The sequence below is a fragment of the Sminthopsis crassicaudata genome, chromosome 6 (assembly GCF_048593235.1).
Source record: "Sminthopsis crassicaudata isolate SCR6 chromosome 6, ASM4859323v1, whole genome shotgun sequence".
Lineage (NCBI taxonomy): Eukaryota > Metazoa > Chordata > Mammalia > Dasyuromorphia > Dasyuridae > Sminthopsis > Sminthopsis crassicaudata.
The window spans coordinates 29,071,266-29,143,354 of record NC_133622.1 but is presented as its reverse complement, the minus strand read 5'-3'; the positions used below and the strand labels follow the sequence as shown (position 1 = coordinate 29,143,354).

Here is a 72,089-nt window from a genome sequence, read left to right as displayed (position 1 = left end):
AGAATTATCTGTGTTAGAAAAATAAAAGTAACGGCCGCATTCTTGCTCCGGGCCCAGGAGAGAGGGCTGAAGGGGCCACGAAGCGGCCTTCGGGTCAGGAGGAGACCCAGCCTCCCCCCTCAAGAACAAGCACCCCAGGATCTCCCGGCCCCTCTCTCCCCCCTTCCCCGCCTCTCTTCAAACGTCCCCTTCTTCCCCATCGTCCAATTCTTCAGAGCAATTTGTCAAATGTTTCCCCATTGATAAAGGGATAATGACAACCCCTATTCATCGAGGCTGCTGAGAGCATGAGAGGATAGTTATAAAGGGCCTTGCAAACTCAAGGAATTCTAGAAACACTAGGTGTTACTATTAACCGCTCCAGGCCTCAGTTTCCTTGTCTGTAACATGAGGGAGACGGATTAGAGGACATCTTAAATCCTCAAATCACATGATCCTTTGGCATAAGAGAGAGGGACCACCGGACATAGAAGGGGATAGATCCCTCCCTTCTTTGTGAAAAAAAAAAAATATAGCTTTTTCCTTTCTTTCTCTTTCCTTCCTTCCTTCCTTCCTTCCTTCCTTCCTTCCTTCCTTCCTTCCTTCCTTCCTTCCTTCCTTCCTTCCTTCCTTCCTTCCTTCCTTCCTTCCTTCCTTCCTTCCTTCCCTCCCTCCCTCCCTCCCTCCCTCCTTCCTTCCTTCCTTCCTTCCTTCCTTCCTTCCTTCCTTCCTTCCTTCCTTCCTTCCTTCCTTCCTTCCTTCCTTCCCTCCTTCCTTCCTTCCTTCCTTCCTTCCTTCCTTCCTTCCTTCCTTCCTTCCTTCCTTCCTTCCTTCCTTCCTTCTTTCTTTCCCTCCTTCCTTTCTTCCTTCCTTCCTTCCTTCCTTCCCTCCTTCTTTCGTTCCTTCCTTCCTTCCTTCCTTCCTTCCTTCCTTCCTTCCTTCCTTCCTTCCTTCCTTTCTTCCTTCCTGCCTTCCTGCCTTCCTTCCTTCCTTCTCTCCCTCCCTCTTGTTTCTTTTTTCTTTCCTTCTTTCTCTTTCTTTCTTCCTTTTCTTCCTCCCTCTCTTTCTTTCCTTTTTTCTTTCTTTCTTATTTTCTCTCTCTACCTTCTTTCTTTCCTTCCTTCCTTCCTGCCTTCCTTTCTTCTCTCCCTGCCTCCCTCTCTCTTTCTTGTTCTTTCTCCTTTTTTCTTTTTTTATTTTCTCTAAATTATCTTTCCTTCCTTCCTCCCTCCCTCCCTTCCTTTCCTTTCTCTCTTCCTCCCTCTTTCTCTCTTTCTTCCTTCCTTCCTTTTTCCTTCCTTTCTTCTCTTCCTCCCTCTTTTTCCTTCTTTTTCTTTTTCTTTCTGTCTTTCTTCTTTCTTTTTGTTTTTTCTCTCTATCTTCTTTCTTTCCTTCCTTCCTTCCTGCCTTCCTTCCTTTCTTCTCTCCCTGCCTCCCTCTCTCTTTCTTGTTCTCTTTCCTTCTTTCTTTTTTTAAAATTTTTTCTATCTTCTTTCTTTCCTTCCTTCCTCCCTCCCTCCCTTCCTTTTCTTTCTCTCTTACTCCCTCTTTTTCCTTCTTTTTCCTTCTATCTATCTTTCTTCTTTCTCTTTATTTTCTCTCTCTACCTTCCTCCTTTCCTTCCTCGCTCCCTCCTTCCCTCCTTCTCTCTTCCCTCCCCTCCTTCCATCTCTTCCTTCCTTCCTTCTCTTTTTTCTTTCTCTCTTTCCTTCCTCCCGCCCTCCTTCCCTTCTTCTGTCTCTTCCTTCCCCTCCTTCTGTCTCTTCCTTCCTTCCTTCTCTTTTTTCTTTCTTTCTTTCCTTCCTTTTTTCTTTCTTTCAGTTTTCAACATTTACTTTGATAAGATTCTGATTTTCATTTTTTTCTCCTTCCTTCCCACCTCTCCCCAAGACAGCAAGCAATTTGGTATAGGCTATACATGTACAAACATATTAAACATATTTCCACACTAATCATAAAGAACTCAAATTTTAAACTTAGGGTTTAAATTGGATTTTATATTCCATAAGATCCTAGAGTTCCACACAAAATATATAGGCGTTACATTAGAAAATTGTGAGTATAATATTTCTCCCTCTAGAATGTAACATTTGAAATTGTATATGTATCAAAAAGCATACTTTCAAGAAATAAAAAATTAATTTTCTATCCTATCCTATTTTTTTTTGTTTTGTATCCTATTATTAAAAACAAAGGAAAATAAAATCCATCTCCTCTATTTTTGCTGCAAGATGTGTGGGTGTTCCCCAAGCCTTTTTCTTCTGATTCCTATATCAGGAGTTCTTAACTGTGGGACTTGGTTCCTACAGACCCTTAAGAAGCCTGTAGTTTATGAATTCATGCAGTTTATGAATTCAAATAGGAAAAAAAATTTCATTTTCCCTTTACTTCAGTTTCCTTTGTATTTAATTTCCCTATGTATTTTGTATTGGGCATTTAAAAAACATTATTCTGAGAAGGGATCCATGGATTGTACCAGACTGGAAAAGGTGTCCATGATAGAAAAGAAAGCTAAGTCCTGTTCTGTGTATTATCAGTGATCCCAGCTGCTTCTACCAATTCTTTTCATCTCTGTGCTGTATTACCAGCTATCTGCTAGTTTTAACCCCCTAAATGTAAGGATAGAAACAATTCATTATGTCCTCCCCTAAAGTGCTCATCATCTCAATTTTCCTGTTTCTGTCAAACACAGCACTCTCATTTCAGTTGCTCAGGTTCAAAACCAGAAAGATATCCTTGAATACTTCCCCCATCTGCCCACCCACTGAAATCTCCCATATTCCATCAGTTACCAAATATTTCCATTTTCAACTTTTCCTGAAGTTGCTCTACTGTGTCTCTAACTATTTTCCTCTTCTTCTGCTCCTTCCCTGTTTCCATCTTTGATCAAATAAATGCTACCATTCTGGGAAAAGGCAACTTAAACAATTATCTTGTGACTTCCCAGACCAAAACACTCCTCCCTGGCTAACAGCCTTATGCATGGATTGTCTTTTCATATTAAAATGCAAAAACTTGAGAACAAGAATTGTTTTCACATCTGCACAGTGTCCGATCCATGTTTAATAAGCATCTTTTTCATTCATTCTCTCAAATTGCCAAGAAGTTTTCATCTCTAACTCAGATGATTATTAATTTCTCTATGTCTAGGTTCTCCCTTTCTCCTCCTAGTTACCAAAGTAATCTTTGTAAAACAGATCTCACTCTTCCACTCCCCACCACTCAAAAATATTCATTGGTTTCCTATTTCCTCAAACTCCTTAACCTGTCATTTAGAGCCCTCTACAATCTATTTCTAACTACTTTCAAAGACTTCTCTCATTTGTTATTGCTGTTCAATCATGTCTGATTCTTCTTGGTTCAATTGGGTTTTTTTTTTTTGGCAAAGATATTGGAGGGGTTCACCATTTCCTTCTTCAGTTCATTTTTACAGATGAAGAAACCAAGGCACACAGAGTTAAGTGGCTTACCTGAGAACACATAAGTAGTAAGTTCCTGAAGTGAGATTTGAATTTGGGAAGATGTCTTCCTAACTCTATGACCAATATTCTATCCAGTGTACCACAACAAATATTAAGATGCACACAATGAGACCATTTACACATGGTCAGGCTGAACCTGTAAAAAGAAAAAATCTGGAGGTTAAAAGAAAGTACTTTTTTAAAACCATTTTTATTGAGTTAAAAAGTACTTAAGTTAATAAACATTTCAGTGTTTTTTCAAGTTCATGATAATTTAAAAATTGTTTTTTAATTCATTAAAGAGAAACTTGATTTAACTCCACCAAAGATCAGCAAAAATAAATGCCCATGATGTCAATTCTCAAGGTGTGGTTTTGTTCTTTTTAACATTTTAACCATCCTCGTAAGGGGCTCCCAGAATATTCAACAACTATTTAAAACAATATTTATTAGCTTTATAAACCTGAAAAGCATAAATTATCATTTCAACAAATACTATTTTAAATTATTAACACCTCCCAATGAAGCCAACAACTATTAATTTAGTTAGCAAATAAGTAGCTTAAGAATAAATCATTGTACATTATCCAGCTGATGGATATTAACTGTAATTCAAATCAGGTGTGACTAGAAAGTAACATGACTGGTTTTTAAACAAACATACCAGAGCTTAGGCTTCTAAATTGAGTGTTGAACCCCTTGAAATGACTGTAGTCACCCCAGGAGGCTCCATCCTTATTCAAACAAGACTGCTATCCCTCAGGACACCCAGGTGAAATGACTTTCTAGTTTCATATAGCTAATGAGTGACAGAGACAGAACCAATTATGTTTTCTTGATTTTCAATCTAGAACTGTCACTTCAGTATGGTTGCTACCGCTTTATAATCCATTTTAAATGTCCTCAGCAAGGTCATATCTTCATCCTTTAAGATGGATTTGTTTGTTAGGTATTAAGAGCAGTTCCAATAGCTTTTCCCACAGAAATTTTATACATACATACATATATATATATATATATATATATATATATATATATATGCATATACATATATTTAACTATATCTTTAAAACAGATCTTTGAAGGAGAAGCATTTAACTATATTTGTAGAGAGTTAATGATTCTGGCCAGAGAGAGATTGTGAGAAAAAAATGAGAAAAAAGTACAAAAAGAATTTCTTTCTTGAGAAATTAGGTGGGGCAGCTAGGTGGGGCTAGCCCTGAATTCAGGAGGACCTGAGTTCAAATTTGGTCTCAGACACTTAACACTTCCTAGCTGTGTGACCCTGGGCAAGTCACTTAACCCCAGCCTCAGGGGTGGGGGGGGGAAGAGAGAGAGAAATTAGGTGAGTTAACTGTCAAGGAAAATGACATTTTTTTTTTTTTTTTTGACAGAGTTGGTTCTGGCTTTTATTTTGTAGAGAAGATCTACCAAAAATAAATTTTAAGAGAATTTGACTATTATTCTGAGCATGCTGAATGATGAGACTATATTTCCAGAATGTATGAGAAGTCAGTAGTCATAATTAATGGTCAGAGGGGAATGAATATAAGTTAACTTTCTCATTGTGATACATTATTGAAATGCTTTATGGGTTTTGTACTATTTGTAACACTATTAAGGAATTATTTTACCAATAACCATGATTTTATTTGAATATAGGAGCCAATGGGGTTTGAGAAGAAGTGAGAAGAGAGATTGAACAGGTAGCAGAATCAAAAGAATCTCTTTGTTTATGTTTAGGATAAGGGAGATTTCAGTGAAGGCAAAGGGAGGGAATACTCAGTTTGAGGACCAGCTGGTAGACCAGTTTGGCTAGAGTGTAAAATGTGTTAAAAAAAAAAGTGTATAAAATGTATTATTAAGTATATATATATATATATATTTATAAGTACATTCTACTTATAGATACTTTGTGTAATATTATAGATAAGTATGTAAAATAAGCATATTTATATTAAATAATATATATAAGTATATTAGATAAGTATTAAACAAGTAAATTAAATAAGGAAAAACAGATTATAACTAAATTGTAGCGCTCTTTGAATATAAACAGAGTTTACATTTTCTTTTATAAGGAACAGAGATTCAATGAAGATTTTTAACCAGGATAATGATATATTCAGACCTGTATCTTAGGAAGAATATTTTGGCACTCTACTGAGAAGGATGAATTGGAGAAGAGAGAGCCTGGAAGCAGAAAAACCAATTAGGAGACTCTCATAATAGTCTTGAGATGATTATAGACTTTATAATAATCTAGATTTGTAATAGTCTGGAGGTGATAAGTGCCCCAACTAAGGTAGGATCATGTGAGATCATAGGATCAGAGGCATTTTACAGGTCAGTGAATCCAATCCCCTCACTTTAAAAATGAGGAGACCAAGTGTCAGGAAAAGAAAGTGACTTTTTAAGGTGAAAGAACCAGAAAATGAATAGAGGTTCTCCATCTCTGAGCCCTCGGCTCTTTCCTCTCTGGTGCACCAGGTAAGTGAAGACAGAGTCAAGACAAGACCCGGCAAGTGATTGGATGTTGGAGGGATGGAACGGAGAATGGGGATGAAGATCAGAATGGATGGATGCATGGCGGAGCTCAAAGGGAAATAGGAAAGTTTGGGGGAAAGCTTAGAGGAGATGATCACTAGCTGTACATGTTTCCTGGCCAAGTGTGTTGTTTGTGCATGGTCTCCCACTTATAGTATGGTAACCCATGGAAGAGAATACCCCATATGTATATAGGGGAAGGGAAAAACCTTTTCTTGACATTTTTTGTTGTTATTATACTGTTCATTTGTTTGTTTGGTTTTTTTTGAAGATAAGATTAAAGTAATTATTAGGAAGCATGTATCTGAGGGAATAAATATGTATTTTCCTTCTCTCCTTCCTCCCTATGTCTCTGTGCCTCTGTGTTTCTCTCTGTGTCTCTGTGCCTCTGGCTCTCTCTGTCTCTTTCTTTCTCTTTGTCTTTCTCTGTCTCTGTCTCTCTCTCTCTCTCTGTCTCTTTTTCTTCCCTCTCCAACTCTGCCCTGATGCCCACTGCAGACATCATCTCCACTAATTTCTACTGGAGAGAACTGTTTTCAAAATCTCCTGTGAATTTTCTTTCTTTTAAAACTTAAATAACTTTTTAACTTATAAAACTTTTGATTGATTTTTCCTTCCTTTGGATTAATGAGTCTTGATAGAAAAAAATTTCTCTATTATGAAATAAAAGCACATGAATTAAAGAACTTATAAGGACAAAAAAGTCAAGCTGGTCTTGGGGCTACGTGAAGATCAGCTTTGGTTTTCAAAATCTATCAACAGTATTTTCCTAGGAAATGAGATTTAGTGTTTGAATAATAAACTTCCTAATATGGGGTAATAGCCAAACACAGCCCAGTACCATTGGTTCCAGAGCCAAATGTGCTAACCACCTATAAAACTTTAAAAATTCTTTCTGGTCAATAAACCAAGGTTATTCTAGATCATGAATAAGAGTAAAAACCAAAAACAAAAAAACAAACAAACAAAAAAACCCAAAGCCCCCCAAAACCAAACCAAAAACCACTTTATCTTTTACAAACAATATTCCAAACCCTATATTCACTCTATTTTTCTTGATATTTTTAAATGAAGCAATAGGGTATTAATCAAGGGTACTAGCAGGTCATTCACTTGTGACTTGTAAAAACAAGAGCCACACCCATTTCTGGTTGGACTGTTTGGCAGAGATTCTCATATTCCCAAAGAGGCTGATTCTCAAACCCAGGCAGTGGGATATGGGCTTGTCTGAGCCTGCAGTGGCTCGAAATAATCCAGAAAGGTGACAGCCTCAGGGCTTTGTCTTGTCATGTTCCAGCATACTCTCCAGAATACATCAGAGAGATAAAAGAGCTTTCTGACTCTTCCCCTCTTTTTCGTTTTAGAGTATTTCATATCTTATTAAGTCCTTAGAACTCTGGATCTGGTTTTCCCAAACCCCAAACCATCATTTTCAGGAAATCAGTTTTGAGGAGCATCTCATACAGATCAAGGCCTGGATTTTATGAGGAAATAAACAGATAAGCCAAAGGAGACAATGGAATTCAAAGTCTCCAAAGGATTTTTGAGCAGCAGTTTCTTTGTTCTGAGTCTGCTTTCTCCTCGGCAAATGGCCTTCCATTATATTTTTATGATATTCAAGGAGTCCAGAATTACCTGAGCCCATATAATGAGAATTTAATGAGCTCCTTGTGTCCTTCCCTGTAATTCTGGCAATCTCAGTGGCCCTCTTTACTCTTCTTGGTTCTATACATCTCCCCCTCATTTCTGCTAGATCCCTTGGTGTGAGAAATAATGAAAACACAATGTCACAGATGGAGGGGACTTGAGAATCCCTTATTTCAACCTTTTGTTGTCCAAATAAGGAAACCCAAGGTCTAGCGAGGGGAAGTGATTTTTCTAAAGTTACAAAGTTAGTGCCAGAAGCAGACTCCAGGTTCAACGTTTTTTCCAACAAATTGAGCACAATATTGGATGAGAAGAGAGCAACATAAAATAACGCCAGCCTCCAGGGTACTAAGAATAGTTTAATTTCTGAGTTATTCTGAAAATGCGCTCTACAGTCCAGGAAAGCATGTGGACATTATGGAAGAATTCAATTCAACAAGCATTTAAGTGCCTCCTATGTGGCAGACACTGTACTAGGTACTTGAGATAATGAAATCTGGAAATTAAATTCAAAGAGACTCGTAACCTTTAATAATCTGGCCCAACCTTATATTTCCAGGCTTATTACACATTACCTGCCTTACCAACTCAACATTCTATTCCAACTGGCCTATTTGCTAGACCTTTCACAGCACTTCATATCTCTCCCCTTCATGCCTTTGTAGACATGGTACCTTATACCTCCTTATCTCTACCTCTGCAAATCCCTAGCTTCTTTCAGAATTTCTTTCTACTCAAGAACTATCCCAATTTTCCCCAGTTGAAAATGCCCTTCTCATATCCAAAAATATTTTGTATTTGCTTGTCTGTTTATATGTTGTTTCCTCCCAGGTGAATATGAGCTCTCTGAAAACTGAGACTTTTGTTTTCTCTGCATCCTAGCAGCTTAGTGACTGCCATTTGATGCTTTTTAGATGAATGAATGAATGAAATGGATGATTGGATGGATAATGGATGAAATTGGATGGATGGATGGATGGATGGATGGATGGATGGATGGATGGATGGATGGATGTTTGGATGAATGAATGGATGGATGGATAGATGGATGGATAGATGGATAGATGGATGGATGGATGGATAGATGGATAGATGGATGGATGGATGGATGGATGGATGGATGGATGTTTGGATGAATGAATGGATGGATGGATAGATGGATGGATAGATGGATAGATGGATGGATGGATGGATGGATGGATGGATGTTTGGATGAATGAATGGATGGATGGATAGTTGGATGGATGGATGGATGGATGGATGTTTGAATGAATGGATGGATGGATGGATGGATGGATGGATGGATGGATGGATGGATGGATGGATGAATGAGTGAATGAACGAATACATGAATGATTGAATGAATATGCTACACACTGGATGAGATCCTTGGTAAAATTCTACTGGAGACCACAACCGTAAGAAAAAGTTAGCTAGAAACAGCTAAGTAACAGTTTGTACTTCAGAAAGAGATTGCAATCCTGTTCCTTACTGTTTGTCTCCTGGTTAACTGATTCCTCAGTAATGAGGAGCATCTTAGATCTGAAAATTAGAAAACCCATATAAAAACAAAATTATCCCCCTTTTGAACAGTTGTCTCCAGTTGACATCCAGAATTCCTCTGCCATCTCATTTTCATTTCTTTGTTATTTAGCATTTCGATTAACTGGTTATGAAGTAGAGGTCAAGTGGAGTTCATAAGTTCCTCCACTGTTAGCGACAATTTTATGATGTGCATGGATTTGTGGGCTATTTTCTCGGCGAATGTGCTCATCACCCAGGTCTCTGGGGATATGTACACAATGGTGCAACAATGGGGCCCTTTTCTCCTTGCTTACCTTTCCTGTAAAGTCAGGGTGTGGTAGGAATGTTTTCAGAGTGCAGGCACAGAGTTGCCTGGGCCCCAGGAAAGCCGAGCAGGGACGATTCTTTGAGCTTTGACTGTGAGGGACAAAAACAGCCTAATGGCTAAGGCGGAATGGGCTGGAAATGAGTGCAGGGAGCTGAGAGAAGAACACGAGGCCTGAATCCTGCTCTGCCATTTCCCAGCAATGGGCAGCTAAGCAGATTGAGCAGCACTTACCTCTGCACACTGTGAGCTGAGGCTTTTTGATTTTTGTCCAGTCCTTTTAGTCAAGTCTGACTCTTTGTGACCCCATTTTGGAGTTTTCTTGACAAAGATAATGGAATGGTTGGCTATTTCCTTTTCCAACCTATTTGACAAATGAGAAAACTGAGGCAAACAAGGGAAGTTATTTGCCTAGGGTCACACAACTTGTGCGGGTTGAGATTGGATTAAACCCAGATCTTCCTGATGCCAGAGCTGGCACTCTGCCCACTGTACCCCCTGGCTGCCCCTGAATTGAGGGCAGGATCCCTTGATTACCTGTCGCTCTGCTCTTTCTTTCCCCACTTCACGTGCTCTGAGGAGTGAAGCCCTCATACACATATATGGAGAGCAATCCAGGGGAGATCTCTGGACAGGATGTTGGAAGGACGCTGGCTGGAATACCGCCTCCAACCCTTATTTGCTATGAGAACTTAGAAGAGCCTCAGTTTCCCTTCCCGTAGCAGTCCTCCTATCGGGCTCTGTGATAATAAGCAGAGAGCTGGAGATGGGGAAAGCCTGGTCTGCATTTGGCCTTGGAGGCTTATTTGCTAGCTGGCAAAGCCAGCCTCGGCTCCTCCTGTGAAAAATGAGGAAATAATATTATATTAATTCTAATATAAAATTAGTATATTATATGAAAATAAGGAATATTATGATATAACCAAATTTTATTTTATTTATTTCTATTTGCTAAGGCAATTAGAGGTTAAGTGACTTGCCCAGGGCCACACAATATTATATTTTATGTAAAATGAGGATGATACTATTGACCTCCCAGGGTTATTGTAAAGGTCATTGACATAATATTCACAAAATACTTTGCAAACCAAAGAGCCCAAAATAGGTCTGGGAGATGCCTGCTAAAAGATGTGGAATTATTGTCTGGAAAGATCATTCCTTCTGCAGCTAACTTACTTAGCAGAGCCCTCCTCGCTTCACGTCACTCCCCCTGATGTCATGGCCAAACAACAATTCCATAGGAGGCACCGATTTTGGACTAGGGGCAACCAGGTCACGCCATAGGGCAAAGAGCATGGGAGCATGGAACCGGGAGTTAAAATCTGGCCTTAGACACTTAGTAACCACATGATCCTGGGCAAGTCACTTAATTCTGCCTCAGTTTCCTCATCTGTAAAATGAGCCAGAGAAGGAAAACAGCAAAACCAGGCCAGGAAAACCCTGGATGGGCTCACAAAGGACTGGACACAATCGAACTGCCACAAAGGAAATCCTCTTGCTCTAGCATGTTGGACATGAGGGCATGGGACGGGAGGGACTTTGAAGCCCCTGATCAATGCCTTCCTTTCAGGTGGGATGACACACCCAAGATCACAGAGATAATAAGCCCCAGGGGTGCTACTGGGGGGAAAGCCATTAGCTTTCCAATGGACCAGATTCTTCCAACCATTTTTTTTTTTTTTTTTTTTGAGACTCTGGGATTTTAGATAAGTAATAAACAAACAAACAAACATCTGAGGATAGATTCATTGATTTGGTAGGAACCGGGATTTCAGAGGTTGGTTTTTTCCTGAGCAGTCTGAGCAAGGGCATCTAATTTTTACTTCTAAAACGTTCTTCATTTCCCCATCTTTGAATCTGAATGGGTCCAAATAAAGTAGACTTGCCGTCCAATGAAGAAGTACATTCTTTGTGTGTTTGGTCTTTGACAGCCCTCAAAAAAAAAAAAAATGAATAAAGATAATTCAGTTCTAAAAAGAATTCCTATTTTGTATGGCTAAATTGATTTTCCTTTCTTCTAGGTGACTTTCAAAAATAAGATAGCTGGAAGCTGGATTGAGAAGAAAAAAATAGGTGTCATGTCAAAGGGAGGGAGAAGGGTTAGACCTGTGATTTCATTGATTTTGGTATCATTCCAGAGCTAATTTTGTATTTTTAAAGGAAAACAATCCACTTTATTTAGAGAGCTTCTGAGGAGCTCAACATACAACTCATTTTATTATTTATCTATACCAAACTTTTGATGAGGAACCAGTGAATATCTTTTACCACCAAGAGAGATAACCCAAAGCTAGATAGCTAGTCCATGGCCAAGGGGACAAATCCTTATCTGGAACTTTCCTCAGCATAATTACAACTTGTAGGGATGGGGGAAAGGCAGATTGAAGCCCTTTATCTCGAATGTAGTCTTGTCTAGGAAGAAGGAGGCAGAAGAGGATTCCCTAACTTCATTTGCCAGGAGAATACTTGCTGGGAAGCTATGAAATGATAGAAAGATGCAGTTAGGAGCATCTGGATTCAAATCCTACCTCTGACATGGACTAGCTGCGTCTCCGGTCACTTCATTTTTGTCTGCCTTGGTGTTCTCCTCTGTAAAATGGGAATAATAGCACTTACTTCCCAGGATTGTTTTGAGGATCAAATGTAGTAATTTTTGTAAAGTGCATCGCAAACCTTAAATGAATATTAGCTTTATTATTCTATCTTATGTTGTGAAATATTGTTGTTATATTGAGCCAAAATATCGCTATGAATCCTGTATTTTCATAATATATTCCAGTAATGTACTTCTAAGTAGTAGAAGTCCTTCAGGATCCCCTTCTAGTTTTCCCCTCCCCACTCCAAGCTTTCCCAGATAATTACAGCACTGCTTCTTTCCCCTTGATTACACTGCTTTCTCTGAGATTTAATTAATCCATAACTTGTCTGCCTCCCTTCCTCCTTCCTTCTCTCCCTTTCTGTCATTCCAAGGTCATACCAGATGTTACATTTGGAGGACCGTATATTCTTATGGATTAAAGATGCCATTTCCACTCTGGACTTCATCCCACTGGAAATTTGGGCTCTCCCTCCTTTCCCTGCCCCGAGGGAAACGATGTACTCCTCATATTGACTCCCCCAGCCCCATCCTGCTCTCCTTTATTTATTACATTTAACTTATTTATGATGTTTAACTTCCTTATGTATTGATTACATAGCTAGAAAGTAAGCTGCTCTGGGGGCAGGATCTATTTTTGTTTATATTTGTATTCTAGGGATTTTAGTAGTAATGGGCACGTGTGATTTGCAATTTATAGAATATACCCACATCTGTCTGTTAAAATAACTCAATGACAGCATAAACTGCATCCCTACCAAGAAACACTGTGAGCAGGAATCCACTCTGCCCACTCACCTTTCCTTCCTACCCTAGCATAAAAGCAGATTCACAATGATGCTCCCCTGGACTGTGCAAGCATCTCTTCCTCACGCCTTCCCAGCATCCTTTTTCTCTTGACCCCTCTTGGTTCAGACTCATTTGTCTGGCTTTTCTGCCTTCCATCTACCTTTAAGGTATGGCTGGAGCAAAAATTTCAATGAGTTTTTAAATTTTAAATCCTATTTCTGCTTGCCAGAAATACAACTTCAACTGAAGTTGGTTATGGGGACAAAATCTTAATTCCATTAAGATGAAAAATAATAGTTGCTCAGCTAAGAAGGCAGGCCCCAAAGCAGACCAGAGTTAGAGAGCATTTGGGCACAATATTCTGATGTTTGTTATCCAGTTTAGGCAGAAGAAACCAAAGTTCAGACACACAGGTTGTTACACATCACAGGCGGTCAGGTAGCGGGACTATGGACCCAGGTCCCCTACTCTAATGGAACAGTGGCTGGTCCAAGTCCAGATCCAGCCTCAAATACCCACTGGTTATAACCCTAGGCAAGTCAATTAAGCCTGTTTCAACTCTAAAATGGGAATAATAGCACCTACCTTTTAGGGTGATGAGGACCAAATGAGGTCTCTGCAAAATACCTGACACAATAATATCATATTCATGATAGCTATATATCACTTATAAAAATGCATTACTCATTACCATATTATTACTTATAAAACTACTTTATCTACCATTTTGATGCCATTTTTTATCTACCATTATCTTTATCTACCATTTTTATAGCAGGGGAACCTGCTATATTGATAGTTATTTATCACTTATAAATGTATAACTTATTACTCATAAAACTTTTATCTTACCATTTTGTTGCCTTTCCCCATTATGTTGATACCTATTTATCATTTATAAAATGTATTACTTAAAACCTCATTAGTACTTATAAAACTTTTATCTTACCATTTTGCCTTTCCCTGCTATTAATAGCTATTTGTCATTCATAAAATACATTACTTAAAATCTCATTATTGTAGAACTCTACCTTACCATTTTGTTACCTTTCCCTGCTATATTGATAGCTATTTATCATTTATAAAATGTATTAAAACCTCATTATTACTTCTAAAACTCTTCTACTTTATCTTAACATTTTGTTGCCTTTCCCTGCTACATTGATAGCCATAATTTATAAAATGTATTACTTAAAACCTCATTGTTACTTATAAAACTCTTTTCTACTTAATCTTACCATTTTATCTTTCCCTGCTATGTCGATATTGTATTGCTCATGCCTGAATTACTTCTTATAAAAGTCCTCTCTACCTCGTCACCATTTTATTACCTCTCTGTTCCTATCTAACCAATTATGTGGGCAAGGAAAGTTCTCCAGCAGTGGACCAGATTTTTTTCTTCGAGGAACCGTCTTTCATCCCCTCTGATGTAAAAATCATGTGATCACATTTAATATTCAGATGGTTTTATTAACAAGTTTATAATACATATATTGCATATGGTATATAGTATATGAGGACTGTACAGTACAAATTTATGTTCACAGTTTGACATGACAAAATGTCATTACTGAATTCCCATTGGACTACCAAAGTAGAAACAGTGAAGGTACATTAAACATTCACATCTTTAGTAAGAAAGATTACCAAAATGTTTCAGTATTTGCAAGTTATACTAATGCATGCTAAAAACCTCTTACCCATTCAGTCTTATTAGCTTATAAAATATATTACACTTTATTAAAAATTTCTGCATAGTTTACACAAGTATTAAAGTACTGTAAATGTAATATCCCGCTATACTGGCAGGTATGGTTTAAGAGATGCTAAGCAGAAAGATTATTTTGACCCTCTAACATTAAGTACATAAATAGCAACAACAACAAAAAAAAAGTGCTAGTATCTGTAAAACATAAGATTGGCGTAGCCCTCACTTAATGTGTGTAAAATGGCTTAGTTTTAGAAAGAATTTTCAGTCATTTTAGAAGTTGTTAACCTTGACTGAGGAGAAAGAATAGAACATACTCTCACCAACTTTTATGTACCCCGGGGATTATTAATTAAGAACTATGGTATATTTTTTAAACAAATCAAATCACTGCCAAAACCTGTTTTCCTCGAAGAGATTGTCGAAAAACAAACTGATCACAGATGACACACAGGGCTATACATTATCAGCAAAATCACCTAGATTCCTTTATTAGTGCAATACTGATAGTGCAGTTGAGTGTTCCATTTAAAAAAATATCCATCTAGTTCTCCTATGAATCTGTTTCAAGGCTCTTGAGAACCTTCTGCTAATTTAGCATCTCCTTAGTTGTATGTAGTAGCTATTCCACTAATACATCCCCCAGTCCCAAAGTCCATTAGAAAGTTAATGCCCATTGAAGATGTAGATTCACATTTTAAAACTCTAATACGACAGATTGTTATTTCCTGGCTTCTTCCCCATAATTTGAGGATTCTTTAGCAAATGGAATTAAGGAAAAAAAAATTCCATGTGTACAATTATAGTTGATTAAGGATGTTGTTACTAAAACCACACTCGAGAATGATAGGGTATAACCAAAATACATTCAAGGGCATTTCGAGATTACGCTGTATCTGACTCCTTCCACGATAAACAGCTACAAATTGCTAAGACACTAGGATTTTCATCTATGACAGTAAAATACAATATTTATAAAGGAAGATTTGAGAGAAGGCCAAATATTAAACTAAAGATAGAGTAACATGGGAACGCGTAATCAGGTCTCGGGATTGTTTTCCTTTTGAAGTTGATTGCTGACAGCTCTTTCTTACCGAAACAAATTAAAAGCACTCACAAATCACCTCTGAAAGCTTGTGTTTGCCATTTCTAACATAAATATGCAAACCACAAATCTCAGGGCACCCATTCTCTTCTACAGATCCATACAAGTTGAGAAAAATGATTTTGGGGAGTAGAACAACACAAACTACATTCATTGGATCAAACACGCCCTTCCTAGTTTCATTCCATCTTGGTTCTTGAGGACGTTAACTGAAATTCAAGCTGGTGCTCTGGCCTGAATGATACCTCTTCATCTTATTATTTTTTTTTTTTGAGGGGAAGGGGGTAAAGAGAAGGGAAGGAGGAATCAAATTGTGAATCCATTTTTTTAATCCATAAAATGAATCAATTCTGGACTAAAGAAAAATAATAATAATTCAGATAAGCCAAGATAATACATTCATTCCCAAAACATCTTAACCAAAATGTAGTCATTTTAATGTGAGTCATTGATGCTGGAGAAAGGAAATAAGTTTGGAAAATACACAACTGTTCCACATTTGAATTTCCTGATGCTTAGTTTATTGCCATAGCAACCGGCTGTCCCACATAACTTGCAGGATTCAAAAGGTGATGGAATCTTCAAGATGGCGAAACGCACCAGCTCCTTCTTGGTCGTTACTGATCCCACGTTCTTTTCCTCAGAAGTTGAGTGGTCCCAAGGGATGCAATTCTCACTCGCGCCTCTCCTCTCCCTACCTCTGCACGGCCACACCTCAGACCTTAGGTGCCCCCTTTTAGTCCCGGGTGCCCCCTTTGCTAATTAAGAAAACAAAATTGGGCCCCCAATATCCCAGATTGATGGTACTGCTCAAAAGCCAGCTTTTGAGGAAGAACTTCCTCAGGGATCTCAGTTCCAACAGGGTTCAGACTGCTCCGTCCGTCCGACCCACAGCCGAGACCCCGCCACGGCTGATCTCGCCAGTCCCCAGCATCCTCCTGTTGGGAACTCCGGGGTGCTGCTCACTGAGGGAGTGACTGAGCGGACATGTGCGGATCCCCGAATGGCGGGCGTGTTTGGAAATCTGCACGGCGTGTCCGTGTGTGCTCTGAGCTATTTACAGAGAGGGACAGATCTACCAAAGCATCAACAGCTGCTTTTCACAGACACCCCTGAATGTGTGAGACCCATTAGGTTACAGGAATGGACAAGGTGCCCTATGGGACCCCAAAGCTAAGGAAGGTGCTTTTGTGATCTCCCCAGTCACCTCCTCAGCTCCTCATCCCTCTGGCTGCAGAGCACCCAGTGTGGAGAACTTAAGATTGTGCTTTCTCATGGTACAAATTTGCAGAGATGTGGATGGAACATGGGCTGGGGAAGTGAGGAAGTGGGTGGGAGGACAGAAAGGGGCTGATGGAAACGCTCCCAGGACCCCGGCCCCCCAGCATGCTCGTGCTGGTGGAGAGGAGGGGGCAGCTATCCAGCCTCCCCCCGAGCTCCCTCCCGCTCCCCCTGTATGGTGGACACTTTCTAGGAGCCGCGCTGACCACCCGGTCTTGAACGTGTTCTGGTGGCTGGACACAGGAGGCTGAGACAACAAATACTGTTTCTAATTTAGGTGGGAAACAAATCCAATTTCTGACAAGTGACAATAAGAGCTGACCGATCAGGTCTCATCCCGCCACAGTTCTGGTTAAGCCCATGGGAAAGGTTCCACTCTTTCCAACCAGATTCTAGGGCCCATAAGCATGGAGTTCTGGCAAGAACTAGCAGTCTGGATACTGGATTTCTAATACATTTACTGGTTTGTCAATATATGATGAGTGAATACATGGAGACGCTGACAAACGGCTAGGTTAGTTTACACGTTCCCTTATGCAGTACATTAAACATGTCTAGGAGGGTTTGCTTAGCATCCCCAGAAACAACAAGTGTTCACATTCTTTAGGTCTGACCCGTGGCAAGGAGAAAGGAGGGTTAGATACCATCTATTACTGACCATATGGAAGTTTTTAATGGTATAAACTCAGTGATTCAGACCAGCTGAATCCAAATTAAAATGTACATGTAAAAAAATGAGTTAGAGAAAGGGAGGGAGGCGGCGAGAGAAGGGTGGACATGGAGGCTGGCGGACTTCAGACTAGCATGTGGCGTTTCCTATGTAGAGCAAGGTGGTCGGAACGCGAAAAGCTCCGGTCACAGTCTGGGCACTGGAAGGGTTTAATCCCAGTGTGTTTGCGGAAATGCCTTGTGAGTTCATCGGACCGAGCAAATTTCCACGTGCAGCCTTCCCATGTGCACTTGTAGGGCTTTTCTCCTGTAAAAGAGAAGAAAAAGGATTGACTCCACAGCCAGAAGGTTTAACATTTTCTGTTCCTTAGAAAGATGGGCAATGGCGTCATTGTCTCCCTTGGGAGGAGACCAGGGCCATCCCCCTGGGTCCGGACTCAGGGCTTCCTCAAGGAGGCCAGGGTCCAGTTGTCCCGGCCCAGGTAAAGCACTCAGACCCACTCCAAAGCCAGCACCACAATGCGGGATCCCTGAACCCCATCACACCCAAGGCTCGCCAAAGGCTCACGCTCCAAGCAGCCCCAGACAAGGAGCTGCCCCCCACCTAGCCCTGCGGCGAGGGACCGGACACAGCCACAGTAGTAGGACCTTCCCTGGTTGGCCAGAATTCCAAGGAGTCTCCCTTCTACTAAAGGGACACAAAGGAAAACAAAAAATCCCTTCTCCTGCCATAATCCAGACCTTTACTCATGTATTCCACATTATCTCTGATGGTAGGTGGTGCAGAGGATCAAATCCAGCCTCGGAGAGCTTCCACCCAACTATAAATTGGGGATACCTCCCAGGACCATGGTGAGGATCCAATTAGCCAGTATTTGTAAAGCCCTCTGCAAATGTAGCTAATACTAATTGTAAAGCCCTCTGCACATGGTGCAGTCCTATAGGAACGCATTATTATTTTCCTAATTGTTGTTATTCTGTTTCATTACTTTGATAGAGGTCCAGACAGACAGATTAGTTAGGGCTCTAATCATCTGGGTCCACTGGCAGTAGTACCTGTGTGGGTTCTTCTGTGGGCCTTCAAGTGGGAGCTCTTAGTGTAGACCTTGTTGCAGCCCTCGTAGTCACACCTGTGGATCCTGCGTTTTCTTTGCGTATCTGGAGACTCCACAGGTAGAGGTCTCTTTCCAGGCTGGACTATGACTGAAGGGTGGTTTCTGTTAAAATTAAAAAAACAAAAAAAAACCTTAAAATGGCAAACAGAAAGTCTACCTCACGTTCTTCAAGACTTCTAAGCCAATTAATTTATCTTACGCACAAGCACCAGCGATCATCACCTTTGTTTTTTCTTTAGTTCTGTCTACTTAAGAGCATTTTATCCCAGAAGCAAAATGATTTAAGCGGTCCTGAGCTTGTAGATAATAAAGTCATAAGCCAAGATTCCTGTCTCAGGCACTTTCTGCCTTGCAGAGGGGTCTCTCATAAAAGAAAATTTGCCTTTAATTTTTAAATAACAGCTTTTCTGTATCATCGGAGCAATGGTTCCTTTGTCTGTGCCAAGGCTTTATGGCCGCTCCTAGCAGAGAATTTCCTGTTTGGTGGCGGGTGTGTCTCCTTCACCCCAGGCTGGGAAGCAGGGTTCAGGCGGCCATCCCGCCCACAGGATGTCTGAAGCTGGCTCTCCACCTTCCCAGCCGCCCCATCTGGCTCTTAACCCCACAGGTACACAGATTCCTGGGAAGACATACCTCTCAGGTGGGACTTTGAATCAACATCACAAATCAGATTCCTAAAGCTGATCAGCTATAGTTTGGGTTTTGACTGCACACAGTAGATGCTTTTAAGTAAGTGCTCCATGTTTAACATGTATTGGATTACTTGTTAAGGGAGGGTAAGGAAAAATGTAGAACACAAGATTTTGTAAGGGTGAATGGTGAAAATTATCCCTGTCTATTTTGAAAATAAAAAGTTTTAATTAAAAAAAAAATAACTAAACACTCGAATGAGATCCTGAGTGAAGTATTTTAAAACACTATATAAACAGGTATTATTCTTCAATAGGAAGATCAAGTGAAATTTCCCTGCTACTTAAAAGTTGAAAACACAGCCCAGCAGCTTAGCTAATTTTGAAAAATGTTTTTTTTTCTAAAGACCAAGAATTCTCCCAGATTCACATGTCTACTTGACACTTTTAATGAAATGATCACATGCTAATAGAGCAACTGGCTCCAATTTCAATGAAAAACATTTTTTGGTTTTTATGGCTGATGACATAGACACTGCAATGGCAACAAATCTCAACTTGACCGGAGAAAATTAATTTTTATGCCTTTGGGTTTATAGAATGGAAAAAAGAAATAGATACAAAAGGGAAGGGGATGTCCCTAACCGAATACACTGAAGTATAGACCCCTTGGAATAAGCTTGGATGTTCTGAGCCCCTTTTGAAGCTCTGTGGGTTCTGAGCCCACCTTGCAACCTGTCAATCACATTCTCCATTATGGCCATTTGTGTTCTCCATCCAAGTTCTCCTACTAGACTATATGCTTCCTGAGGGCAGGGATCCTATCTATCTTCCTTGTTCCTACAGTAAGGAGGTGTTTAATGAAAGAAATGAATCAAGGTCTCAGGAATAAAACTGGAGAAGAGTTACAACTGCAGGTAGGATATTCTACAAGAAAAGATGGGGTATATTTAAGAATTACCTAAAGAAAGAGAATGGTTGCATTTCAAATCAGCATTTATTAAGCTTCTACTACAAGGTGGTAAAAATGCAATTATTGTGCCTTAATAAGGAGAGGAGAAATCCACATATAAAAAAATCCCAGAAACAATTCCTCTCCAGGGCATAATTTTTCCTCCACAGTGACTTAGACCAAAGCTTTATAGAGAAATGTTACCTATTAAAAATTAATAAATAATATGTATTTTTATAATCTATACATATATATTAATGATAATATATATATATATATATATATATATATATATATATAAAATATAAATAATAAAATAAAAATAATAATGCTGCCTTGGGAGGAAATTACCTTAAAAAAATCTCCTCTAATCATGTTCAACTGTAATGACACAGTTGATATCATTGATAATCAATTATGATTAAAATAAAAAATGATTTTTAAAAATGTAGCTAACACTGATAAAACTACTGTGCACCAGACACTGTGCAGAGTGCTTTCCAATTATTATCTCACAAATCTGAGAGGCAGGTGCCATTATCACCCTCTTTTTACAAATATGGGGAAAACAGAGGCTGAGTAAATGACTTGCCCAGGATCACACATTTAGTAAATGGTTCAAGCCAATCTGAACTTCCTGACTCCAGATTATGGCACCAGCTAGCCATCCTACATACATTATCCTTCTGATTCAGCTTGAAAATCAAAAATATTTCTCTTAAAAAAAAAAAAAAAAAAATTGAACAGGTGTATATATACATACATGGTATAAAAAATGATGGGCAGGTTAATTTTAGAAAATTATGAAAAAATTTGCATGAAACAATGAATTGAAACAAGAGGAACCAAGAGAACTCTATACAGTGATAGCAATATTATTACCCCACCTCTAAGGAAATAAATGCTAAGATATGTGTGGTAGGTGGGGAGACAATTTGGAAATTATTATAATAAGATAAGTTAAAGTGTACTTTGTCTATATTTTATTTATATTTTGATTATATTTTGTTTGCCTATATTTCTAAATTTAACTTTCATTTAGAGTAACTTGTATAAACCATATGTTCACTTGTTGATGAAAAAGCACCCCAACAATTATAATCTGTGAATTATAATGGATTATGATCCTTAAAAAAAAAAAAGTACTATATGTATAATAATTTAACCAGTGGACTGATGTGTGAACTAGCAAGGCCAAATGAGGTGGAGGAAGGAGGAGGCAATGAAAGGGGAAACTTTTAAATTCCTTCTTTTGGGGAGGTGAGGAGACTTTTCAGCCTTTATGTTTTATATAATAAAAAAACCAAAAGCAACATGTGTCTTTAATGACAAAAACCAAAGCAACATGTGTCTTTAATTTCATAAATCAATATTTAGATATTTCACATCTATAAGCTACTTATTAACTATTGTTAACAATTTTACCTTTGCCCCACATTTTAGTAGCTAATGTTATGCTTTGACAGTAGCAGACTATTCTTACCACTTTTTAAAGCTATTCATATTCATAATTAAAATTCTAAAAACTGTTTTGATAATTATAAACAAGCAAAAAGCTCTCGAGGATATTAGAAATAAGATGGTATGCCAGAACCTCTCTGGATTGGTCTTTCCAGGGTTTACTTAAAAGCCAAATATAAGGGGGCCTGCTTAATGGTGAGAAGCTCCTCTTCCAAAACCCCCGAGCTCCCCAGGGTCCAAACTTCTGAGGTGAGTGAGGAGGCTGGGTGCTCTTGGGGAACTTGGTGGAAAAGGTGGCAATCTTCAAGCTGTTTCAGTCTTAAACACACTTTTTAAAGCTGGTTTCCCTGAAGTTGGCTAGAGTAAAAAAATGAAAAATTCAACTTAAAAAAAAAAAAAAAAAAAGACCAGACATTCCATCCCCTAGAACTTTTCCTTCCAAATATGGTTGCAAATGTATAAAACTGCTCTCTTAAAAACTGCCTTCCTGAAGCCTTCGAAAGTATGCCGTGTCAGCATGCCATGCTTCAAAGAAATTAGTTCTGAAGTCTTATTCGATGCCTCCAGAGTAAGGAATACATAATGGAAACATCCCTGGAACGGGCTGAAGCGGAGCCATGAAACTATAGGCTGAGGGCTACAAGTGATTCTTTCCTGGCCCGCCGACTGGCTGTGTGGGACACCACTGGGGATGGTCCAAGACATGACTTAATCACATCTGTGTGTAAACAGCATTCATCCAGGAGCACACTGTCCAAACGATGGAAAACTTACTGGTGAAGATTCACTACAACATTTAACAACCACTCATTTAGAGAGTGATTTAGCCGATGTCTAAGTTTTTGGTAGTGTTAAAAATCAGCGTTTTACCACTCGGAAGTAATACAAAATATAACAGTCACTCGATTGTATAGTAAAGAGATCACTGAAAGACATTAAAGTCTTCGCTATCTGTTACAATAATTAAAAATTAGTATAGAAATTTTAAAGAAAAGAAATGAAAGTTGACTTGCAAATTGTGGAGTATTTAGAGTTAAAGACGTCAGAATCCAACTCTGCTTTTTACTTCCTGAGTGATGAGATCATTCAAAACAAAATGAATTTTCAGGCTCTCCTCAATAAAATGAAGACTTTTCATCCAATTTTAAATTAGATTCTGAAAGTAATGGGGTGCTATTTTCAAAATAACCTTTTAAAATTAAAATCCATTACAACTAATATTTAAGAATATCACAGCCCTTTCTTTTGATCATCATGGATTACTTTGGCAGCTTGGTGAAACATGTGAACCTTTTCTCATTAAAAAAGAATAAAGTCTGGGTAAAACTTGTTCTCTCCTCTTAACTAATGGGAGTTCACATTCCTACTACCAAAATGAGAGAGTCATAATGATCAAAGCATAACCTATTGTGAACAGGATTGAATGTGAACTCTACTAGGGCCCAACTTCTTAAACTGTCATACCTAAATGTGGGTCATGAAATTATGACTTTTTAAATCGGTAAATGTTTGATTTGCATCTCTATTTTTTACCTGTGTTTCTGGTATGAATGTATATTATATATAGGGTCATGTTAAATTTTCTTGGGTGAAAAGGGATCACAAATGGAAAAAGTTCAAGAAGCCCTGGAATTCTAGAAAATATTGGTCTTTTGAATCTGAAAAATTCCAGTGGAAAATAGGGATCACTTTGCTCTGAAAAATGGCTTAATAAAAGAGAATGAAATTGAAAAGAGGATGCAGGGAGTGTGGGAAGTGGATCAGAGGCTGCAGTTCTGGTCCCCTGGTATCAAACTGCATGCTGAACCTAATAACCGCAGATGGCCCAAAGAATGGGGCTCCAAGGACAAAGAATGGGGCCTCTCTAGTTGGAAGGCCCTCCGGGTTCTTTGATTTGTAACTGTAGTGATTATTTCCTCAGCCTATCTGTGCCTATCTATATATCTATATAGATATATACCCATAGCCTATCTATCCCAATTTCTGGCTCACGCAACAGCCGATGGCTGATCCTGCTGCCACCATGCCCTCGGCCACTTGATGGCAAACGATTATGGGCGAATGACAGGTAGGCCCAAATATACTTACTCTTGCAACATTGCAACTTGTGGAGGGGATACTGAGTTCATTAGTGGGGGTGACATTTCTTCAGGATAATAATCTGTCCTCTGTGGTTCAATCCCAGGCTCTACTTTGATTTTTTTCTGCAAAATAGGCTTCTCGTAGGATTCGATTACAGGTACTGGATGGGACAAAAGAGAAAGGGAAATCAGTTTCAGGGCCCTTGTTGAGAAATGCCAGGACTCTACCACTCTCGGTGGGAAAACACTGTTTGGACAGCCCTATCTCAAGCCAATGTTCTCCTTGCCTCTCACAAAAATGACAAAGTTCTGGGTTAAGTCTCACTGGAACCTTTGTTTTAGCAGGCAAAAGGAGAAATGCATGTTTTTCAATCTTGATTTTGAAAATTTCCCATCTACAGTCTAACTTCCTGCTCTCTACCAGCTGAAGAATAAAAGATATAAACATGGCCACACAGTTCCCAACTTTTTAAAAGAATTTAGTAAATGACTATTGGCTTATCTTAAATCCTAGAAGCCCAGGGAGCTGCCCTCTAAGCTTTCTGGAGAGCACAGTCCCCAATAATCTCAGCAATGAATCTTCTAGGGTGTCCAAGGCCATAGATGTGTCATATTGCTGCAACGTAAGGTGCAACACTTTTGCATCTTTACTTGAGTCTACCATCAACATCTTTTAATGCTTCACTTGTTCCTGGTTCCTTTCCTTTCTTACCTAGAATTTCTCTCTCAGATGTGCACCTCAAGCCTGCAAATTATTTAATTTAATAATTTAAATTATTGCCCATTATGGCCACAATAATGGGCAATAATAATAAAATAATTGAAATTATTGGCCATAATACCATTATTATGACCATGATAATAGCCAATAATAAAAAAATAACAATAATTTAAATTATTGGCCAAAATAATATTATCATGGCCACAATAATGGCCAATGATAATAAAAAATAATAATAATTAAAATTACCGGCCAAAATAATATCATTACAACCACAATCATGACCAATAATAATAAAAGAGAGCACGTCTTACCTTGCATGCTACTTGTATTTTCCAATTCATCTGCTAGGACAGTAGAAACCATTATAGGCTGCTGAAGGTGACTTGCGTACATGAAAGGTACAGGTTGCACAACAACCGGCTGTATAACTGGAAGGATTCCAGGGCTGCGAATTCCGTGTCGAGAAAGGGCCGCCATCACCGGTGGGATCGACAACGGCACGCTGAAGGGCTGGACGCCCGGCGGAGGTGGCGTGAACTTTTTCATAGGTGGGCTAGGCGAGGGCATAGTTAATCCAGGTGAGGCTCGCCTGTGAGAAGTCTGAAATTTCAGCGGGGAAGGTGAACTTCCGGCCGAAGGTGGGGAACTCCGCTTGTTCACTGTGAGATCGACGGGTTCCATCTGGATTCCATTAGAACTAAGGCCTTCCGGGGTCGGATAGTATTTATTGTGTAACATGTTCGGTGTAGAATAAATGACACTGTACTTGTTTGACTTCATGTGTTCCATGAAATTAGATGGATAGGACTATTGGAGGAAAAAAAAAAAAATTGCGTAAGCAAAAAACACGTATATTGGGAAGCCTATTAATTAGGAAGAAAAATACTGATTTAAAAAAAAAAAAAAGTTTGACAGTTTTAAATGAGGTCCTATAGCCCAGTAATCCCAAACCTTTGACCCAGCCACTACTACACTCCCAAGTTCAAAGAGGAAAAGGACCTGTTTACAGCAATTGTGTTTGTAAGATCCCAAAAATGGAAACTGAGGCAGGAAAAACCTACTAACCTACCCACTGGAGGGGCTAGAAATTGTGGAATATAAACATAAAGGGTTATTTATTATTCTGTCCTAAGTCAGGATGAAATGAATAGTCTCGGAAGAAAGTGGGAAGACAGTTATGAGCTGATACAGATGAAGAAAGTATGGCTGGAAGAACAATTTGCATTACAACATTTTCAAGAAAAACAGCTTTGAAGGACTTTAGAACTGATGGCTGCAACGATAAAGCAGGAGTTCAGCTCTGGAGATGAATCACACCGCCCACCTCCTGCACACTTAAAATCCAGCTCGCAGCTGGCCCACAGCAGAATGTGCTTTGCTGGACTACCCCTATTAGCGGGAGAGTTTCTGACTTGGTCCATGGGGTTGGAGGGAAAGCAGTGAGAGGGAGAGAACTTTAACCCCATAAATAACATGAACACAATGTCCTAAGGAGAACAGGGTTCTAGAAATTCAGAGAACTCCAATAGAATCCTTTCCCCCATTTATAATTAAATTGAGCAGTGAGATGCTGAAGAAGCAGCTAGATGTCACTGAGACTGGAAAGATCCGAGTTCAAATCCAGCTATATTTATAAAATATATTTGTAAATACACTTTATTAATTATTAAGTGTATTTAATAAATACCCTTATTTATAAAATAGGCTTTCTAATAGCACAATAATCAGAGTTATTGTGAGGATCAAATGAGATAATATTTATATTTTAGCTTTTGACAAAAATGACTCAAGTCTATTTTGTGGATCAAATGGAACTGCGTGGGCTGCACTTAAATAGATTCTGAGTGGGATAAAGAAATGTACTCAAAGGGAATGAGGAATCTCAGGAGGCCACAGGGAGTAGATTCAACATTTTTAACCATCACCAGGATTAAGATATGGATGCTCTGCTTATTAAATATGGATATGACACAAGACTGGACATGACAGCTCACATGGAGCAATAGCACGATGCACCCACTTAAAGAAAAAAAAAAGCTAATGCAATCACGGGCTATGTGAATGCTGGTAGGGTATCCAAACCACCAACATCTGAGTGCTGTAATTAATTCTGTGTGCAAGAGTACTGGCAAACTGGATGGTGAATTGTTTGAATTATGATCCATATTAGATGGAATACAGCGTAAGGGAAGATGGAAATGAAATAAGCATTTATTAAGCACCTACTATGTACCAGGTACCATTCTATGACTTCATTTGATCCTCAAAACCACCTGGAGCGGCAGGTGCTATGATTACCTCCATTTTCCATTTGGGAAACTGAGGCACCAAATGTCACCTGTGTGTCATACAAGTCACAGGAAGGTAAGGTCTGTTTCCTCCCAAGTTAAGAACACTCCAATAAGGAGAACACCAACAACAGAACCAGCACTGAGAGGGGCATTAAAAAACCAGACTTAACTTCCAGTCTTATGGAAAAAGTCTCGGTGTGGTCACCAGCTCAGGCTCCCCCCCAACATCTGACTGCCTCCCTGCCCCTAGAAATGGCTACTACTAATGGGTGTATCCACTCCATCACAACCAGTCTCCATTGTCGTACTAAGGTCACGAGTATCAAGAGCTAGCCATTACTTTGGCTCTTTAAGCTTTGCAAATTGTTGTCTCACTTAACCATCCATAGCTATTCCCAGAGACTTTGTATGTGTAGCATACATAAGTGATGATGACTTTACACTGTGGTATCTGTCATAGAAAATCCCATCATAAAAATGACAAATGGATGTGCCTTTCATTCAACATACACAATTCTCCCTCCAAACTCACATGAATCCACCCTAGCAATCTAACTGTCATCCAGACTTGAGGAAGACACATCATTCTGGTATTAATTCATTTCTAATTTACTGCTTTTATGTCTCATTGTCCAAATCGATAAGATCTGCCTTATACTGTAAGCTTCCAAAGAGCAGGAGGGACTGTCCACAACCTGAATTGGAGTTTTGCACTAAAAAACATACACATAATAAACATTTTTGATGACAGTGAAAGAACCTATTCCTATTCCCAACATATCAGTGGATATATATATATATATATCTCCAATATGAGGTTTAACATGATGTTGACTATTTAGTTGCACTCATCAGAGGGAGGAGATTTAAAGAATATCAAAAAATGGAATCCCCCAAAATAATTTCTCTTTGGTCTTGGAATGAATACAATCCACTCTATCCTTATTTCTTTCTACTCCAGGCTTGGGCTCTCATGTGAATGGTCTAGTTTCAGGGGATAGCCAGGTCAAGGCTGATAATCTATGAGTAGATAAGCGTGTTTAACAACTGACTACAACTGCATATAAAGCTAGAAGTTAGTTCTCCCGGCCTAAAGCAGCTGCCACACCCACAGCCCAGCCAAATTCCTTAATTATAGACCTGATCTTAATAGTTTCAGAGTAATCTAATTTTAGTGTAGTTTAAACTTTTGGGAAACACAAAGTCCAGAAGTTTAAGTGTATCCCGTCTCTACCACTTACTAGTTGTTTTAACTTGCTTGGGTCCCAATCTCCTCATCTATACTAAGAGGCCCCTAGGCCTTCTACTAGATGATCTTGTGAAATCAAAGTTCCCCACTGATTTAAGTGATATGGAAATTCTTATTGCAATGAAGTTGGATATTCTTATGGGAGAGGAAAAAAGGTAAACTTTTAAACAATTAAAAGAAGGCAAACTTTCAAAATCTCCTTGTTGGTCTGTAGCATTAGTTCTTGTCCCTCACACATATTGGGCAAGTCTTTGCCTTTCAAGACTTTGGACAATTCAAGTTGCAAAAAAAGCACCTAACTGAACTGGTGGAGGGAGTTTCTTTATCTGGGAACTCTCCATAGCAAAGAAATAAGTCATAGGTGCAGTTTCTCTATCATTAATTGACACTATTCCCACTTTGAAAAACAGGAGATGTGGAAAAGCAACCTTAAAATGCATGCAAAATGTCTGTTCTAAAAATCAGTCATGGGTTGTTCCCATAGTCAGGAGTCCGTGATTTTGCAGACATGCTCCCTCCACCTTATAAACCTCTGCAACTGGGGAGGTCATTTTCAAGAACGTGCATGTTGGTCTGTGGCTAGGCTGGTCCTTAAACAGCAGACACGTGGCCTGCAACGTTCACGTCTCCAGCCTGGCAGGGCCTGCCAGAGCTTGCGCTGAGATGGCAACTGTTGGGAATATGGGTCGCCTCAGGGTCATGAGGAGGCATCTGAGCAGGGTTTCTGTGACGGCCGCTGATTTATAGAGGACACATACACCCCCAAACCCCAAAGATATCACAGGACCATGTCCTAGAACCACAGTAGCAGGCAAGAAGCCAAAATGGCATCAGGGTCACTGCAGAGTCAACAAAAGACCTTACTAAGGAATGTATAGTGCAGGCTTAAGTTTATGACACTGCAATTAAATACAGCACAATGGCAACCAAAACAAGTTTCATCCATCTCAAGTCTCACTCAAGACAAAAGGTCTTAATTTGGATCATAAACTGTACAAAAACGAAGAACAATTTCTAATTGTTTTGATTCAGCAAAGAGCAACTTTCCTCTTCCATTTTCACTCCCTTTTCTCTCTAATAAATTTTCTTCCTAATAAAACTGCAAATAGTTAGAACTTCAAACTAAGTGGAATTTATATAGCTTTAAGGAAAAGCAGTAGATCTGAATAAAAAACCCAGAAAACCAAGAGCTCAAAACAGACTCAGAGCCTACCCTGAAATCAGAACACAAAATCTATTCATTTACATATTTAGAAATAAACCTTGTATACCTAAGAAGACTAGATATATCTCTAACATCTATAAATGCATATACACAAAATATAGATCCCTTGTGTATTTATGTATATCTATCTGCACACACAATGCTAAAGCACCAAACATGAACAAGTCTCTAATTTATTGGAATCAATGACTTTCCTACTTGAGACGGTGCAGAAGTGGCAGAAGAAGGACCTGCCCGCCTGCCTGTCTGCAGCAGGTCTGGGAGGTGGCCCAGAAACCTGGGAGAAGCTCCGGTCCTAGGAGAAGCTCTGGTCCTATGGAACATCCCAAGTCTGAGGACTTCTTCCTGTGGCCCTGAGCATCACGGCCCACCAAATAGGACATCCTATGGCTGGTTCAGCTGTGGGCTTCCAATGTGGCCAGTCTCGGGGAGCTAGGAATTTAGGCGGGAGGATTTTCTAACTTCATAACATTCTCAAGTGTTTCAAACCATAAACTCAGGAAAAAAAAAACAAAAAACAAATAAGATATAGCCTCATAAACATCGTGGGCAGTCTTGGCTTGTGCCGTGGGTTTCAAATGAATCCCCTTCTCCTATAACAACCCATTTTCTCCTTTAAATAATGGAAACCATTTAGGGATAGAGGGGTCACAAGAACAAATCACTGAGTTTAAGACTTCTGTCTTATTTTACAGGCCTGGTGACTAATTATTTCAAGTCTTATTGCACCACAAAAGACACACAATTGTTAATAAAACCTTCTTGCTAAAGAAATTTTGCTGAGATGTTTACCTAGACTTATAAAAGATGCATTTATTTTAATTATTTAGGTGGAGCTAATAAGCAATTATAATTAGCTTGGTTTTACACCACCACTTACTATTATCTTAACACAGTGGAGAATTCAGTGTGCAATACAGTTCTCCCTACTGTATGACTGATAAAAGGTTCATAGTGGGGTGTGCCTTGGGTGTGCCCCAGATCACCTGAGAAGCGTAGTTATTGTTCATCACCTCCCCATACGAAACACTCCCTTTATAACAAAGTCATGAAAACTACCCAGAGAGCAGAAAGAAAGCAAATCCAAAGCAGGATTATTACTTTAGAGAGAAAAAGAACCAGCATTTCTCCCTGACTACTGATGGCCAGAAAAATGTAGCTCTGAAATGTGATCTGAATGTGGAAGGGGAAAAAAGTTTTTTAAAAAAATAGCAGGCCTTCCTTTAAAAAAAAGAAAAAAAGGAGTTTGCTCAAATATAATTGCCCCCCCTTTTTAAAAGGAACCCTCTTTTCTTTCCTCAAAAGGAATTGATATTAAGAAAAAAATATGTTCACTTTAATTACATGCATCCAAATAGTAGTTTTAGGTTTAACTTTAAAAAACTAAACAAAACACACAATGAAGGTCAAAAGTCCATTTTCTCCTAATTCCTCTGCATGTCTAACAAAAAGTTCCTTAAGAAGGGGAGGGCACGGAAGATTTTAAGATGACTGGATGCTCCTTTCCTAACAGTGCTGCTACAGAACGAGGATTTTCTATCCTTGTTTTTCTTCAGTATTGGTTTAGAAATCCATCACACATTCAGTTGCCAGAATTCTGTTTTTATGAATAAACGGAGCCGATCAAGTGATGCTTGTGCTCCAATAGTTTTCAGTGGCTCCCAAATTTCCCGGAGAAGCCAGGAGCTCAAAAATCCCCAAGCTGGCATCTCTCCTGGTTACCTCTCCAGTCTTTTCTTAGGTTACTCCATTAACACTCCAAGCTAGAGCCACAAGGAAAAACACCCTGCAAAGGGACTCCAAAGGGGTACCCATAAAACTGATCCACGTGCTCACCTTCAGCTCTAAGGTTACCTATTCCAAGGTGAGGGATTTTCGGGGGGCTCCTACACCCCTCACTCAACCCCCAAGTGCTGACAGCAGCACTGGGAGCACCCACATCTGTGCCCCAGCCTAGGGATGACTTTCTCCTTTGCTCCCCCTTCTTTTTATGGGGCTCTGGGGACCCAACTCTGTGTGGGGAGAAAAGGGAACTTGGTGCTTCTCACATATGAATCAGGTTCAGTGACTTGGCCCAAGACATTTTAAAATATTTTGTATTTAAGAAAATTATTTGATGCCTATATTGCATTTAACATTATGTTTAACATATTGGAGGGGGTGGGGAAAGGGAGGAAAATTGGAACACAAGATTTTTCAGGGGTCAGTGTTGAAAAAATTATCCTTGAAAATAAACTTCAATAAAAAAGAAAATTATTTGTATTTAAATATAAAAATAAAATACTGGCTTATTTAAAATATTAGTTGTATTTAAACTAACTTTTTTTACTTAACAAGTTTATGGTCCTCAAGTTAAGAACCTCTGGTCAACCCCCATATTTTATAAGTGAAAGAACCAAAGTGCAGGATTGGAGCCCAATATTTTGACCCTAAAGCTCTTCCTTCCTCTATCCAGGAGGCAGCTTCACTAGTTCCTTCAGAAGCAAATATTCTATGCAGGAAAGGGATGGATTTAGGAAGGAATCCAGTGGACTTCTTCCCTAAAACCACTTGCAAATGAGAAAGGTAAAGAAGCTTTACTTAAAAACAGACTTAAAATGTGCTGTAATAATAAAGCACCATTTCTATTCTTTTTGACATAGATCTAAGAAAAAGATTTAGCCCAGAACCACCAAAATTATGACACCCTACCCAGGAGTTCTGCCAAAGCAATTTACTGGGATTTTTTAAAAAACCAAAACATCCATACTTTACTCATAGTAAATGCTATTCTTCCTCCTGAACATTTTACTAGTAGAAGTGCACTTTTAAAATTCATTAATAAGAAGGGAGTGCCCTCTGTAGCCCAAGACTGGGCTCAATTTATCCAAAGGCTCTCCAAGGCCAGGGTGGAGTCCCAGGGCCAGGAAGGTGTGGTTTATTTATAAACAAACAGAAGGTAGGAAGAGCAGGATCCACACCCTTCAGGGTAAACACAAGGGGAGAAAGGGCTCCTTCAACCAGAAGCACCAATTTCATATAAAATTTCCCTTGTAATGGAATAGCCAGAAATGTAATTTTAGCTCCTTTGCTGGGTGAGAGGGATTCCTTTTACTTTTAAAATCATAAAAGAAATAAGCCTTTTGGTGACATCTCTAGGAGAACTCTATAAAGAGAATTTATTTAATACTTTCTCCCCTTTTTCTATCTCCTTCAATTCCACTTTGAGTTGCAATGGAATCCCAGGAGTGGCCATTCTCAATTTGGCTGGTTTTAAACTTTAAAGGTGGCATAAAAAGGATATTCTATTATAAAGTCAGAAACTATTTTTCTCTCCTAACTCTAAAGTGGAACTACAAGAAAACCTCAACAAACCTAAGTCAAATAAATAAGCATTTATTGAATCCCTACTGGAACAGGGTTTTTTTCCCTTCCCATTGTGCTCCTAAGAATCCAGAGTCAAATCAAAGAAAACAGATTTGAAATTAGGGATAAAAAGACATTCTGGGCACATATTGAGTGCTGAGCTTCAGCACAAGCTTCCAGAATTAGCATTTAGAACTGGAAGGTCATAGAAATCAAAGTTAAAGTCTGCTACTATCTTCTGCCTATAAAGGGAATATACCTATTTTAGAAACATTGAACCAGAGAAATACCTTCTTCCCTGATATACCTGACTTCTGATTATATCCAAACCAAGAATCCCCCAAATTTTAAGGATTTCAATCTATTTCTGGGTAAAAGAAAAGTACATTTGGAAAGGAACCATTAGTTGCAAAGAGAGTCCATGCATTTTGATTTCATTTAAGAGTACAAGTTAGGATGTTACAGAAATCAGTAACATCATCACAATTTACTATACTGGGTGAATTTACTATACTGGCTGTCAATTATCATAATAACTTAGCAATACAGATTTTTGTTTTTGTTTTAAATCAGACTCCTGGGATCTATTTCCAAGCCAATTCAAAGTCCTAGAATCACACTGGATAAAATGTATCATTTGAGAGTTCTACATCATTTACAAAATTAATCATAATTTCTGTTTATTTCTATTTTAATGTATTGCCTTACTAATCTAACTGTCAGCTCATCTGGGGAAATTTTATACCTTGATTTTCCCTAGTGTTATTCAGAAGCTCAGTGAGAAGATCCTTCAAGAGTTCAGGAAAAGAACAATTTAAGTTTGTACATTATTATTAATTTTCATCACTGCTTTTCTATTCAAGAATAATTACTCTATGCTCAATATTAAAGTATCATTTCCTTCAAGACAATTCTTGCTTTACACTTCATTGTGGGCAACTGTGTTTAAATTTCACTGGGCTACTTGAAGATTTTCTACCAAAAATTACAAATAGTCATATCCATGGAAACTCAATTTCTGCAGCCTCAGAGTGACCTCTATGTGTCTTGTATAATAAACACTTTTAGCAGGAACAGCCACAGCCAATACATAAAGATGATCTAATTTTCACAGCTTCTCATTACCAGCCTAGGTCCAAGTTTTTCCCCTTGTGAATATTTTCCAAGCCCATGGAAGTAAAAGAAGGAGAAAGAATAAGGTTGAGAGTTGTTATTGAATACTGACTAAGCGGGATCCTCCCAGAGTTCAACTACTCCCCCTTCTTTGAAGTCCAGGACTTTTGGCTTGCTACTCTTAAGGCCGAATAACTAAAGAGACAAATGACTGGCAGCCAAAATGGACTGAAATTTCCTAAAGATTCCATGAAAGATGGCTTAGGCAACATGGCGACCAGCGTCAGCAAAGTGTAATCAGGACCAAGTGATGAGTAGCAATAGCTCTGATCCATCTAGCACTTGATAGTTAACAAAGTACTTTTTTCACAAAACAGCATTTAACACCTCAAGGTAGAGATCTGAAAGATCTAGCTGCAGGACCCACCCTTTGACCTATCCCGGCCAAGTCCCTTTAGGTCTCCAGGCAGCCAATTATAAATGACCCAGAAGGTGACTTACCTGTCTCAGCAGAGGGACTTTGCTCACCTGGGAGCTCACAGGGCCAGTCACATTACCAGTTACTTATGTGACTTAGCACTGGTGACTTTGGGAAACCTTCTACTCAGAAAAACTTAGAGAGCTGCCAATCCCGTTAGTCAGGAACAGAACACAGAGAATTAAGGAAGCAAATCGTTCATCTTTTTGGGCCTTACCACTGAGACAGGATCCATTGCCTCTTGCTTAACAGGGACAGGGTCAAACATCAGCATTCTTTTAGTTAAATCCTCCAAGATGCTCTTGTGTTTTGTCTACAAAACAAAAACAAAAAGAGAAACAGATGAAACCTCAAGTGATTTCAAACATAAACTGCTACCCCCCAAATTAAGATGGAAATACAACCCCTCCAATATAGACTTAGAATGTCTGCCTTTGTTTCCTCAAAACCAGCCTGGCACCCTGGCTCCCAGGGCTAAGTGGGAAGGATCCAATCAGATAATGGGCATAAGAACACACATTTAAAGCATTTGCTGCTTAAGCTGGTGATCTCTATTCTATGTTCTGATTAACTTTCTAACTTTAGTGTTAATATATAGCTCCATGGCAGAAATGAACTACCTTTAGGGAATAAATACACAATAAAAAAACAGCATAAAGTATAACCATCACAACTGAATGCTTTATGTCCAAGGGCCTGGTGCTGATTCGTGTGTAACAAAAAGGCCGTGTGTGGTATCCACAAGCCTGGAAAGAAACCAGTTTCTTCCATAAAAGTGTTATTATAATAGAGCCCCAGCCCTGAAGTCAGGAGCACCTGCGTTCAAATCTGATCTAGCTGTGTGACCCTGGGCAAGTCACTTAACCCCAACTGCCTCAGCCAAAAAAAAAAAAAAAAAAGGATTATTATACTTTTAAGGGACATTTATTGATGGAGTGTTAGATACTGGGTCAGTTGACTGAAATCAGTCAATTGACAACAAGTCAATATCATTTAAAAAAAGAATATGAAAATTACTAACATTAAAAAAAATTGAACCACCTCTGCTTGGGACTGTCAGCCTCACTGCTTAGCTCTGGCTCTCTGGGCCCAAAGGGTTCAGGAACTTCTCCAGTCTGCTGGGGAGATAACTGGGGCCCTGGGGCAGCCTGGGTGGTTTAGGCAGCAGGTTTTAAGTCAGGCTCCCGGGAGCCCTTCTGCGCCTGCCCGCTAGGTGGCAGGCTGCGCCCACGCATCTGCCGTGGCGGTCAGCCGGGAAGGCTGGTTTATGTAGGGGAATTTTCAATCACTTCCTTAACTTGCATTAAGGAGGTCGCTGAGATCTGTAATGGGTCTCCCCCCTTATGAAAGCTCCCTAATCAGTCACACTTAGGCTCTAACTTTAATTTTAATCAATTTATCCACAACCAAAGCACAAAGGCTGAATTATGGACGACAGCACCACCGAGCCACCTTCAGGACAAAGCCTCCCCTCATTGACAAGAGGGTTCCTGGAAGAGAAACTGCACTTCCAGCTTTCAAGAGAAAGGGAGCTTAGGCCAGGCAACACCACCCAGGTAACAAGCAGGGGGATAAGGGGGATATCAAAGAATCGGAGTATTTTCCCTCCAAAGTAGAAGGCAGATTTGCAAATCCCCTTTATCTTATCAGGCCCTTATCTTGCAAAGCTGTCAAGGCAAGGGCCAGAGTTTGGCTAAAACTCAGCAAACGTTTCCCATTCAATGCACTTTGGGAACTGGTAACATTCTCCTAATCTGGGCTCCCAGAAAGGCTCGCCCAGGCTCCCAGCACAGGCAGCGCCAGCCCCCCATCCAGGAAAGACGGTGCTCAGTTGTCAGAGTCAGCTTTTTGGAAGTCGAAAAAATGTTAGGCTGTTCCCATTAGGCCTGGGCCCCCGAGCAGGGGCCATTTGGTGAAGGAGGGGGTGGGGCTTTGCATTTCTCGGCCTCCTGGTGCCCTCGCACAGGCCCCGGCTCAAACCTCCTTCCGGCGGCAGAAACCCCCCAGATAGACGTCCCTCCCCCAGCCCACACCCCCTGTGCTACAGAAGTATTTCTCCCATCCTCCCTCCAGTACAGCTGGTCTCCTTCGGCATCAGGAAGAAAGCAACTTGAATGAATATGTAAATGGAGAGCCTTTAACTTACCCAGTCAGATATAAATATTTATAAATACAGAAATATTAAAAATCATGTCATTTTGAAAAGAGGATGTTAATGGAACAAGAAAAAACAAATCCTGGCCACATAGGGAAACAAGATGACCCCAGGTCCCCCACTTCTTCGACTGCCGACGACTCTCAGGATCCCCCCACCCCAAACATCATCTGGAGGGGTCCCACCTTACCAATATTACAATGGAAATTCACTTTGTTTCTCTTAGTATCTCCAGAAACCACAAGCAGCCAACTAAAAACCATATGGAAGGGCTGGGAGTCTTTGCAGCTTAGACCAGTTCCTTTTGCATTAAAATGTCTTAAATAGTTAATTCTTTGGGTCCAGAGCCGCTCCAGAGATCCAGCGAGCAAACTTGGCCACCCCTTCCCTTTCTGCGGCCCTCTCTCCTTTCCAGCAAGCCACCCAACTCTGCTTTCTGGGCTCCCACCCATTCTGCTACACCCAATGGAGCGCCGCCAAGGCCCGGCCGACTTGTCCAAACAGGACATGGCTTTTGATAAGATTCTGCCCACACCCTGTACTTCGGAAAGACAAGTGAAGCAATTGATTTTGCATGTAAATAAGGACAGGTGCAAAGGTAAAGTCCAAGCACACTCCCTCCCCATTCTGGGTCTTAAGCTTCAGAAAAGAAAAAAAAAATCCTTTATCAAAGGTCGACAAGCTGGGAGGCCCTGGGAGTCACAGTCCCCAATGTTTCCTGACTGCGGGGACCCCCTCACCCCGCTTCCCGGAGCCTTTCCCTGCACGTCCCAGGCTTCGGAGGAGTTATATAAAGCAGCTGGAGAAGGCCGCAGGGAGCACATCATCCCTCCTTTCCCGGGCGCATTTCTCTCTCATCTGGGCCTACCACATCTCCCTGGAAAGGCGGTCCCACCCTGCTCCACCCAGCAGGGGACCCCACCCAGAGTCCCACCCAGCTGGGTGTGGGAGGATGGGAGGGCCCCTTGGCTTCAGTCAGTAGCCAGTTCCTGGAAATTCCGGCCTGAACAGGGATAGCTGGCAACCTTGTAAATAACCAAAATGTAGCTATCATCCATGACTGGGGTGATTTATTGAAGGCTCTTGAAAAAACGTTCCCCACACATCCAATGGCCCAAGTTTATGAGACTCGGGACCCAAAGCAAAGGAATATTTTCATAATCGCCCTTCCCCTCTGAGAAACATCGTAAAGCTTAAAACAAAAACATCTGATATAAAAACAAAAAATAAAATCCAGTGTGTCTATAAAGAAAGCTCCCCTCTTCCCCAATTCCCTCTTCAGCTCCCCTATTTTTTCCATCAGTAGCACACCATACTCCAAATACGGGTAATTGGGATCTCCCCTCTTCCCTTCCACCCCAAAAGGAAGCATCAGGCCTTTCCACCTTCTGACCTCATCCAAGTGAGATCAGTGAAGGAGCCGGCCACCTATTATAGTCTCTCCCACCTGCAGCCGGTTTGCCCTAATCATATACCACAGAACACGGATCAAAGTTCGTGTTCAAAAATCTTAGCTCCTCTCCCTTCCTCCCACAAATAGTTATGATGCACCCTGAGTGTGCACAACCATGCACGAGACGTCTCGGATATTAGGCAAAAGCAGAAATATTTGGATATCTGGAAAAAACTGAATTTTCAAGCAGAGGAATGACACCATCAGCTCTGCATACACAGTGATGCCAGTGGAAGTCAGAACTGAAAAAGAACTTAAGTCATGGTTTCCTCCACCAGCCATCCGTCTTTCGCACTTGATGGTGTTCGAAGGTTTACAAAACGCTTTCCTTGCAAACTCCTTGTGAGGTAGACTGTTTAGTAGCTACGGCTGTTTTTTCTGTCAATAAGTCAGTCAGTAAGCCAAGTGTGGCCTGGGCTAATAGATCTGAAGCTCCAAGTATTTCTAGGGTAATCACCTTACAAGAAATGGGTCAAGCCCAGAACCCAAGGAAAGATAATGGGGAAAAGACTTGTTGGGTGAGTCAGTCATTCAGAAGAAACTGCTTTAGACACTTCAGAGTTCACAAAATGTGAATCATTATTCAGAAACAATTAGATACTAAGTATGCATTTACTAAATAAATAGACTGTTTGATGTACTCAAGCAGCAAAGACTGGGGATGGGGGATAAACAGGTAAGTATATTAGCCAGAAAGTCCCAGCCCCTAGAGAGCTTACACACTAGTGTACCACTCAAAGCAAGTTTAACATCCTCCAAGGGTAGGAGATCTGTAAGGAGTTAATGGGCAAAAACCAAGAGCCAATGGATACAACAACAACCCAAGGAGGAAGGAAGGAAGGAAAGGCTGCAACTGTGACTTCCAGGGGTTCTTCAGGTCAACTGAGTGAGTGGTCCAATGCTGTTCTCCAAGGAGCGTCCACGTGCAGTCCTAGATCACAACACTTTCCCTCTGAATATGGAGGAATTAAAGGAGCCCCTAAAATAATTCCAGGCAGCTACACATGTACAGGGAGACTCAACTGGGGCACCCTTCCCTCAAAGCAGGTAATTATAGCCCCGTCAGGCCCCCAAACTTAAAGCTATCTATTATTCTGCCTCTCTGACACACCTGTACTTTTGTCCATAAAAATCCAAAGGAAAAATTGGCAGCTTTATCTAAGTCAATACGGAAATCCTCACTGTAATTCTATGAAGCTGTGAGGGTCAGGCACTTTCATCCCCATTTTAGAAATGAGGAAATAAGAGGGACAGAGGTGCCCAAGATCAAACAGCTCGTCTGAACTGTAGCCAGGACCAGAAATAGGCCTCCTAATTATTTCAGATCCTTCCATGTAATGAGGACCTTGCAGCCCATGCTGAGGGGCCTGCTCTTTTAGGTGAACTCACCCTCCAAAGAGGCTCTCTGGGGGCAGTTTGGTGGGGGTACCTCCCTGGACAGCATCCAAGAAAAACCCGCCTTCCAGTGAACTGTTCTCATCATAGCAGAGTTCCAGGGCAAGAAATCAGCTTGCACATGCTTTTTTTCCAGGTTTGCTCCCCAAAGAATTTCCTACCTCTCTCACATAAGTGCAAGATATCATGACTGACTGACATGAACCTCAAAACAGAGCCCCCCAAATCTGGTGATAAAGGGGTATCACTTGATGAAGAAAGCTTTCTAGTGTCTATTTGTAGCTCTAAAATGACCAAAATTCTAATTTTATTTAATTAATAATTATTACTAATTGCTTAAAAAAAAAAAGATCCTCAACAATTTACAAGAACAAAGTTAGAGAAAAACTGGTCTTGTTGAGTAGATAGCAGATGGCCTTCCCTTTTTAAGGACATTTTCCCAAGGTGGAATAGGAAAGAGGAGCTTTGGGGAGTGTCAGGATGCAAACTACTGAAACAGATAAGGGAGCTGGGTTAGGTGATTAAGCTCAAAGGACAGTGGTTGGGGAAAAAAGTAAAGAATAGGAGCAGGGAGGGGGGAAAACCCTTTCTTTACAGGCAGCCCTTTTTGTGTGTAGAATGTACTGAGCTAAAGGACTGACTCATGGACGTTCTGAGGTCAGCCTGGTTCTGGCTCAATTCCTTGGAGTGAGGTCTAGACGGGCCCCAAGTCATCCCGGGGGACATCTGGGGCCCGACACAGATTGTCAACAATCTCGAGGGTGTCCCAGAACCAGCGGAGGCCCCCCTTCATCCCCCAGATGAAGAGGCTCATTCACCCCCCAACACACTGTGGATTTGGCCGGTATGGGCCAGCCCCAAGCATGTAAATGGTCTGATGCTCAATTAATTTACTACATTTTACTACTGTTTCACCCTTTTTTTGTCTAGGGGGGTGGGAGAGATGACTTTGCTCGAGTGGGCAACTGGGGGCAAAAAAGCTTCCCCACCTTGTCTTGTGTTTTTTAAGCAGCAGTTTTTCTGAGGCTAAAACATTCCACCTCATTTGTATGGTCACCGATAACTTCAGAACTGCAAAGAAATGGCACATTTTCCAGAGTTTATGTAAGACTGGTTGGAAATCAATACATTCTCATATAGAGGTATTTATAGCTGGCCCAGACTTTGGACTCAGAAATAGTAGATTTGTACAGCACTGTGTCTCCTTTATTTTAATAACCACTAGACTCCAAGGAAGGAGGAGAATGGAGGGGGGGAAAGCAGTGGCTACGTCCCTTAGACAATGCCCGGCCTTATCAGGGCAGACTGCTGTCTGGTTTCCTGTCTCCGCAATGGAGAGAAGAAATAAAGTCTAGTAAAGTGAACAGATCATTCTTCTAAAAACAAGTATGCTGAGTAGTCTCCTAATCCTCTCTGCACATGACTTTAAAATTAATTTGGATTGGAATCACATAGATAAATAAACTAGGCTGTGCGTTTTAAGGAAGAAATCTTGGGAAATAAAAGAGCTGAATGTTTAAGCTGATCCCAGCCCCTTCTTTAAAGAAAAAGGCCCAAATAAAGGCATTTCCTAGTTTTTTAAGGATGAATTTGCTTTTTTTTTTTTTACTTGCTCAAACAAAAGTGGGTCACCCATGAATAGATCTGACAACAGGGTATGAAGTTAGCATCAAGGAAAGCTGAAGAACAAACAATTCAGTTTGGCAATTTTATAGAAAAATGGGGGATAAGTGTACAAGGGGATTTCAGTGAGGGAGAACAAAGATGAATGGAAAATTGATTAAATAAGTGTGGATTTTCTCAAGAGATGAGGCTGTCGTTCCTCAGCATACCAATGTTTGTTAGTAATTAGAGTGACTGTGCATCAGCCATCACTAAAATTTCCCATTATTTCTGAGTTTTATCATTTAAAAGTTTGCTGAAGTTTAATCTTGTTGGCTAGGGATCATATTCCCTCTGAAGTCAAGGAGCATTATTAGATTCCCCCAAAGGAAAGCCTATTCAGAAAGGGTTAAATTCTGTCTGAAAGCATGTCTGCCAAATACCATATTTTGGACTGGAAGCAGCTTTAGAATGAAAACACAGAAGTTTCGATTTTAAGGAGTCACTGCCCAAAGGGATGGCTTTTCCTTTCCCAGAAAGAAAGCACAATTTTAGACACTTTCTAAAATCTCATCTTCTGCTAAAGCAAAGTTTCTCTTAATATATTAGTTCCCAACATTTTTCTCAGAGTGTAGAAGAGGTTTAAAAGCAGCAACTAGGATGTCAAAGTATTCATGAGATTTTTCAGATACCGAATATAAATTATAGAGAATGATTTTCTATAAAACTTTATGAACACTACCACACAGAAGGATCTAATCTCCTCTAATTCTCTCCTACTGAAAGAAAATTTAAGACCCACTAGAGGTTAACAAAGTCATAAAAACTCACCAAAAATTAAATTAGCTCTCTTCCAACTCAAATCATTCCTTGAAAATTAAGTTATTGGAGACAACAGGAAAATAACTTGTAAATGTTATTTTTCTTAAAAAGCCAAACCAAAATGTTCAACTGCAAATGGCAGAGAAAAAAGAGAAATTCTATCAAGTCATCGAATGACAGAAAAGTGGTCCATGCTGCACATGCTAAAATTCTCCTTAAGTTCTTAAAGGACTCAAGAGCTCGCAAAGCATCCTGAATAAGTTTCCCTCCGTCCAGCTCTCCTTTTCTTTTTCTCTTTTTTCACTTTTAATCCTTTTTTGGAGTCAGACCCAGAATAATAAAAAAATTCTTCATATTCCCTTTAAAAAATGCATCTCCCCCCCTTCAGTCATGCAATGCAATTAAAAAAAAAAAAAGTGTTCTTCAAAATAAATATCAGCAGAGAATTCAAGATGGCCCAGAGTACCTGAACCCTCCAATTACAGAGCAATGAGGACTATCTGGGGCTCCAACTGAACAAAGTAGCCCATCTTTCTCCAGATGAAGCTCTCCCACACCAAACTAACCGTGGTTAACACACAAACACCTTCAGAGACCTTCCCTAACAGGAGTGAACAGCATCAAAAACTATGATTTGGGATTAAAATAAAAACTGCATTCGCGATAAACACGGCGGAGTGCAGGGGTGTGTGTGAAAAGGGTAACTGCCTCCTCGTTATGACATAACCCAGGCATCTTAAGCAATCGCCAGTGTGTGGAGACATGATAACTCCCTGGGTGGGGACTGGGAGTTCAGGGGCAGGGACCGGGGGCCTGGTCTGGGCTACTGCTCCACCAGAAAACAGCCTGAAACAGGAAAGAGCACACACATATGCCACTAGGAATGTATGACGCAAACGCCAGCCTTGAAACAAAGAACAGGAAACGGCTCTGCTGGCGGAGCTGGAGAGAAAGCACAGAGCTCCACTGAGCGGCCCTCCCTGACCCTATATTCATGAGCAGCTGGAGTTTTTAAAACAACAACAGGGAGTGGAGGTGTGGGTTCCATGGGTGTGAACACCTCCAGCGGCCGTCGGGGACCTACCCGATTTACAAATAGAAGGCACATCCCAAGTGAAGCGGGGAGCCCCGGTAATTAACACCGGCCTCCCTTTTGTTCCTCTGCCCTTCCTCGCCAGGACCGAGGGGGGCCGACGTCTCCCGGTAGCATTATGGCTCCACTTTACTTTATTTGTGTGGGGAGGATGGAATAAAATCAGAACAGATTCTAGATCCATCCCCAGCATTGCTAGGAGCCCAATGGGATCAGTTACTAAAACCCTCCTCAAATCGGGTTCATTCATTCATTCATTCATGATTCTGAACGGCCAGAGCCAAAAACCGGGGAGCTCAGAATAACCCTGAATCTCACCCTCATGACACTCACACGGACACCTGGGATTTCATGGTTATGTCATTGTTAGGATACTAGGTTTATTACTGGAAAAACGGGAAGCTCAGAATAACCCTCCATTTCTCTCTAATGATGGCCACCCACCCGGAGAGAGATGTTAGGTCATTTTGTTACATGGCACCAAATTTATCACTGGAAAATTCTTTGAACTCTGTGACTCTCCCCCTTCCTTGTCTTTTAAAATTTAGATTATTCCTTTGCTGCCTCTTAGAAACGTGAGGAAGCCATGTGTGGAGAACACAGCTAAAAGTTAAAAAAATGGCATCCCTGTGACCATAGTAACCAACTTGCCAAATCATCTATGAAGTAGATCTATTTCTATTATTACTTTGCTACTTGTCCCAATATCCGGATTTTTTGCTATTCTGTTGTTTTTTATACTTGTTTTCCATAGTAAAGCACATACAAAATGACTTACACAAGTTCAGGTACAGAAGAGCACATTGGTGTACAAATATTTTGCACGATGATAGCCTCCTGGCCAGCGACCTCAGTCGTCACAAAGTTTAAGGGAATTTAAAAACCCTTCCGATTTTTGCAACAGCTAAAGTCAGTACTGCTAATGTCCCAAGCATTCACCCCCAAACTAAAATACGGACAGAACCTCACCTCCCCCAGTAACCTAGGGACTGAACTCTCCAGACTTGAGGGATGTTCCTGCTTTCAGACTAAAAGCCCCCAAATCCTCCTCGGGGGTCTCCGGATGATCAAATCCAGATGTTAGTGAAATGCACAGCACTAGCCACATGTCACAGCTATTCGGTGGAGAACATTTGAGGAGCAGCGATTCTACCCGTTGGCACAAAACACTAAATCCAAGTGAAATCTCAGGACCGCTTATCTATTTTTCAACTAGACCAAAAAAAAAAAAAAAAAATAAGGTGCAGACAAAGCCCTTTAGGCGAGTAACGAATACACTGAGCGGGAGCCCGAGTTACATCCCCCCCAAGGTAGTGCTGTTCAATGCTCCAAGCCACCGGAGCAAGGGTTTTCTCCTAAATGCTTCTTCCAAAGCCAGTTCTCTCTCCTCTTCCCTAATCATCATTTTGATCATAATTTAAGACTGTTAGAGGTGACTGGAGGAGATCCCATTTTCCAGTTGGGGGGAGGGGGCGCCCTCTCCAGCACCCGCACTGACATCGCAGCTCACGAGTGGATAGCTCCCCGGCCAGGGCCGTGCACGCGAGCCCCGGGGAGGGGGAGGGGAGAGCGGCGGGTCCCCCCACGGAGTGCCAGAAGCACGCGGTGCTAAGGTAGGCACTGCGGCAGCTTCTGCACGCAGGACACCCCGCACGCCCCGCGGAGGCAATCCCGGGATCGTCTCGGGGCGGACCGCCTTCCCGGAGTCGCCGGCTTGGGGTCCGGGGAGAGCCCCGTCGGTCTCCTCCTCCCCCAGCCCCCGGGGTCCGTCTCCGGGAAAAGTGCTCCCGACTCCCCCAAGTTCCTCCTGGGCGGAGCGCGGAGCCCCGAGGAAAACTTCCGACCCCGGGCGAGGGAGGGGGTGGGGGGAGGAGCAGAAGGGGAAGAGGGTGGGGGAGGGGGGTCGCGTCCCCGTGTGTCCAGTCCACCTTCCTTGAAACAAGGTTGCAACAGAGCTGGCTGGCAGATTTCTGCTGGGGAGGGAGGGGGAAGGAGGAAGGCCGGGCCGGGGAGGGGGAGGGGAGTTAAAGACCACACAGGTGTAAGAAAGGCGTTCCAGGCTCCCTCCCCGCCGCCTTCCCAGCTGCGCCCCCCCCCCCCCCGCGCCGACCCGAGCCGGGTCCCCCGCATCCCCTCCAGCGCCGGTCCTCCGGCCCCGGCCCCCGCAGAACCCCGGATTTGCGGTCTCCCTCCCTGATGCCGGCGGGGCCCCGCCGCCCCCCCTCCCCGTACGTTTATCTGTTGCACTTTCAATTTAAGAAGGAAAAGCCGCCCCCTCCCCCCTAGCCCACAGAGGAGCGGAGGGGGGCGCGCGCAGCCCGCGGGCCGCCCCGGAGCCAGCCGGGCGCCCGGTCCCTCCCGCGGAGCTGCACATACCTAGCCAACGTCCGTTCTGGGGAAACTTACTTGGAGCGCCGAGGTGCTGAGGCGGCAGACAGGAAATAAAAGCCCGGGATCAGGGTTTCCTCTAATCCCCCGAGTGCAACAGTGTCAGCGGAAAAGTGGTGCGCCCATGCCGGGCGGCCGGGCCGCGGGGGGCGCACGGGGGGGCGGCGGTGGCGGGGATGCGCGGCTCGCGCCGCTCCGGCTCCGCTCCGGCTCCGGCTCCGACTGCTCCGGCTCGCGCTGCTCCCGGGCTCCGGCTGTTCCGGCTGCTCCGGCTCGCGCTGCTCCCGGGCTCCGACTGCTCCGGCTCCTCCAGCCGCTGCCGGCTCCGCTCGCTGCTCCCGGCTCCGGCTCGCGCTCCTTCCCCGCCGCGCTCCCAGCTCGCTCTCGCTCTCCCAGGCTCCTGGCACCAAGTCCGGGGCCGTCACATGACGCGGGCGCCGCTCGCTCTGCGAGCCTCCCAGGGCTGGCCGGGTAAGTAGAGGCTGGGACCTCGGGTGGGAGGGTCAGGGAGGGGGAGCGGGAGCCGCCGCCGCAGCCCGGGCAGGGCGGGGCGGGGTCCCCACCCACTAGGGTGGAGGCAGCGGCGGCGGCCGAGTCACCCCGCCCCCCCGCCCCTCCCCCGCTCCCGCCGCCCCGCCCCCTCGCAGTCACCCAGGGACAGACTGACAGACACTCATTATTATCGGAGCCGGCTCCGCCCCGCCTGCCGAGCGGGCCCAGCCCGGGGCCGCCGCAGCCGCCGGGGGCCGCGGGGCATTGGGCGTGCGTCCGGCCCCGCGCTCCCCGCCCGCCCCCTCCCTGCGCGCACACACCCACGCCCCCGCCCCACCCCGCCTCCCAAACCTGCTGCTGCAGCCCCGCCCCGCGCCCGAGGGGAAGGAAGGGCGGGGCCGCCCGCGCCGAGCTGCTGCCGCTGCTGCATCGCTCCCGGGAGCGAGTCTCCGGACCCGGGCTGGCCGGGACCCCCCTCCTCGGGGCGCGGAGCGCCGCGCGCGGGGAGAGAGGACCCCCGAGCCCGGGGCGCGGGTGCGGGGCAGAACGCTCTGCGGGAGGAAGGAGGTCGGGCTGCAGAGCAGCCCGCGGAGCGCAGGACTTTGTGGTTCCCACTACATCCTGTCTGCTAGCTGCCCCTTTGTGCGCTGCCTCTGGGAAAGCGGCTCGGTCCCGGGGAAGGAGGAGGGGATGGGGGAGGGGAGCCCTCCAGCCCCCGGCACGCCCTTCCCCCACCGAGCCCCGGAGACCCGGGCCAAGCATCCTCCCGCAGAGCCTGCGCCCCACGGGGAAAAAGCCCTCGGCCTAACGCCCGTACCCCTCTTCTTCCGTGCGCCCAAACTTTGCCCGGACTGGGCTCGGTTCACCCCCGCGCGGGCGGCCTCCTGCAGCTCGCTGTGCCGGCCTGGGGGCGGGCGGGCGGGGGGGGGGGGCATCCCCTGCCTGCTTCATGTGTGTTCCAGGGGGCTGCGGATCCCGCTCCACTTACTCGGAGGCGAGAGCTCCTTGTATAGTTCTTGCCTTTTGATTTTCTTTTAAAACTGTATTAGTGCCATAAAGACGGCAGTAAAAACAACAAAGGACAAATTGGTTCGATGGTTGGAGCGCTGGGTAATATTCGGAAACACCCTGCTTCCATCTATGAGTTTTTATGGATTCAAGATGTTTCCTAGGCCTGTAGCTCACCCTTGTGTTGCTCCTTCCTCCAGGCCCGGGACCGCATCATAATGTACCGAAATAGCCAGAACTTCGGGGTAGTCTAACGATCCCGGATCATCGGAACCAGGGAGAGCTCCGGAGCTTCCTGTCCGTGCTCCAAAGTCTCCCTGGAGATTTGCGCCCCCACCTCTGAAGTAGCCCGCCCGTAACTCACATTTGAAATGCATCCATAAACTATGTGCAGCCCATGACATGTCAAACTTACATCCTGAGTGTTCTGGGTGGGCAAAAGACAAAAACAAAGTACAAAAAATCAAAACAGGCTTCCACAAAAAGCATGCAGTGCTTTACACACCTGTAAACGACTCAGAAAATTTGGGGTCTGGTCATTAAGTCAGTAATTTAGGGCAAGTCAATTACCTTTCCTAAGCCCAAATTTCCTAATCTATAAAAGGAGGATAATCATATTTACCCTATTTACCCAACCAGGATTAAAAGCAATCCACTTTATAAAAAGTGCTGTGTAAATGCAGTCAATAAATATTATTTAAATGCTGGGCATTATTATTACTAGCCCAAGTCCATTGAATTCTGGTGACCTTAGGGTTTGTTTGCCTCAGGTGTTGACTCAATAATTCAAAGTAGGTTTAGAATTGGAAATTTTTGTCTGGGCCGGAATCAATCCATAGACATTTATTAAATGACTTTTGTTCGAGGATGAAGGTTTGGTGATTGTGTGATCCAGAAAAAGTGGAGATGAGATTCAAATAAGAAAGCATGATTTGGGAAGTGGCCTTTGAAAACGAATTCATGATTCATGGAGGAGTGTTTATTTGGGATCTGCTCCATCCAAGGGAGTATGGAAATAAAAGAAATATCAGCCTACCTTCAAGAAGCTTACCATGTAGTTGGGCCAACAAGGAAACTGCTGAGGGAGGACTCTAGGAGACAAAGCTATGCTTCTGTGACCTTTGTACAAGCGGTGTATGAGTGAGAGGGACCATGAATGTGGAAAAAGTCCTAAAAGGGGAAGCTCACAGTGGGCCTGGATGGCCAGGAAAGGCTTCCTAGACTGGAGGTAGGCTTTGAAGGATGGATACAACGTGGGCTTGCAAAGACATGGGACAGGGAAAAATCGTAGAAGAGGAGATGATACAGCCAATTCCACTTTGTCTAAATAAATACAAGAAGAGTGCCAAATTATTTTGTATCTTCTCAGTGTAACTGTGGTAAATGCAAGTCAACTCTTGAAAAAAAGCTGCTTTTTTTGGCTTGGTATCCCCAGGGCTTACGGGTGTCTTGCATTGCACATATTAGGAATTTAATTAACAAACGGTTGAATTTAATTGAATTGAAAGTTTATGAAGTGTCTGCTGGATCTGGGGGAGGGGGAGCCCAAAGGTTAATAGAAGAGCTTATGATACACCTCTGGCCCTCAAGGACCTTACGGTCTTGTAAAAAATTTGAACACTTGAAACATGGAATAAAATAGCATGTAATAAGGTGCTAAATTAACTACAATGCAGGTTTGCAAGGCGGTTTCTCATTGGCCCAGACAGGCCGTATTGATCACATTTGAGAGGGCTGGCCCACCCCTGCTTACACTCAGGGGACTTCAGTGGGAGCTGGGGACTTTTGTCTTAGAGGACCCAGAGGACTCGGGCCCAGGCCAGAGGCAGACAAAGGAGTTTCCAAGCAGTAAGGTGGCAGCAGCCCCGCCTTCTCTTTCCCTCCTTTTCCCCTCTGACCTCCACCCTACCCCACCCAGATTAATGAGGGAGGGAGGAAGGGAGGGAGAGAGGGAGAGGGAAGGACTCCTTTGGACTGCTGACTTCACTCCCTAGAAGAGATAATAAATACTGTTGGAGTATCTGTGTGCACCACAATAGGGCAAACAATTGGTTTTGAGCTGTCCCCCCAAAATTCAGTGGGAGAGGGAAAGAGCACACTGCCTGTGAATCTGGGTTCCTCTACTTTCAGTAAATAAAACGTGTTTACTTTAAAGCACTCTAAAAAAAAAAAAAAAAAAAAAAAAAGGAAAAATGCAAACCACTGTAGACAAAGCTTTAGTTCCTTCTTCTCAAGAAGCAGAAATGCACTTCCTTGAGCCAAGGTCCATTTCTGCCTCTTTGTTTGGCCTTTCACCAGGAGCTGGCAATTTACCCATAAGGCAGGACTGGAGCCGGGGCTGAGGACTGACCCGGGGCCTTTCAGTGGACACAGTCCTTCAGGAACTCAAGTTCTGGATTCCTTTCTGTTTCCCAGAATCCCTCCACAGCAGGGCCAGTTGTTAGGAAGAGAGCCTATCACTTTGCACCTTCATTTCCCTGGGGTGCCCTGCTTTTTCTCCCCAGCCACACCCATTCCCCACTCCCTTTTCAGTCCTTTTCAGTAGGTTTTGTTTGTTCCTCATGATGATCTTTACTAAAACTTGCTTTATTTAGGGATAAAATCATTGCAATGATCATGATCTAATCAGCATTTTATTTATCCATCTCTCCAAATACCTTTTAATGTATATTCTTTATTGCACATATTCCAGTTTTAACTATAGTTAAGTTCTGTCTTTGGCAAGTATTGGAGGGAGGAAGATCTGAGTCCAAATCCTGCCTCAGGACACTGCCTGATGCTCAGCCGGGTTTCCCATCTGTAAAATGGGAATAAATGATATCATTATTCCAGTGTTGTTAAATGAGATAACACATGCAAAGCATTTTGCAAACATTAAAAATAAGATATGTCTATTACTGTCCTAGAAATATAAGATTTCTGGAAATTTTGAAACTGTAATGAAGCGTTTTTTTCCCCCTATGGGATTAAAACAGAAAACCTGACTTCTCCCTTCCCTAGGGATCTATTCTGAGCTAACATTCCAAGCTAAGGTCCCAGCTGTCCCCAAAGGGAATTTTGTGTTGCTAGAGAGCCAACCCCTTCTGATCAGAGGTGGAGAGGTTCTTCTCAGGTACAGAGTCATGCTCTGCTCCTCCAACAGAAATAAAACACGTTTGGGGATAGTCAGGGTGAAAGAAGAGAGAACGGAATAAATGTGGGGGGAAAGGAATGGAAGAAAACACACAGTAATCATAACTGAAAAAAACTGTAGTAAGTCTTTTCATAAAGGCCTCATCTCTCAAATACATAGAAAATTGAGTCAAATGTATAAAATATAAGAGCCATTCTTACTAAATGGCTCAAGGGTAAGAACAGATGGGTTTCAGATGAAAAAATCAAAGTTATCTATAGCCACATGAAAAAATGTTCTAAATTACTATTGATTAGAAAAATACAAATTACAAGACTCTGAGGTACCATCCTATATCTATCAGATTGGCTAATAAGCCAGTAAAGGAAAGTGACAAATGTTGGAGGGGATATGGGAAAAGTGGGACTGCACTGTTGGTGGAATTGTGAACTGATCTAAACTATTCTGGAGAGCAATTTGGATCTATGCCTGAAGAGCATACCCCTTGACCCAGCAATATTACTAATAAGTCTGTGTCTTAAAGACATTAAAAAAAAAAAAAAAAGGGGGATAGACCTATATTTCAAAAATATTCAAAATTGGAAATTGAGGGGATGCCCATCAATTGGAGAATGGCTGAACAAGTTGTGGTATGTTATTGTGATGGAATTGTGCTATAAGAAATGACAAGCAGGATGCTCACAGAAAAACCTGGAAAGGCCTACCTGAACTGAAGCAAAGTGAAATGAGCAGAACCAAGAGAATATTGAATACAGATACTGTGAATGACTGATTCCCAGCAATACAATGATCTGATACAATTCTGAAGGATTTGTGGTGAAAAATGCTATTCACCTTGAAAGAAAAATTGATGGAGTCTTAATGCAGTCAAAGCATATTTTTTAAACTTTTATTATTTTTTCTTCTTTTTGGAGGGGGCTGTTATGAGCCAGAACTTGAAACAAGATACTAAGTGGAATTGAGGTTAAATCTAGTTTAGCATTGATTTAATCCTACAACAAATAATGATTTCCTAGTGATATAATGATTGGTTTATACTCAGTGTGGAACATATAAGGAGGAACTCTCAGGGCCAGAAAGGGAAAAGCTCACTAGAAGCTCTTGGAGGCTGGACAGATTCATTCCATCGTCCACCTTTGTGGTGGCTGGAGGCTGAAGCACAAACCTTTGGCGTTTGAGGGTGGGAGAGAATCGGGGGCTCAAATTTTTTAAAAAATTAAAAATTGTTTTTACATATAATTGGGGAAAATAATTAAATTTAAAAAATTTTTAAAATAAAAAAAATTCCCCCCACCTCCTCCTGTAGATGGCATATCCAATGTATATTAAATGTGGTAAAAATATATGTTAAAACCAATATATACATACATATTTATACAATTATCTTGCTGCACAAGAAAAATCAGATCAAAAAATGAGAAACAATAAAATGCAAGTAAACAACAAAAAAAGTGAAAATGCTATGTTGTTGATCCATACTCGGTTCTCATAGACCTCTCTCTGGGTATAGATGGCTCTCTCCATCACAAGACCTGGAGGTGGTTTGAATTATTTCATTTTTAAGAAGAGCCACGTCCATCAGAACTGATCATCATATAGTATTGTTTTCGAAGTATATAATGATCTCCTGGTACTGTTCATTTCACACTCAGCATCAATTCTTGTAAGTCTCTCCAAGCCTTTCTGAAATCATCCTCCTGGTCATTTCTTACAGAACAGTAATATTCCATAACATTCATATACCACAATTTATTCAGCCATCCTCCAATTGATGGGCATCTGCTTAATTTCCAGTTTCTCACCACTACAAAGAGGGCTGCCACAAACATTCTTGCACATACAGGTCCCTTTCCCTTCTTTAAGATCTCTTTGGGATATAATCCCACTAGAAATACTGCTGGGTCAAAGGGTATGCACAGTTTGATAACTTTTTGAGCATAGTTCCAAACTACTCTCCAGAATGGCTGGATGTGTTCACATCTCTACCAACAATGTATAAGTGTCCAAGTTTTCCCACATCCCCTCCAACATTCATCATTATTCTGTCATCTTAGCCAATCTGATAGGTGTGTAGTGGTATCTCAGAGGTGTCTTAATTTGCATGATCAAGAGTGATTTAGAGTACCTTTACATATGACTAAAGATGGTTTCCATTTCTTTATCTGAAAATTGTTTGTTCATATCCTTTGATCTTTTATTAATTGGAGAATGGCTTGAATTCCTATTAACTTGAGTCAATTTTCTATATATTTTATTAATTTATTTATTTTTTCCCCTGAGGCTGGGGTTAAGTGACTTGCCCAGGGTCACACAGCTGGGAAGTATTAAGTGTCTGAGATCAGATTTGAACTCAGGTCCTCCTGAATTCAAAGCTGGTGCTCTATCCACTGCGCCACCTAGCTGCCCCAATTTTCTATATATTTTAGAAACGAAGCCTTTATCAGAACCCTTAAATGTAAAAAATGTTTCCCCAGTTTATTGCTTTCCTTTTAATCTTGTCTGCACTAGTTGTACAAAAAATTTTAACTTAATATAATTAAAATTATCTATTTTGCAATCAATAATGATCTCTAGTTCTTCTTTGGTCACAAATTCCTTCCACTTCCACAAATCTGAGAGCTAAACTAGCCTGTGTTCTTCTAGTATGTTTATAGCATCATTCTTTATGTCTAGATCATGAACTCATTTCGACCTTATCTTGGTGTACGGTGTTAAGTATAGGTCAATGCCTAGTTTCTGCCATACTAGTTTCCAATTTTCCCAGAAGTTTTGTCAAATACTGAGTTCTTAACCCAAAAGCTAGGGTCATTGGGCTTGTCAAACACTAGATTGCTATAGTCATTGACTGTTTTGTTCTGTGAATCTTACCTATTCCACTAATCAACCAGTCTATTTCTTAGCAAATACCAAATGGTTTTGGTGACCTAAGCTTTATAATATAGTTTTAGATCTGGTACAGCTAGGCCACCTTCATTTGCATTTTTTCCATTAATTCTCTTGAAATTCTTGACCTTTTGTTCCTTCAGATGAACTTTGTTATTATTTTTCCTAGATCTGTAAAATAATTTCTTGAGAGTTTAATTGGTATGGCACTAAATAAGTAGATTAATTTAGGTAGTATTGTAATTATTATATTTGCTTGGCCTATCCAAGAGCACTTAATATTTTTCCAGTTGCTTAGATCTGACTTTATTTGTGTAGAAAGTGTTTTGTAGTTTTGCTCATATAGTTTCTGACTTTCCCTTGGCAGATAGATTCCCAAATATTTTATATTATCAACAGTTATTTTAAATGGAATTTCTCTTTGTATCTCTTGCTATTGGATTTTGTTAGTGATGTATAAGAATGATGATGATTTATGTGGATTTATTTTGTATACATTAACTTTGCTAAAGTTGTGGATTATTTCTACTAGTTTTTTTAGTTGATTCTCTAGGGTTCTCTAAGTATACCATTATATCATCTGCAAAGAGTGACAATTTGGTTTCCTCATTACCTTCTCTAATTCCTTTAATCTCTTTTTCTTCTCTTATTGCCAAGGCTAGCATTTATAATACAATATTGAATAGTAATGGTGATAGCAGGCAACCTTGTTTCACCCTTGATCTTTCTGGGAATGGTTCTAGTTTATCCCCATTACATACAATGCTTGCTGATGGTTTTAAATAGATGCTACTGATAGTTTTAAGGAAAAGTCCATTTATTCCTATATTTTCTAGCATTTTATCAAATGCTTTTTTTGCATCTATTGAGATAATCATATGATTTTTATTAATTTGGTTATTGATATAGTCAATTATGCTGTTTTCCTAATATTGAACCAACCCTCCATTCCTTTTATAAATCCTACTTGGTCATGATGTATTATCCTGGGGATGAGTTTCTGTAATCTCTTTGCTAATATTTTATTTGATTTTTGCATCAATATTCATTAGGAAGATTATTCTATAATTTTCTTTCTCTGTTTTTACCCTCTCTGGTTAAGCTATCAGCACCATCTCTGTGTCATAAAAGACATTTTGTAGGACTCCTTTCCTTATTTTTTTCAAATAGTTTGTATAGTTGGAATTAATTGTCCTTTAAATGTTTGGTAGAATTTACATGTAAATCCATCTGGCCCTGAAGATATTTTCTAAGGGAGTTGACTAATAGCTTGTTCTATTTCTTTTTCTAAAATAGGATTATTTAAATAAATTATTTCCTCCTCTGTTTTCCTGAGCAATTTATATTTTTGTTGGTATTCCTCCATTTCACTTAAATTATCAAATTTATTGACATATAGTTGGGCAAAATAACTCCTAATTACTGTTCTAATTTCCTCTTCATTGATGGAAAGTTCTCCCTTTCCATTTTTGAGACTAACAATTTGATTTTCTTTTTTCTAGATTTATCAATTTTGTTTTTTTTTCCATAAAATCAACTCAATTTTATTTATTCATTAGTTTTCTTTCAACTTTATTAATCTTTTCTTTTATTTTTAGAATTTCAAGTTTAGTATTTGATTGAGTTTTTAATTGGGGGTTTTTAATTTGTTCTTTTTCTAGCTTTTTTAGTTGCAAGCCCAATTTATTGATCTCTTTCTCTGTTTTATGCAAGTAAGCACCTAGAGATATAAAATTTCCCCTAAGTATTTATTGCTATGGCTGCATCCCACAAATTTTGATATGTTGTCTCATTATTGTCATTCTCTTGGATGAAACTATTGATTGTGTCTGTGATTTGTTGTTTTACCTACTCATTCTTTAAGATGAGATTATTTAGTTTCCAATTAATTTTTGGTCTATTTTTCCCTGCACTTTGTTACATGTAATTTTCATTGCATCATGATCTGAAAAAGATGTATTTACTATTTCTGCCTTTCTGCATTTGATTTTGAGGTTTTTATGCCCTAACACATAGTCAGTTTTTGTTTGGGTTCCATGAACTGCAGTACCTCCTTACTTTGGTCTCCACACTGTGTTAACCATTTAGGTGCTGTCATTTATGTACAGAGGTTATTCTTGTTGACAGAGAAAACAGAAGCAACATAAGAATTAAGCAATTCTGTTTTCTCTTTTGTTATCATCAGTCATCACCATCCCTCAGTTGAACACCTATGCTTTCTATTATGCTCTTTCTCTCCCTGCTATAGATTAAAAAACAAAACAAAACAAAAGCACTTTTGTTGTTGTCCTTGGTTTTCCTTGATAGCTTCAGCTCCTCTGTTTTAAAATAAGTATCTCCTGGAGCTATTTTCACAGGTCGGTGTCTTATTCCTCTCTTCATAATCTGTCCCCTACTCTTGCTCTCATCTTTTGACTTCCCTGGGAGATAGGATCCTATCTACTTTCTCAAAATCTAGTATTCATGAAAACTGACTTCTGACTTTTCTCTCCTTCCCTGTTACTCTCTAGGAGAAGGCAATCCATCACTGCTTCAAAATTCCCATCACTTATATTCCAGCAGCTAGTTCTTTCCATGAAGGGACAATCAGGTCTAGAATATATCTATTTTTGATGGTTCTTTCACCTTTTAAAAATGGAATTATCAGTAGGGCAAGGCACTAAGTTGCTAGCTGCTCTGCTTTTGGCAAGGGAAGCGAGCTCCAGATGTCTGGAGAATTGAAGTCTCCTTTCACTATTTCATCGTGCCTCTTGGCTTGTAATCTATTTCCCCAACTCACCTGCTTCCTCTTTTTGTCCAGGTGGTCCATAATACATCTCAATGAAAAAAATCGCTTCTGTTTCTCCATCTTTTATCTTCATCTAATTTCTTCTCATTTTATTTCCTTTGCTGTCTGGATTTATGCACATTGAACATCTCTTCTTAATATCCTACTTTATTGTGCCCCTGTTTTTGCCCATCTTAGTTCTTTTGAATAAGGTTAACCCATATCGTAAGGTATACCTATATATACCATACAGACTATTGTCTTGTCATGGCTTTTACCCCATCAATGGCATAACTGAACTGTGAAATCAAATTTATCTTCTTGCATTAGGAGCGCTGATTATTCTTCCTTGTTGTCTAAATTTAGATTTGTGCCTTGACTTTGGCTTATAAAAGTGGAGATAAGAGAAAATTGAATTGAGCCTTAGTTATCAAGAGACCAGAGCCGACAAAGAGGTTCCTACAAAGTGGACTTGCTTATGTGGCAATAAGCAGAGGCTACAGTGGAGAGATGAAAACTACTGAATTTAGCCTTCTGTGTAGCGAAGGGAGGGGGAAGAAGAGGAGGGGAATATCAATAACACCAAATTCTTGGATGCATAGTGTTGCTCCTTAAAATTTCCTGTTTTGCATATTAAATTTAAGAGCATGGCTTATTCATATAATTATTTCACATTTACTAATTAAAGTTACTTGTAAATGTTTTTAGTTTTTATTATAGATGGAATTAACTACACTTTTTTTTTTTTTTTTTGAGGCTGGGGTTAAGTGACTTGCCCAGGGTCACACAGCTAAGAAGTGTTAAGTGTCTGAGACTACATTTGAACTTGGGTCCTCCTGAATTCAGGGCTGGTGCTCTATCCACTGCGCCACCTAGCTGCCCCCTTAACTACACTTTTAAGAAATTCTTCTTAGTTTTTTTCTGTTTGAATGCATAAGAAACAATAAATATCACAATAAAATCCAGAAAGTTAGTTTATAGTCATAGTACCCAGTTCATTGTCAAACTGTACAGAAAGCATTCATTTTCTGAAAAAGAGCTAAGGAACAAAAGTAAGGAAAATCAAAATTTATTAGGTTAAACTTCAGCCACATGAAATTTCACCTAATATCACATTTAGCCTGAGTTTTCTCTTTGTGTAAAATGGCAATAATGATGCATTTACCTCACAGTATTGTTATAAGGACCAAAAGATAGAACATATATAAAGTGTCTTGACCCTTAAAGCAATCCCTTAATGCTAACCATGTTATTTTTATTGTTGATGTTGTTATTTGATGATATCTTTGAATTTAGGAAGTGAAGAGTCCTTAGTGGTACAACTTCCCCATTTTACAGATGAACAAAAGTGAGGGTGCAAAGTAATTTGCCCCAGGATGCAAAGGTGATAAGTTAGAGCAGAGTTGCTGAGCTGATGATAAAAAGGAAGAATCACAAGAAGTAGAAACCATTTAGAATCTTGGAAACTAGTAGTCAGAAACCAAATAGAAAGCTCAGAACCATTTCTTTCACACGCTCTAGGTAGAAAATAGAGAAATTTCAAGTTGAGGAAGAAACAAAATGACTCAGAAGCTATGTTGAACACAGTCCTTGCCATTAGGCTATGGGAGAGATAGATATGGCACCCCTAAACCCAGCCTCAGGAAATATTCTTTACCCTACGTGATTCTGAAGTTACTTCTTTTGTAATCCAATGGAAGTTCCATTCTCATGATGTATTTCTGGCTTTGAATTCATGAAAATTGACTGACAAAAAATCTTTCTGTTTCTTAATAATTTAATTTTCTTTCCTTTGGTACTTGTGAAGGGAAATACTATTGGATTCTCAAAAGCAGTTGTTTTAATCTGTATCATTTGATTAGGAATATCTGGGGGAAAAAATTGAGTTATAATTTTGAAACTCATAGAAGAGAAAGGGAGAGGAGAAAGAGGAGTTCCATTTATTTAATCAAACTACTCGTTTTACCAATGAGGAAATGAAAGCTCAGAAAAATGACTTCCCAGTATCACATAGTAGCAATTACTATAATTTTACTTAAATATCCCCCTACTGCATTGTGTTTAGAAATCATTCATCATACTTCCCCCCTCCAAGTTTTTCCAGTATAAACTAAAGAAGTCTATGAGAGAACAAAAGGAAAACAGTTCTTTGCCCCATTTTCTTTTTAAAAAATTTTTTGGAATATTGTACTTTGTCTCTTATTATCTTTTTATAACTACTATTGCTAACTATAATTTCCCTGTTTATTCTTTCTCTCTTTTAACCCTGTCTGTTTGTATTTTGCTACTGACCGCTCCTCTCTCTTCCAATAAGACCTCTCTTTTATCATCTTCCTCCCTTCTTATATCCTATTCTCTTCCTATTTTCTTGCAGGGTAATATAGATTTCTGTACGCATGTTGAGTGTGAATGTTATTTCCTCTTGGAGCCAGTTCTGATGAGAGTAAAGTTCACTCCTCTCTTCCCCTCCACTGTAAAAACTTTTTCTTGCCTTTTTAAAAATGACAAATAATTTACACCAGTCCATTTCTCCCTTTCCCTTTCTCCCAGTACTTCCTCTCTCACCCCCTAATTTCATCTTTTTTTTTTAGATATTATCTCTTCATATTCAACTCATACCTGTAGCCTCTGTCTATCTATATTCCTTCTTATATAATAATGAGAAAGATCTAATGAGATCTAAAGATCTACATCTTTTCATGAAGAATTGTAAATAGATAAAACTTAATAAATCACTTATGATATCACTTTTCTGATTACTTTGTTATAATCTATTCATAATGTGTAAAATAGAGGATTTTCACATGAAAATCCTCTATTTCATTGAATGTCTATGTTTTTCATTGAAGGATTATACTCAGTTTTGCTAGTTAAGTCATTCTTGGTTGCAATCCTAGCTCCATTGCTCTGGTCCTTTATTATAGAAGCTGCTAAATCGTCTAAATCTTAGGTTTTCCTGAGTAGCTCCACTGTATTTGAATTGCTTCTTTCTGGATGCTTACAATATTTTCTCTTTGATTTGGGAGTTCCCAAATTTGACTATAATATTCCTGGGAGTTTTCATCTTGGGCTTTATTTCAGGAAGTAATCAGTAGAGTCTTTCAGTTTCTATTTTATTATTTGATTGTAGAATATCAGGACAATTTTCCTTGATAATTTCTTGAAAGATGATATTCAGGCTCTTTTTTTTTTTGATCATGACTTTCAGGTAGACCAATAGTTTTAAAAAATATATCTCCTAGTTCTATTTTCCGGGTTTTTCCAAGGAGATATTTAACTCTTCTTTCTCTCTTTCTCTTTCTTTCTCTCTCTCTCTCTCTCTCTCTCTCTCTCTCTCTCTCTCTCTCTCTCTCTCTCTCTCTCTCTCTCTTGCTTTATTATATCTTGATTTCTCATAAAGTCATTGGCTTTCATTTGTTCAATCTAATTTTGAAGGAATTATTTTCCTCAGGGAGCTTTTGTATCTCCTTTCCCATTTGGCTAATTCTGCTTTTTTAAGGTATTCTCTTCATTTTTTTTTTTTAATTTCCTTTGTACCACTCTCACTTCTTTTCCAATTTTTCTTCTATTTCTCCTACTTGATTTTCAGAATCCCTTTTGAGCTCTTCCACGGCCTGAGCCCAATTCTTATTTTTCTTGGAGGCTCTGCATGTAGGAACTCTGACTTTGTTATCTTCTGAGTGTGTGTTTTGATCTTCCTTGTCACCATAGTAAGTTTCTATGATCAGAAACTTTTTCTGTTGTCTGCTTATTTTCCTAACCTATAACTGGACTATAACTCTTTGTTAAAAAAAAAAAAAAAAAAAAAAAAGTAGGGCTCTGAGACTTACATGAACTGATGCTGAGTGAAATGAGCAGAACCAGGAGATCACTATACACTTCAACAACGATATCGTATGAAGATGTATTCTGATGGAAGTGGATATCTTCAACATAAAGAAGATCCAAATCAGTTCCAGTTGATCAATAATGGACAGAAATAGCTACACCCAGAGAAGGAACACTGGGAAATGAGTGTAAAATGTTTGCACTATTGTCTTTCTACCCAGGTTACTTATATCTTCGGAATCCAATTCTTACCGTGCAACAAGAAATTTGGTTTTACACACATATATTGTGTCTAGGATATACTGTAACACATTTAATATTATGGGATTGCCTGTCATCTAGGGGAGGGAGTAGAGGGAGGCAGGGGGAAATTTGGAAAAGTGAATACAAGGGATAATGTTGTGAAAAAAAAAATTACCCATGCATATGTACTGTCAAAAAATTATAATCATAAAATTAATTAAAAAAAAAAAAAAGTAGGACTCTGTATCCACTGCACAAAACCCCTGATGCTTGGGACAGTGCACCCTCCATCTTGGTTCCCTCCCTTTGGTGCTTTATTATCTCACCAATTTTTTGATCACAAGAGACATGATCTTGTCATGCCGTATAACTGTTGTTGTTCAGTCACTTCATTTGTGACCCTGTTTGGTGTTTTCTTGGTAAAAAACAAACAAACAAACAAAGAAACCAGAATGGTTTACACTTCCTTCTCTACTTCATTTAGCAGATGAGGACACTGAGACAAAAAAGGGTTCACTAACTTGGCAGGTCAAGTAACTATTAGTGTCTGAGTTTGATGAGAGCTCAGGTCTTCTGATTGAAGGCCTGGCTAGGAGTAATCGCACCCCTTTTCATGAGACAGAAAATGGGTGAATATACCATTGATGAGATTTTCTATATGGAGAAAGGGAGTTGAGAGAGCTCTGATCATATCTCCTGGATCTCTGTGAAGCCTTCTTCAGTAAATAGGAGAGCTAGAATGGATGGGACTTGGGGGGAAAAGACTGCTGCAGAGTATTAGATAAAGAATTAGATTTTTCTTTGCTGCTGTTTCGGAGGATGAGATGCCCGTTCTTGTCAAGTCCAGCTCTTCCAATTGTGTTTCTGGTCAGCTTGGATGACTGGCCAGAAACTCAAACCCACCATTTCCCAAGTGGAAATTTTAATCCTTCTTCCTAAACCTTCCCCACAGGCAAGCTTCCTTTTCCCCATTTTTCCTGAGATTTCTTTTCAGTCACCCAACTTTGTCTTTTTTTTCCCTCTTATTCCCCATATCAGTTACCCAAATTGCCGATTTTAATTCTACAAAGCAATACCTGTTCCCCAAACAATATGAATAGCCCTTCCTCTACTTTGTCTCTTCTTTTATCCACCATCCACTCTGCTGTCTAAATAATCTTCCCGTCTGACTGTGTCACATTCAGTAGCTCCCTATCCCATTTAATGCCCCGGCTGCTGCCATCTTTTTCACCTTATCCACATTACTTCTATAAACTGCCTGGTCCAACCATTCTTTCATGCTGTTTTGGATCTGAAGCCCCGTCTTCCACTGCACATTCATACTTAGAATGCAGCTCTTTTTACATCTTTCAGGGTTCGCTTGAAAGTACCAGCTACGTGTCTCGCCTCCTTTGATCTCCAGATGAAAGGGCTTTCTGCCTCCTGACAGTCACAGTGCACTTCAGGAGGATCTTTTCCTCCATCACTCTGTCTCTTGTTCAGGATGAGACCTCGGGAGCCAAACTTGTCCAAACCCTTCACTTTACAGGTAAGAACATGGAGGTCTAGGGAGGCTCATTGACTTGATTTCCAGTGTTCCAATATGACTCTGGATTCTGAGTTCCCACTGTCTCCTCCCAATCCCAGGATCTCACCCTGCTATAGATGCCCATTATATTCTCTTCCTTTCTCTCTATCTCATCATTTAGGGCAGGAGCTACTTAGTGTTTGTCCATATATTATATCACTTAATCATTTAATATTTTGTAGAATTTAATAGGAGAAAAGTTTTATATATTTTATTAAAAAAAATATTCAGAGACCAATTTCCTGAAGGAACAATCTAAGGGGAGGTTTCATTCATGTAGACACCATAAAGTAAGGAAGAAATGATTAAAATGAGATTGGAAATCAAACAATTTTCATCAGATATGACTAATGGGAGCAGGGTTTATGCTTAGCTATGTATAACAAGAAACAGAATAGTGTAGTAGAACAGTAGAGTAAGATGTTTATCCACTTGACAATCAGTCAAGTTTTTACCACTTGCCTAATTACGTAGAGTTAGGAGATCTGAGTGCCTAGCCCCAAATGGATTTCTTTTCTTTTCCTAAATTTAATAAGTTTATTTTTGGCTACATTTTAAGTTTCCAAACTATTTCCTTCTCTCCTTCCACACCATTTCACACACACATTTAATATTTATACATATACATATGAATGTGTATATGTATATAAAACTATTCTTCTATTTTTCAGTTCTTTTTCTGGAGGTGGATAGCATCTTCTTTTATTGGTCCTTTGTAGTTGATTTGAATATTTATAATACTCAGATTAATTATTCATAGTTATCCTTCAAACAATTTTGCTATTACTGTATGTAATATTCTCTTGATTTTACTTGTTTCATTATTATTTTATTCGTCTTGTTTTGTTTTTCTAAAATCAACCTGCTGCTTACTTCTTACAGTACAATAGGAAACCATCACAATTATATATCACAGTCAGTTTAGCCATTTGCCAATTGATAGATGTCACATCAAATTTCCAGTTCATTGTCACCAGAGAGCTGCTTCAAATATTTAAACATATAGATTCTTCCTCCTTTTCCCTGATCACCTTGGGAAACAAACCTAATAGTGGTATCACTAGGTCAAAGGTTTCTAACTCTTTGGACATAACTCCAGATTGTCCTTCAAAATGGTTGGATCAATTCACAGTTCCACCAACAATGTATTAGTGTCCCAGTTTTTCCATGTCCCCTCCAATATTCATCATTTTCTCCTTTTATCATTTTTAGCCAATCTGATAGGTGCTAGATTAACTACTGAATTTCTACTTGCCTTATAATCCCAGTTTTGCAAAATAATGTGACTTTGGCCTAATTCCTATTCACCTGTGTTTGTTTCCTCATCTGTAAAGTGAGGAAAATTAGAATGGATGATTTTTGAAGTCCTTTCTAGCTGTAAGATTCTGATTCCAAGGTAACATAGGAACATTTTTAATAGCTCTGCTAAGCTTTAGCTGGATGAAAAAATAGATTTGTTTAAAACAACAGAAGAAATAGCATGAATAAAACTTTTAAAAATATAGTTATAAGAGCATTGCATTTTTTCCATTTTTATTTGTTATTTAACTATTTTACCTTTTGGGAGCTTATTTTGGCAAAGACATTGGAATAGTTTGCCATTTCCTTCTCCAGCTCATTTTACAGATGAGGAAATTAAGGCAAGCAGGAGGAACCAGCTAGTAAATGTCTGAGGCTAGATTTGAACTCAATATGAGTTTTCTTGACTTCAGTCCTGGCACTTTCTCATTGTGTCACCTAACTGTCCCATTTTAAGGACACTGAAATAAGCCAAGAAAATATTTGTTTTCTTAGCTCCAGCGTCAGCAGCTTTTTGTTCAGGTTCAGTATTGGAATGAAATGAGGCATTTACAAATTGTTAATAGTTAACAACCCTCACAGTAAGAGTATGCTACCAAAAACAGGGCTCTCCAGCCAGGATCCCCTTTGTCTCTCTATGGAAATGTGTTTGATGATCAGAATAGGACACAGTGAAGGACATGATGACTTTAATGTCTTCAGGTACCTACCACATCCCCCACTCTGTCCATCACTAGAACTTTTTATGCCTTTCAATACCTAGGAGGCTGTTCAGGGCAGTGGGTCCATTAGACCCTAGGGGTCTCTTTTTAGGGAAAGCTAATCTCTGACAATAGAGGAAAGGAGAGGGAGCTGAGCCTTCAAATGTTTGGGGAGAGGGAATAAATGCTGATAAATGTTAGTTTATCACAGCCCATCCCTTGGTGGTAAGGTCCCAAGGATTTTCTGCTTAAAACACCTTTATTGTACAATGCTAGGGAGAAGAAGCAAAGAGTTGTATTTTCCTTCCTGGGAATTATCATAAGGAAAGAAAAATATGGAGGAGAACAAAAGCTAGAGCTCCTAAGCCTTTTCTTCCTCCTTCAGAAGGACCGAGTGTCAGGTCTCAATGTCCTTGTCCATGAGCTAGAAGAGTCCAGATCTTTGTAGTTTGTGGTGGTGAGCAACTCCAAGAACCACAGGATAGACAAGGACATCTCTAATATAATCAGATTTCTTCTCCTCAGAAGAGATATTGATTGGGGGGGGGCGGTGTCCAGGAACAGCAGGGCCACGCTCCAGGAACTTTTGGTACAATGAACAATTCTTCATTAGGGATCAGGGTCATCTAGAGTAAAGTGGCTAAGAGGCGTAAGTCCTGTCCCAGATGTCCCTCTCCATGGACTGCCACTCATTCAATATTCTCCAGGCCACCTATCAAGTCTTTACCCTTCCCACATCAAGGGAAAGGTACAAAGTCTTGTCTCTTTAGAGATTTCTCTGGGAGGGGGCCTGTTTCCTTCTTCCATAGGGGCTAAATAAGGATTTTCCCTACTCCCACCCAGTGCTTAGAATTTCTACCCAGTCAGCCAAGGGATCTCAGGTCTTCCAGGTAAATACATACCCACCATAGTTAAAGCAATGATCTCTCCTCCATCCAACACTACCCAAGTCCTTTCTGGAAAGAGTCGTCAAACCATCCCAAAGAAAAAGCAGCTTTCCAATAGAGGGATAGCTGAGCTAGAGCTCCAGCGTGCACAGAACCCTCTGAGGGACCAAGGAACTCGAAACTAAAGCCACTCTGCGCTGGAAAAGAAATACAAAGGAGATGCGGGGGTCAGCAGCAATGATGTCCCGAGTCAGTTCATTTTTATCAGATAATTCTTCCTGGAGGCTGGATTTCAGAAACCACCGGGCCTTTCCCAGGGCCATCGGTGATTTATCACAGACAGAACTCCTGCGAGGTGGGACGCCTGACCCGGGCAGATATAAAACAGGACAGTCTCTGTTTGCAAGGGGCAGAGCTGTTGCCCTAGGAGAAGAAAAGGCTTTTTTGCCGTTTGGGGACAGCTTGGGGACCATTTGGATCGGGGAGCTATTCTGACTGGCACAAGGAGCCCCGTTGGACAGAATAGTTGCCATGTCCTTAGTTATGGAGATCACATGGCCCCTTGCCCAGCACATCATGACATCACCATCCCAATGTCCAAATAGGCAATGGATCCACTCCCCAACCTTTGTTCTTGAAAAGTCTCTAGCCTAGTTGTTAGTTAATAAACATTTCTTCGGTGTCTAATATACGTCAGGAACTGTGATAAATGCTGGGGATTGCAAGTACAAAAAAAAAAAAAAAAGAAAGAAAGATAACTTCTACTTTCTGGAAGTTTATAATCCAATGGGAGAAGACAACATTCAAAAAGAATCATGGGGAGAAGGAGGAAAGGTGCCCTGTGCAGGAGCCTGGTGGAAGCCAGCCCAAAGGGACCTCTGGGAAAGAAAAAGCTGGCCCTTATGGAAGCCCTCTTTGAAGGGAGGTTTGGGAAGAATTCTCTGCTCAGTCCTTCAGCAGAGAGATAGAAGGTCCCAAGGGAACTGACCACCTGTGGGCATCAAGACAGTGGTCGCTTAGTGTACGGTGTCTCTGATGGGTGCTGACAACTGGATGCATTGGAAGTCATCGGGAAAATTCCTGACTCGTAAGGGAAGAGCCTGGGATTGTCCAGGACTGTGCTCTCCAGCCCAGACCCAAGGCCGTCACCCAGGAATGGAGGTAGAGGAAGTCTTCCTCCTTCCCATCCCAGCCCGACGGTCAGCCTCCTGGAAGGTTCGCTCTGAGGGATCTCCTGTTACCGCCCGGTGGCTGCTGCGGTCCAGCTGCATGTGCTTCTCTTATTGCAAATGAGCTGTAGGGGCCATCCATCAGGAGCCAGGCCCTTCCTGTGAAGGGGTCTCGCTCCCAGGCTGGGCTGGAGGGATGCCTTAGTCTGACATGTTCACTGTGATCGGAGATCCCCAGGTAAGGCCATTTCCATTAGTAATACATCCAACCTGTAACAGGTGACTGGTCAAAGGGGATTGTGTGAACCTGGGTTATTTGTTCAGTAGCACTAGCGTCCAGTAACAACAGGATCAACAACAGGTGATGCACCAAGGGGCTGCTCCAGGTGGTTCTCTGAAAGCATGGCAGTTGTTCCGACCGCCCCGGGGGCTTCCAAAGCTTCTGCTCGTCCTGTGCTTCATTACAGAGAGAGACCTTCCCAAACCCGGGCCTTGTGGCGTTCTGAGGGCTCCGACAGCCCGCTTGGTGTGCTAGGACAGCAGCTTGGGTCCTCTTTGAAAGGGGAAGACTCAGTGAATAAGGGCCATCAGGATCTCAGAGGGGAGCACAGTGATGGACAGCCTCTGACCACCATAAGGTGACCTTAGAAGGAGGAGTTCAGGTGGCCCTGGGGAAGGATGCCCTCCCTCAGACAGAGAAAGCACAAGGTAAAGCTCAGTGGGAGGGATGGGGGGGAAGGCTGATGACCCCATTCCCCTCAGCCCTTTTACATTCTGGTTTACAACATGGAGGAGGTCAGGAACATGAGCTATGATGGTCAGCTCTGTAGCCCCTCTGAACTTCCCACTTCCATTTCTCTCACACACAACACCAAGTTGGACTAATACACTCCAGCTTCCTCCGGCTCTTCCATTCACCCCCTTGGGGGTCCAGTAGCCTTCATGGGGTGGTTTGGGTAACTCTAAGGGTTCTATAAGGTATCTGGAGGCTGAAGGAACCCACTACACCCTTCCCTGCATGGACTGCCTCCAAAACAAGCCAGATGGGGCAGAGGCTGGCGATGGGGATGAAGGCTTCCAGGTGCCCCAGTTCTCTTAGCACCCAATTACTTTTCCAAACGAGCCCAGGTCCCAGAGCCGCCTCCAGAGCTCGCCTGGGAGAAGGCGGCCTTGCCATCTGCGGCCCCCTCCGATCTCTGAGAGCTCTTCCCACTGACAGCTGTGTTTGCCCAAGCCACAAATGTCCCAGACTCGGCTCGGGTTTCACCAGTTGGCCATTTGGGGGGCTGCTCCCGGAAGGCGCGGTCTTTTGGCAGTCTGGGCAGAGGGTGTGCAAGTCCCACCCATCACACCCAATTCCTTCAGGAACCTCGCCTCCTCTCCTGCAGACGCCTACTGGGAGCGGACTGCAAAGCGAATTCATCTCCTTGCAGATAATTCCCCCTCCCAGCCACCTAGGAAAAAAATGGCCCTGTGGGGATGCTTTAATGACTTCAGCTGACTATAAAATTACCTTTCTGTCTGTGGAAGTCAGCTGCAGAGAGCCCCTCAGCTTGGGCTGTACAGGAACAGGCCTTCAGGAACTCCTCAGACAACTTCTCCAGCTCCAGGTGGAAGTCAGCTCCCTTGGGAGCAGGGAGTCCTCCCCTTCCCAGATGCAGGGATGGAGGCCTGCAGATGTTTTAGAGTCCGTAGGACTTTCTAAACTCCTGTCTGCTTCCTGGTACCACGGCATATCCAGGCATTCCCCAACTGCTGGGCAGCCGCTCCTTTTCCAGTTCTTTACCGCTACAAAAAGGGCTGCTCCTGTGGGTCCGCTTCCCTCCTTTATGATTTCCTTGGGATACAGATCCATTAATGGCACTGATGGATCAAATGTTTAAAAGCCCTTTGGGCAGAATTCTAAATCCAGAATGCTTGGATCAGTTTACAATTCCACCAACAATGTACCATTTCCCCACATCCCCTCCCACATTCTTCATTATCTATTTCTGTCACCTTAGCCAATCTGAGAGGTGTGAGGTGGTACCTCAGAGTTGTCTTAATTTACATTTCTCTGATCAGTAATGATTTAGAAACTCATGGTTTCCATGACACTATCAATCATATCATCTTCTGCCATCCCCTTTTCCTCTTGCTTTCCGTCTTTCCCAACATCAGGGTGTTTTCCCAATGAATTCTGTCTTTTTATCTGCTTCTTGTTCTTCTTTTTCTTTGGGATGATTTTTGTTGCTGCTTCTTTCACAGTATTGTGAATCTCTGTTCATGTTCTTCAGATATTCTATCTATCAGATATAAACCCTTAATAGTCATTACTTTTACTTTACATTTATAAAGAATGTTATTTAGGTCATTTCTACACCTTCTGATGGTTTTCCCTACTTCAATTCAAATTGAATTTTTTAATAAGAAGCTCATGGTCTGAGGCACAGTCAGCTCCAGGCTTTGCTTTAACATAGTTGGGGGAAAAATAAAATATGATATATTTTTTAAAATCACAGAAAAAAAGGACATTAAACAGCAACAATATCTTAGCAAGGGTGGTAAAAGCAGAAGCCCAGGATGAGACTGGGTAAAAAGCACTGCTGGAGATTCTGCTTCAGTTCGAATCTCTCCACCAGATTTAGACTTTTAAGTGTTTTTATTCCTGAATATGTCATTCTACGGATACTTCATTCCTAATACCTCAGCTTCCTCTGAGGATTGTAGGGAGGGATGGTGAGATGAGAAGACACAACCTATTGACTTTCACTGGCTTCCCAGCAAAGAAATCAGTCCAAAATCCTAGCCTGGGAGTTCGGAGCCTTCAAAAACATAACCCCAATTTACATTTTCAACTTTCCCCACATGAATCTTTGATTGTAGCCAAAATATTGATCTCACCGTCTCTGGAACATGTATTCCCTTCCTGCACTGCCCCCAGTCTCATTTCCTTCTGCATCTTCTTCACTGATCTAAACCAATCCATCAGTGTCAATGAAATACTGACTGACAAGGGGAAAATCCAGATTTTTTACAAGGCTAAAAGAGCAAAGTCCGTGCTGGAACTTTCTCCTCTCCACATCATCACCTCCCTGGCTTCCACAATTCTTAATTCTAGAGCCTTCCCTCAGCTAATTATTTCCCATTGATCCTGGGCAGTAGAGAGCTTGTCTGCATATTTGTTTGCTTGTTATCTCTTTTGTTGAGGAGGGCAGGGGCTCCCTCCATAGCCCGGAAAGCCGGCGGCTCTCTTTTCCCTAGTTTTCTCTCCCTAGAGCTCAGCACTAGTGCCTGATACAAAAAGTGCGTAATAAGTGTTGATTTTCTCCTATACACAGAGCAGAGAAGTGGAGGTCTACTGGGAAAGAATACTCTGTCGCAGCCTTTATAGTAGATATTTTTGTTTGCTTGTTCTTTCTAACAGGAGATGATTCATTCTGGAGAAGTTTGGGAAATGACTGTGGTGTAAAGAGAGATGAAAGACATCAAGAAAACATCTGTTACAGGTAAAGAAATCCTGTGAACTTATTTCCCACATTCTCACCTATTCTTTGAATAAAGTTGGTGTTCACCTAAATGGTGATGACCAGAGCAGTCACTGGCCCAAAGTGGGAGGGGGAGGGTGGTGGTGGTGATGGTGATGATGAAGATGTTGGTGGTGATGATGATGGTGATGATGAAGATAATGGTGATGGTGGTGATGGTAATGATGATGGTGGTGATGGTGATGATAATGATCACTCATGGGTATGATGAAGATAATAGTGATGGTGATAGTGATGATAATGATGAAGATGATGGTGATGATAGTGATGATAATGATGAAGATGATGGTGATCATGGTGATCATGGTGATGGTAATGGTGGTGATGGTGGTGATGATGATGGTGATGATGAAGATAAGGGTGATGGTGGTGATGGTAATGATGATGGTGATAGTGGTGATGGTGATGATGATGATCACTCATGGATATGATGAAGATAATGGTGATGGTAATGGTGGTGATGGTAATGATGAAGATGATGGTGATGATGGTGATCATGGGTATGATGAGGATGATGATGATGGTGATCATGGGTATAATGAGGATGATGGTGATGGTGATGGGTGATGCAGAAGGCCACAGTACAGATCTATTAAGGCAGTAGTTCCTCCCCCAGGGAGTGGCTCATCCCCCAGAGAGTCTAGTCCTTGTTCTTTTATGGAGTTGAAGGGACATGCTTGCAGCCAAGGGCAGTTATTCTATGTTGTAACCAGCAGAACACCACAAGGTCCAGTACCTGTTAGTAGTCCTTGGAGGAAGAATGTTGCCCCTTCCCCCAACCCATATTAGTGCCCTTAGGCAAAGTACATTAGGCTTTAAACTCTGTTGTTGACTTTTTAAAGACTTAATTAGCCCTCCAACCTATAATTACCCTCCCTCATCTTCTCATGTTCTTCCTTTCCTGCTCATAATGCTGGTCAGAGCTGGAGATGGTCTGACTGGTGACACTACATATTATCCAGTCTCAAAGGAGTCCTCACTCAGGAAGCAATTCTTGCACTTCTCTCTAATTAATGCCATGAGCCCCTTTCTCTAAAGCTTGCTCCAAACCTTTTCTTCTTTCCTTAAACTTCCCAAATTCAGCCCTCTCCTACCCCCCATCACAGCCCTTATTTCTCACTTTACGGAGTTACTACAATATCTTCCAATTGGCTTACCTGCCTCAGTTCTGTTCTCCCCAATCCATCCTTAATACAACTGACAAAAAGATAGCAGTTCCCTCTCACCTCCGTGGCTCCCTATTACCTTCAGGATCAAACAAACTCTCTGGTCATTTAAAGCCTTCACAACCTGCCTCCAATCTGCCTCTTCAACTTCATTGTATTTTACTCTTCCTATCCTCATCCAGCACACGTACTATCAACCAGACAAACTGAAACTCTTGATGTTCTTCACACCCACCCAAAGCCCTCCATCTTCCATATCCATATCTTTGCGTCTTGTCCAACTCTTTCCACAAAGAACCCACCCAAGATGCTGGAGGCTTTCCTCCAGATTATTTTAATATTTCAAGAATATCAGTTCAACACTTGGGCGATTCAAATGTTGTCCATCAATACTGCGGCATTTTTCAAATATTGAAAATTGAAATTAGTAAGTTCAAATATTATTAAGCCCAAATATTACTAAGTACAAATATTATTTAACGAGTAAAAAAATTGAGAGGATGTGACTTTCCCAAATTCACCCGGGGTGAGCAAGGATTTAAATCCTACATTCTCTGACTTCAAATCTAATAGTCTTTCCAATATACCATGCAGTAGCTTGATTATGAAAGAACTATTATAAGACAATATGGAATTTTTTGTCTATAATATTTAAGGGTTTTATATAATTTTATATATAGCGTCATTAGTAACTTTGATGTTGGGAGAAAGAATGGATTCCTTATTCAGTTTGTGGATACCCATTAAGACTAGCCGTGCTGCTAACATCTTAGAAAATAGGATTTGAAAAGTGGTTGAAGCATTTGAACATTTAAAAAAAAAATTCTCCTTCCCCCCAGCCTAGTGTTTTGTTAATAGCAGATGCTTTCTGACTTAGTAAATGGACTTCATGATTTGATTTAGAATTAAAAATCATCTTCCACTATTAAAAGTGACCCCACAGAGGTCATTAAACAAAAAGAAAGGCTCTCCATAGACCAATGTACTTATAGTAACATTTATTTTGTGGTGGAAAATAACTTGAAACAAAATTGATATTCATCAGAATGGCTAAACAAGTTGAAGAGCATGAATATGAAATATTGCTTAGCTATAAGAAATGATGAATATGATGAATACAGAGAAGCCTGGAAAGGCTTACATGAACTAATGCAATGAAATAAGCTGAGCCAATAAGACAATATATTCAATATAAATGGAGGAAATGAAAACCAAAATGCAATTAAAAATGGATGTTGTGAAGAGGTGGAACCAAGAGAGCAGAATAAAATGAGCATTTTTATCTAGTCCTCCCAGTATAACCCTTTGAAGAATTTTTAAAAACACATCAAACTACATTTTAAATTAAGGTGAGTCACTTTTCCAGCCTAGGGCAGATTAGACCAATAGATGCTGGGATGGGGACTGCAGAGAGTGTGATGAGTCTTTGCAATTGGCAGTTGCATTGGCTAGGAACACCCAATGTCCAGGGATGGGAAGGGACAATACCCTATGAGAAAGAGATTTTTTTTTTCAGGCTGCCCTGTGCTAGCAGTAAGTGCAGGGTCAGCTACCTTTTAGCAGCTCCATCATATATTAACCAGGGGCAGTTCCAGGAAGGAGAGCAGCAGCTTGGTTTAGGACTAGCATGCAGACTAAGAGGTCCAATTAGAACTCTCCCAAGATCATAACTTTCCCCCTATCACAATACTTTAAAATCATTGACAACTTACAGGCTTTTAAGTCTGGGTGAAAAAGCAGCAGGATGCTAATTGGAAGATTAGACTGGACATCCCATTACCACAGAGGTAAGTAGAGCTAATTTTAACAAAGTCTAAAATCAAGGAATAGGCTGGAAAAATGAGCAAGCAAAAAAGAACCCACTCATGAAAAGCTTCTGGATGACAGGAAATCTCAAGACACAGACTCAGAAGATAATGATTTGAAAATATCTACAAACAAACCCTCAAATAAAAATCAGATTGGATATAAGCCCAGCAGTCGTAGGAAAGTTAAAGAAAAAGATAAAAAAACCAAAATTATTTTAAAAAATCAAATGAGTGGTCGAGTAAAAAATCAGAAGAGAAATGGAGCAATACAAGAATATCATGAAAATAAAATTAATATCTTGGTAAAAAAAAAGGTAGAGAAATGGGGGGATCTACTTAAAAATCAGAAATTGGACAAATGGTAAAGAGCTACAAAATTTCATTGAAGAAATTAACTCCTTAAAAAGTA

General features: G+C 41.0%; 1 protein-coding gene across 4 annotated transcripts; it reads right to left on the bottom strand.

Annotated features, from left to right (window-relative positions):
• Positions 1 to 17,403: 17,403 nt before the first annotated feature.
• KLF3 (KLF transcription factor 3) lies at positions 17,404 to 45,358 on the bottom strand. 4 transcript variants are annotated; one of them, XM_074275123.1, is made up of 6 exons: positions 45,221 to 45,358; positions 34,512 to 34,607; positions 24,905 to 25,400; positions 23,877 to 24,030; positions 18,688 to 18,848; positions 17,404 to 17,938 (listed from the first exon to the last, which is right to left on the bottom strand). In XM_074275123.1, the coding sequence occupies exons 2-6, from the start codon at positions 34,566 to 34,568 to the stop codon at positions 17,757 to 17,759; spliced, it is 1,050 nt and encodes a 349-aa protein (XP_074131224.1). In that variant the 5' UTR covers positions 34,569 to 34,607; positions 45,221 to 45,358; the 3' UTR covers positions 17,404 to 17,756. The 4 variants fall into 4 exon arrangements, with proteins under 4 accessions (XP_074131224.1, XP_074131226.1, XP_074131223.1 ...); XM_074275125.1 differs by lacking the exon at positions 45,221 to 45,358 and adding an exon at positions 45,191 to 45,209; XM_074275122.1 differs by lacking the exon at positions 45,221 to 45,358 and adding an exon at positions 37,190 to 37,308.
• Positions 45,359 to 72,089: the final 26,731 nt, after the last annotated feature.

Excerpts from the sequence above, each read along its gene's own strand:
- KLF3 (XM_074275122.1), bottom strand. The coding sequence starts at position 37,276 with ATGATGTGCTCCCTGCGGCCTTCTCCAGCTGCTTTATATAACTCCTCC. Across the intron at positions 24,031-24,904 it reads AAATACAAGTAGCATGCAAG|TACCTGTAATCGAATCCTAC; the intron begins GTAAGACGTGCT and ends TGTCCCATCCAG. Across the intron at positions 18,849-23,876 it reads CAAGTTGCAATGTTGCAAGA|AAACCACCCTTCAGTCATAG; the intron begins GTAAGTATATTT and ends TAATTTTAACAG.